At 38.9% G+C, this 62028-nt stretch overlaps 3 protein-coding genes across 3 annotated transcripts; 2 read left to right on the forward strand and 1 right to left on the reverse strand.

The window, feature by feature from the left end:
* Positions 1–14927: 14927 nt before the first annotated feature.
* On the forward strand, positions 14928–15923 carry b3galt1b (UDP-Gal:betaGlcNAc beta 1,3-galactosyltransferase, polypeptide 1b; the record flags this gene model as incomplete). Its single annotated transcript, XM_083921405.1, has 1 exon — positions 14928–15923. The coding sequence occupies exon 1, from the start codon at positions 14937–14939 to the stop codon at positions 15921–15923; it is 987 nt and encodes a 328-aa protein (XP_083777531.1). The 5' UTR covers positions 14928–14936.
* Positions 15924–20583: 4660 nt separating this feature from the next.
* On the reverse strand, positions 20584–41169 carry stk39 (serine threonine kinase 39; the record flags this gene model as incomplete). The annotated part of the gene is made up of 18 exons (XM_083922068.1): positions 20584–20658; positions 22879–22943; positions 23188–23256; positions 23433–23485; positions 28557–28618; positions 29335–29391; positions 29737–29766; positions 30546–30668; positions 33955–34020; positions 34664–34712; positions 34855–34988; positions 36086–36187; positions 36422–36531; positions 36871–36926; positions 37366–37504; positions 38016–38124; positions 39158–39266; positions 41060–41169. 18 exons carry the CDS (start codon positions 41167–41169, stop codon positions 20584–20586), a joined length of 1518 nt encoding a protein of 505 aa, XP_083778194.1.
* A 1315-nt stretch (positions 41170–42484) lies between these two features.
* cers6 (ceramide synthase 6) lies at positions 42485–60393 on the forward strand. The gene is made up of 11 exons (XM_083922037.1): positions 42485–42722; positions 43880–43985; positions 44093–44223; positions 49984–50041; positions 52921–52971; positions 53096–53188; positions 55810–55938; positions 56239–56345; positions 57651–57807; positions 57986–58009; positions 59444–60393. The coding sequence occupies exons 1-11, from the start codon at positions 42553–42555 to the stop codon at positions 59603–59605; spliced, it is 1188 nt and encodes a 395-aa protein (XP_083778163.1). The 5' UTR covers positions 42485–42552; the 3' UTR covers positions 59606–60393.
* The last annotated feature ends 1635 nt before the right edge of the window (positions 60394–62028 follow it).

Genomic DNA, 62028 nt, shown 5'->3' on the forward strand with positions numbered 1-62028 from the left:
CGTGACATTTTTTGTGATCGTAACCAAGTCTTTGGCTAACCCTAACCGCCTCACTTTATCCAGTCGTTTAATGGTAGTTTTGGTACCTAAACCTAACCGTCACCTGTTGTTGCCTATAATTAATGATCACCTTTTCACAGCATTAAATAGAATGTCATATTTTACAAAATATCACACAAATCCATTCCCGTCATATTTTGTAAGATATCATGCGAACCCGTTTCTTAGTGGTAAATAGAAAGTCATATTTCAAATTGATGTGCGCAGTGTTAAGTTACATCTTTAATAAATCTGCAGGCTGCCAGCTTTCAGATGATGAACACCACTTCCATGTGGCATACCTTTTTTCTTCCCCTAAACACCCCCACCAAACTGCCTGCTGGACGCAGAAGACTTGTCCAGTAAGTTTCAGCTGCGCGACTGACAGCGTGACTGATTGGTAGCGCTCATCCACACATTAATCATGTCAGCGCTAACACAGTACACAGTGGGCGGTAAGTAATGACTGTCAATCTTTTAAAGCTGGAAAACAACACACCTAAAGCCACTTCTTAATAGCCGAAACAACACTCTTTTTGTTTTCACAGCAGAAAAGTATAAATGAATAATTTTGCTGTTGATGGAGGATATGCCAGGGCTTAACTGAGCCTGATGATGTCTGGGAGCCTGCGTGCCAGGGCCCGGATAGCCCCGATCCAATTTATCCCCTGAGTGCATGGTAATGTCAAAAATCTGGGGCACTCTCTGTAACATTGAACACATCACTCAAATTTGTGCTCACTTGACATTTGAGAACTGATACTAATATGTGCAGTTGGCATTTTGTGTAAAGATAATCTTCTGCATAATATTGTCTTGCTGGAAGCTCTGAAAATCCTTGACTGTATCATTATTTTAATTATTTAGAGCATGGAGAATATATTTAATCTTAATCAAAGTTCGTCAGCCATACACATAGACTTGCAAAACATCTTTATTTGACACTTGCTCTCTACACTGCTGTATGTACTCAGTACAGTGAACGGTGTGGCTCACTGATGTGTTTTTAATATTTAAAAAAAAAGGGGGGTTATGGCACAAAGAAATAAGCTACATGCATGAATGCAGGATGGGTATAGAATATAGAATGTGCCACCTTATCATTTAACTGCCCAAACACTAACTATGCAGCATTTATGCAGCAGACAAAGAAGGGGATTTACTTGTACTTGCTGTCCCCACTGCCATTTGAACAGCCTGAAGTCTTCCTGCTGCTATATAATACCATCAGTTTCAGGTTCACTATGGAAACGTTGTCTCTTGGTAACAAAGCAATCAATTTTTAGAATGTTTAAGAAAAAGGGTCTTAAATCCATCCATTGATTTACTGAAAAATGTCTTGCACATCTCTGTACTTGTGCTGCTCTGGGACACACCAGTCAGTCATACATAATGGTCATCATAATTCAGGGTGTTAGAGCTATAAACTCCTGCCAGAGCTTATAGGCTCACATATTAATTATGTAGGTATTCACTTATTGCTGGAGTTAGATGATGTGCAAAGACAAGAATCAAATTATTCTGTTGGCCTTCCATACGTTTGACACATCATAACATTTCCTCTAGCACCTAACCATAAACACATATGACCCCTTATTTACTTGAGTAACTTCACTAAATAATATGCAAGAACTGAAAAAATTGAGTCTAAAAGTCTTTTTCTGGAGGAAAGATAATCACTGGGTTTAAGTGGGATCGGAGGTTTGCAATTTGCTGCATCCTGTTTAATTTAGTGTCTTGACCTCAGTAATGAGGGTCCTTCACATCATATTACTTGGGACAAGATACAGAAACAGACGGAACAGGACTTGATCCAGAGGATAGACCAGATACAGCATCGCCTCCAACACAATGACAGTATCTTCTTTAGAGGGAGGGAGTTATAGTCTTTTCCAGAGAGGATTCTGGTACAAAGTACGACCAAGGAATTGCTTCAATTTTATGTTGGGTTATTGGATTTCTTATTTAATAAGACTCAAGCACTTGTGTGATATATATATATATATATATATATTCCATACAATCCATATACTGTATATATATATATATATATATATATACATATATATATATATATATATATATTATTGTTACACACAGCTGGCTTTATGGATATTTAATGGCACAGCATTGGATCGTGGCGCTGAGAAAATGTCAAGATATATATAAATATATATATAATCAGCAAAGTCTTAATAAATTGTACAATAATTTGTCATACAAGCTTGAGAAATGTGTTTCTCATCTCTTCAGGCAGATGGTTGCTTTGTAATGTAATGCTGTTGATGAAGAGAAAGTTTGCATTTTATATCCGTTTCTTGACATTTTCTCAGCGCCACGATCCAATGCTGTGTCATTAAATATCCATAAAGCCAGCTGTGTGTAACAATGAAACATCTCTGACACTTTACAGTCTTCAAACTGAAACATGAATTTATACAGCAAAATTTAGAAGTAGCTCTCTGTAAGTTACTGTTGAGTTTAAATAGTAGTTCATCAAAAACTGAGAAAGGATGTTGGATGGTTTAAAACTGGCAAGAAGTCCTATTTATTATTTTATCCCCACGTTATGTCCTTTAATGGCATCAAGGTGAACATTTTTATTCCGTGTGCAGAAAGAAACACAGTGTGCCTTTGGAGAAGAGAACAAAGACTAGTGGGCACTGGGCAGCATCTGTTCAGGGAGTATGATTGCTGGCATCATCCTAGCTGGACGCCAGCTTCCTGTTTATCTGAAACGCTGCTTTGGAAACCTCCCGCTCATACGGCCTCATCGCCAATATTTTTCGGCAACACCTGATGGCAGGATGGTGTCAGGCCAGCAGTGCCCGAGGTAACCAATGGCCTCCTCTAGTAACTCAGTCACCAATATTTCTTCTTTGGCACTGACGTCTGCCTGTCTTCTTCCAGTCAAACCTAGAAATCAATCGTATTGTAACAGACTTTTATTAATGATTTACAGACTCCGTGTGCCCGGGTTTAAAATCAGCAACAACAGTTTTAGTAGCAAGTGTCCGAAGGTATGATCCCTCCCTCCCGGCTTGTTAACAAGTAAAGTCTAACAGGAGTGGATGTTGCCCGAGGACAATATCACACTAATTAACTATTGAAAATATTTGAATTAGGAATAAACTCTTATTCAAAATATAGCACAGCAAACTGTCTGACACAGTGGTGCTTGTGGAAGAATATTACAACCTTGTCTCCTTGAAATCACATTTATATACTTCTAGCCTAATTTGTTTTTCAAAAAACGATTTGAAGAAAGCAGAACTGCTGCCTCCATTATGACAAGGAAGTGCTCCTTTTGTTTGTTTATTTGTTTTGGTTGTTGCTGTTCTTTACAATGTTATTCACAAATCAGAACAGACACATTTCTGCATATAGCAGTATACGGACATAATAAAAAATATATATAGTACATAGCCTGTAGATAGGTTTTAGGCATCAAAAGTGTTTTGACTCATGTACTAATCTTAAAGGTTATGATTTCCTTAACATAACCATGCAAACTGTCAGTCATATATTAGTAGCCATAAGCAGGTATTGTGTTGAAAGACGGGATGTGTAGAAAAAGGAAATATGTTGTCACTGAACATTTTGCATGTTGTGTATGAATCTGGTGAGAGGGCCTAAGTGATTGAAAACTCCTCCTTATGTTGATTAAATGAATTACATTTGCATCACGTTTCTCTCAAAACATATTTGCTGCTGCAAATTAGCAATATAAAGAGGTGATTTAGGAGACAGGGCTGCTTACAGAAATGCTAATTGACATTTACCTTAAACCTGACCCCAATCATTTGCTGTTGCTATGCCAAGCTGAACTTTGCATTGCAGGACATATGCCGTTCACAATGATAACAGTGACAGATATATTGAAGTCACTTTGAAAACAAGGCTCCTTGATTTCAGACAGAGGGAGACAAAAGCAGGCTCCTTATTTTTAACCTAGGACCATTGATTTTGCACCGTTTTCGGCAGCTGAAGCCAACAAGCTAATTGTTTCTGATTGACTCGTTTTACAATGAAAATCTCAATGTTGTTACTGTTGTGCAGTGAAGGGCTAGTAGATCTAATAGTGGGGTCAGACAGTTAATTTTAATATACATCGTATTTTAACATATCCTTGTATAGGTTAGGCTACTAGCCTGCAGTAATCTAATGCTAACAGTAGAATCTTACATAATAGCAAACAAACACACTGTTTAACCCATTCCTTACACCGTACCTTTTGCTATTGTTTATGGTTTGTTAAGGCTCAGAAATTACACCAAAAAAATTAAATAATAATTTTTATTTTCTCATTTTACTGCACCCTCAGTCAGTGAGAGAATCAAATGCATAAACTGCACTGCCCCACGAGGCCTTGCTTATATGAACTGTCACTCTCTTTTGATTAAAACTATGATTGTGACTATGTCATGATGAAAGCTGACAAACCATTCAACAACAATCTAAAGAATTGTTCCTTCACTTCCTTAATTCACATAAGCATGAAAAACAGCTCTTGCTTTAATTGGCCCAGTTTATAGGCAATCTACTGGAGTTGTGTATAGCCCTTTTCAAAGTTTTAAACATAAACCTTCTAAATGTGTCCCGGTTTATTTCCTGTTGTAGTGAATGTGAATGACAGGACACTAACCAGGAACTAGGCTGTTGCCTAGTAATGGAATTCCATTAAAAGGTCTATTCAGTAGTAAGCAGTCAGTGAACCAGACAAGCAAATCTGTGTTTTAAAATATCAACATTTCTAATATAAGTTGATACTTTTTTTCAAAACGGGACAGTACTTGATGGATTTTGGCTTTCCCAATGGAGGGAAGTAACTGTGATGCCAGTTATGTATTGCAGTCTATCAAAAGTTTTCATTCAGCTTAATGCAGCTTCACTAATTTGATTAGCCAGTATATATTTTCCTCCAGTGTCCTCCAGTGCATGCTATAATAACATGACATAAGGCCCTAAGTATGAGCAAATGTAAATGACAATATTCCCCTAATGTTTCATTCATGGAGCAATAAAGAGGAGAGGAGACTGGGAAAAACAGAGAATCTGCTTTCAAATCAAATCTCATCTCCCTCTACAGCGAGATGGAGACGGGTGATTAGATTGTTGATGTTGCATGAATGCTTTAGGTGATACTTAATTTTGAAACTAATAGAACGTGTTATTTTTGTTTTGTCATTTCAAGAAATGCAATTCCATTACAAGGATGAACATGCGAGATGAAACTTAACCCAAAGTAATATTTTTAGTCCCTCTTCTCTTGAAAATGTGTTTTGATTATTGTTACTTCACATGCGTAACCCACACTGTTCACAATGATGTATGTTCAGTGTTTGACACTATGAGACTGTTTTCAATTTCATCTGCTGAAGGCTGGAAAGTTACTCTGTGCTCATCTTAAATCTTAAAGTTAAAGACGTTTACTTACGGATTAGCAGGATTTTGTGACATCACCAGATCATAGTTTGCGTGAGATTTGAAACCTCTGCTCAAACACTGAGAACAGACTTTTCAGTGAAGTAGGAGACATATTGTGAACGTGATATTTCAGGAACGCCTTGAGGGAATCTCTTTAATTGTGACACAAAAGTCCAGTTGGACTCATGGATGAACTGATTACATTTCGGAGGTCAAAGATCAAGGTCACTGTGACCTCACAAAATGCATTTTTGATCATAATTCAAGAATTATGACAACATTTAACACAAATGTCCAATAGTATAAAATGATGAAGTGACGACATTTTATATTCTTAAGGTCCAAGGTCGACTTCACTAGACTTCTCGCCATAACTCAGAAACAGATCAGATACTGAATTGGTGGCGCTAGTCTTTAAACTGTGGTAATTGTAGAGATCGTCTGTGCTGCCAGGTCAAAGTTTGTCAAAGTCATCAACGTTTCACCAAAACATACACTTAGCACCTTTTATGAAAGTCTTCACTACATATATTATGTAAGTCTGAATAGTTTAGATGTAAAGTGCAACTTGAATTCAAAGAGGGAGAAGAAGTAAACGTGCTTCTAAAAAGTCATGTTTTGTGGAGAAAAGAAATATCCGACTCAGATTATTGTTCAACATAGCATTTTAACATGTCTTATAAGATGTCTAGGGGATCTTTAATAAACGAAAGACACGAATAATATGTGGCTTATTTCATTCCAGCTGTTTTTTTTATTGCACTTGTTATTTCACAGTGCCATTTTCCCAATTACCTTTGTATTTCATAATGCTACTTTTCATCACAAAATCTTTGTCTGCAAGTCACAACAAACCGTGAAGGGATCAGTGATGTGTTAGCTGTTGCCAAAATTTGAATTAGTGGACCTTCGATGAATGGCATTATGACATAAAAACAGATTTGGGAGAAAAAAAGGCATAATTAGCTGAGGTTTTAAACATTTCACGATTTCATATTGTTTAATATTAACACTTTGGGATACCATAGCAACATGGGGTAGTAGACATAAAGTAGCAAAGAGTGAATGGCACAGGTAAATAATGATATAAATGTCACTACACTATACTAATGCATGAATTATCCGTCGGGTCTGTCTTTAAAATCAATACCACATTATTTAGAAGAAGTGTGTAATTTCTCAGTTGATGTACTGAATATATCTTTTTTCCAGGACAACAGATTTTGCAGTACACAACAGTCTTTCCCGAATGAAGTATTTATAGAGGCAGGGTGATGAAAAAGCTTTACAAGCTCATTCAGGTTTAAGGGATCTGGTATAGTTCAAAAATTGGCTTTTCAATTTGGCTTTTTGTTTGATTTGTGTTTGATAATAATAAGAGTATATGGCTCATAAAAGATACAGAAGCTCAATGAAACGTGAAAGACATCTTCTAATAGCGTTGAAAATGTGTCCACTGTCAGTCTCCTTTCTTTTCCAAGGTCGATGAAATCTCATCTGTGAGCTTACAGAAGGGGCTTTCAGTATCTTACTGCTAGGCAGGGAGATTTAAGACTTTACCACTTGCTGTGCCACAATTTTCACATCATTTTTCACATATCTCTGCTGCATCAGGAGGTCCTGGTGTCAGTATTTCATATATCCTTCAGTTATTTTGTTATTGTGAATAAATACACATCCATGCTGGGGTAATCACACACACACACTCTTGTCCCTATCGGGGTCACGGGGGGCTGGAGCTGATCCCAGCTGACATCTGCCGTGAGGTGGGGTACACCCTGGACAGGACGCCAGTCTATCACAGGGCACATAGAGACAGACACAATCACATTCACACCTACTGGCAATTTAGAGTCCTCAATTAACCTGACACCTGCATGTCTTTGGACTGTTGGAGGAAGCTGGAGAACCCGGAGAGAACCCACGCAGATATGGGGAGAACATGCAAACTCCAACTCCGAACCGGAACCCTCTTGCTGTGAGGCAACAGTGCTAACTACCACACCACTGTGTTGCCCCATGCTGGGGTAGTAAACCACATTTAGGTAAAGTTTAAAAAAAAGTAAGTCTGAGGAGAGACATATCACTGAACACTACGTATAAAGCAGCAGAGGTGTTTGTATTTAAACAGCATGGTGTATAATCATAGCAATGCCTGTAATATAAAAATGAATCTTGTTTTCTCTTAAGTTCTGCCATTGCTGTGTGAGTAGATAAGCATTCAACAAGTGTTGTGTCAAGTGAACGTCAAGGTAATCAATTTAAATTTTGCGCACAGGCTCTTCTCCATACTTCAGCTTTGTATGAACCAGTTAATTCAATTTGGCAATCTATTAGCTCTAAGACGTTATTGGAAAAACACCCATCTATAGATGGACTTGGGGCCATGAATCAAAACATTGTTTTGTTATGTGCAGAGAAGAGCATTATAGACCCTTTTTAGAAACTCGTCATCCAAACAGCCAACCCAGAGGCATGGAGAAAAAAATATCATGTCTTGATGAATGACTGTGCTCACCATACAGCATACTACATAATCAAGCATGATAAATTGAGTCTCTATTGGAAGTATAGGCAAATCATTTCCTCATCTCATTCCCCTCCCTTTAGTGCTCCTAGAGTATGTTTCATGTCCTGAAGGTCCAGTGCTCAACGGTTGCCACCATGTTCCTCCTTATATAGTTCTATATTTTACTACCCTCTCTGCCAGTCACCTGAAAAATCTGGACACACAGTGTGGGTGATTTTATGACTGACTCTCAGTGTGACATCCAGTATTATGGAGACTGATTACAATAATAGCTCTGCGAAGGCCTGGCAGCTCACCTGCAGGCTCGGCTCCAAGCTCCAATCTAAACACGAGATAGAGCAGCCACATCTCTGCTGCAGACAACCAGAGAATGAACCTGAGGCCTCTGTAACAAACTACAGACAGAGCTGTGATTTAAAAAAAGAAACAAAAAAGTGACGTTTGTTATCAGCTGTGAGTTTCCTCTTAAGAGCTGCTCACAAAGCTGCTGAGAGCAGCTCTTAAATTGCATCTCCACCGAGCAGTCCGATTCAGTACAGTGTGTTACACATTAGAATGGTTATCTTTCCATTTCCATTACCTTTCTCTCAAGTTTTCTCATCACCCCTCTATTGAAGTACCTAGCGCAATTATGAATATTAAAATGTTCATGTGACCCAAATCTCGAGTCCGAGTCGAGTCTCAAGCCTTATTAGGAAGAGTTTTGCACACTGTTTGTGACTTAAGTGTGACTCGAGTCAAAGTTGCAAATTCAAGTGTTTACAGGTCATTTCCATGACACTGGAGCGGCTCTGTAGCGTCCATCTGAGGGTAATATTATGGATTCTTTAAATAGGTGTTAAACAGGAGCAAACACAATTCGTCTGGCTTTTTGTTTCTCCTGTGCTTTGTATACACATCCCAGTTGTTTCTGTTCTTTCCTTTTCAATTTCACTGCCCACGTTTGGGATCCTGGAAAGTCTCCTCTTGTTTTGTGTTCAACATCCTGAATACACTGTCGCCCATAAAGTTGCAATAATATTGTGTTCAGACACATTCCTCTTTTAATTGTATTTATATCTGGTTTAATTTATACTGTGATATGTTTGGAAGAGATTGATCACTTAAGTTTGAAAAGATATACACTTATCTATCAAGATTAAATCATATTGGGGCTGCCGGTGTCTGAGTGGTTAGAGCAGTCGCCCCGGGTAAAGAGGCTGAAGGTCCTCGAGGCAGCGGCAGCGGGTTCAGCTCTGACCTGTGGCCCTTTGCTGCATGTCTCCCTCTCTCTCACCACATTTCCTGTCTGCCATATATAATAAAAGGCTTGAAAACTGCCAAAAAATTCTTTAAAAGAGAATAAATCACATTGTCACAATAATTTAAGGAGGTAAAAAAATATTTGATTCCAACTTTAAGGGCAATAGTGGGTTGGTTGTTAATCAAAACAGGTGACAGGCTTTGTGGCAACCCACAACAACACTGGCACCGCCTTTACACCTCTTAGTATGCTCACTAATATGGTGGATACATGAAGCTTGATCAACTGCATAAGACCAATTAGAATCATATCGCCAGAATATTTATACAAACAGGTTGAATTCAGAAATTGCATTTCTTTAGTGTACTGTTTGGAGAAAACAGGTGAGAGCACACATTCCTGGGGGTGCTCCTTTATTGGTGGTTGATCTGTAAGGAACCTTTTAAACCCTCATCTCTGGTGTTTGGATTTGTTGTCAATTTCACTGAATTTTTCCAAAACACTGACGCAACAAAGCCCATTATGTGCAGCAGCTCACAGACTATCTAAGACACTAATGGAGTTTCTTTTTGTGTTTTAAAAAAACATTGTGAATGGCAGTTTTTAGTTGAAAATCTTCATTTCATCACTTTAACTATGAAGGTCAAACAAGGCAGCAGAGCAGAAAGCATAATTAGGCCGGGTCTCTTTTGTTGAGAGCAGATTGTTGCACAAACTTCAGCCAGGATAACACATCTCTCATAATCAGGATCTAGGCCTACATTTCTCTGTCTCTCCTCTCTGTGGCTCTCTCCTTTACCCCTTCTCCCACTTTTATCCATCTCATATCTCACCACTGATACCGCTGCCATACCTATTCCATAGAAAATAGATCCATTTATATTCTCTGTCTTATCCACTGAGATAAAACACACGCATGTTGACTCTAGATTGATGCACTGCATGATGCACAGTCAGCATGACCATTATAATCACACATATTACTCACTTAACATTTGGTTTGATTGATTGACAGTAAAAATGACACGACAGCACTGATCTGTCACTCAAGCCGTTTCATCGAGCCACAGATGGTTTGTCAGCGTCCCGAGTCATTGCTGTTCACAGACAGCGCAGACACAAGAAATTATGTAATTCCTCTCACTTCCGTTTTGTTTACGCCAAGAGTAGCTTCAGCTCATTCTGAACTATTCAAAAGAAGTAAAATGTACTTTTCTTCAGCATCAGTCAGAGTCGGGGAAAGATTGAGTAGTCTATTTAATCTGGCGGTGAGTGCACATGAGAAACCCAGGCCAGCTTAGAAACGTTTGTTCTAGAAAGCCACTGGAGGCTATGTTTTACAGACTGGCAGCCAAATGAACTGCCGCATAAACATTGCCTCAGTTCTGTCTCATAAATATTTTTCCTTCAGTTTGGAAAGTGAGATTTTATATGACAATGTGGGACACAGCGACTGCTTGCTACCAGCTGGTCCTGGTAATTGTGTATTTGAACATGTGCACTGTACATGTACACACATTCTGCGCCTTGTTTTCATGTCTGTGTCTGTGTTCACTTTGTTATTAACCTCAGAGCAAACAGTCATTGCCCTGTTATCCTGTCTTCACTCTGCCCGACCTTCCTTTGGTAGTAGAAAATATTGCCGTCTTTGTGTATTTATTGCGTCTGAGTAAACTGTTGTTAAAGGGGATGATTGTTTGCTTCTCTAAATCCTATGAGATCTAACAGTAATTTCACAAGAGGAGGAGGAGTCTTATATTGTGGCACTCTCAACATAGGAGTTTTGCTGAAAGACTCTGGGGAAAACTGAGAAGTAACAGCATTTATAAGACAGTATCCGACTCTTTTCTCAAACTGACACCAAATAAACAGTATGTAGCCACAGTGCAAGATAACAAGGGATATTTCTCATAGTCCACAGGCATTAAAGTCAAAAACTATTTCATGTTACAGGTTCCCTTTGACAAAGAAGGTAAAGGATGTACTGTATGTATCCTTTGTCTCTTAGAACAAAAAAGTACCTTAGTATATAATATGGGCATAGACTGCAGGTAATTGCAGTCTATTGTTAAATGGAATTTGAAATAAATCATGTCGTTATGGTTACATTTGTCTGCTCATGCCAGGTTCTGCTGCTCTCCAGCTTTTTGAAGATGGAAATGAAGCGTTTTATTCAATCGCGGCCATTCTCGTGTGAAGTGCATTTTCTGTTCTGCCGTCCATGAACAAAAAGGAAAGTCACTGAGAGCTCCAAAAGCCAGGGTACATGATCTACATGCTAACATTAACAGCTCAGCCACCCGCACAAAAATAACAAATGTCATTTCAGTGGTAATGCTGCAGAAGGACTGCTCCAAAAAATAGAAAACTTGCCAGATGTCGGTCCGCTCAGCAAAAGGTAGACAGTGTATAGCAGCGCAGCAATGAACAAACCATAAGAAAAAAATAATCACCTCAGGGGCAACACTTACCGTGGCACGATGTTCCCTTTGTGCCCCCATATCACACTGTCATGCAGAATGCTGTCAACCCCACAGCTCCTTTTAGCCACTCAACAAGAGAACTTTTGATTTGAGTTTAAAATTGCATTTGACTTGTGAAAATGTCAACCTGTGCGCTAGGATCATGTGTTGCATGTTGAAAATGTTGTCACATCTTTTGTTAAGTTCTGATATGAAATCTATAACTCATTTTCATTACTTTACATTACATTTATTTAGCAGTGACTTAAAGTAAGGGCGCGCTCACACTATCCTCCCGGACCGAGACCCGGACTTTAGGGTACTTGTCCCCCCTCCCTCTCCCCCCCGCGCCCCAGCCCCGTTTGTACTCACACTGCCAGGGCCGGCTAATGCTTCTTGCTGTCCATACGCCTTCAAGCCGTAACACGTCACACGCATTGATCGCGTGTGTGGCTTTGTTTACAAATCTTTCCATAGACCTCGGAGTTTTTGTGCGTCTTGTCGACTGTTTTTGAATATTTTCATCCGACCAAATCTGCAGTAAACACTCCACCTCCGCACCACACCAACGTGAACCTTTCACCACCATTGTTGTTGTTGTTAAATGTCCGCGCATGGTCCGTCCTTCTATTTACATGTCCGAACAGGCGGACATAACGCTACTGCCGTAGGGCTCGTGCTCGTGCGCGTACACGTGCGCACGCTCGTGCTCGTACATGTGCAAACGGCTCCGCTAAAGCCCACCTATTTCAAGCGGGCCGTGGAGGGCCAGCTGGCCCCAGTTGAGCGCGGAGCGGGTGCGCTCACACTACTTATAGCGTGATCACACTGTCCTTTTGGCCGCGGCCAAAACCGGTTTTTCAGCTAAAGTCTAGTACCTTTAAGTAGTGTGAGCGCACCCGCTCCGCGCTCAACTGGGGCCAGCTGGCCCTCCACGGCCCGCTTGAAATAGGTGGGCTTTAGCGGAGCCGTTTGCACATGTACGAGCACGAGCGTGCGCACGTGTACGCGCACGAGCACGAGCCCTACGGCAGTAGCGTTATGTCCGCCTGTTCGGACATGTAAATAGAAGGACGGACCATGCGCGGACATTTAACAACAACAACAATGGTGGTGAAAGGTTCACGTTGGTGTGGTGCGGAGGTGGAGTGTTTACTGCAGATTTGGTCGGATGAAAATATTCAAAAACAGTCGACAAGACGCACAAAAACTCCGAGGTCTATGGAAAGATTTGTAAACAAAGCCACACACGCGATCAATGCGTGTGACGTGTTACGGCTTGAAGGCGTTTGGACAGCAAGAAGCATTAGCCGGCCCTGGCAGTGTGAGTACAAACGGGGCTGGGGCGCGGGGGGGAGAGGGAGGGGGGACAAGTACCCTAAAGTCCGGGTCTCGGTCCGGGAGGATAGTGTGAGCGCGCCCTTAAAGGTACTAGACTTTAGCTGAAAAACCGGTTTTGGCCGCGGCCAAAAGGACAGTGTGATCACGCTATAAGTGCATTCAACCGTGTGGGTACAACCTCAAAAAGTGCATCGACTTAATCAAATATGCTGATCTACTTCAGGTGCTACATTTAGAGACAATATGAGATAGAGAAAGAGTTCTCTTTTAATAAATGTATTTTATTTGCTATTATACTATTATGATTTATACATGCATGCACATTAAATTCAGTTTATAGTAATAGGGGAAGTGAAAAGTGATGTTAGTAATGGCTGCTGTGACAGTAAAATAAAACTGCTGGTTTAATGTTACTGAGTACATTTTACAGACTCAAGTACTGTACTCAAAGTGGCAATAATTGATATTTTTATAATGACAATATATCAAATGACAGTGTTAATGTGACAGTGTGAAATAATGTAGTGGTGAATCTGCAAAGAATTATCACCTGACTCTGCAGCTCCCCCCAAGTTTTATGTTTAAGGACCCACTTGAAAACAAGATGGTTCATCTCAGTGGGTTTATCCTTCCAATAAATGTCTAATAAGTTTCAGTTTATTGTTTAACTGTCCGGCCACCAACGTTAATTTGTTGGTTCCCTTTGAGCGGCCTCATAGTTGATTCTGCCGCATTGCTCTTTTCGTTAGTCGACAGTTAGCGACAAGCTGGTGAAGATAGCAGCTAAAGAGCCTGCTATAGAACTCATAGGTGCAAGACTTTTGCTTTTGGTAAATTTAGCTGATAATACTTTCCTGCCAATGAACAAAAGTAAATTGTCAGGAAAACATGTTGCAACAAGAGGTCAATGTGTTGTGACTGTTCTTCTCTTGTTATTTGCCAAAATCTGCGTCATTATTACATGACCATAACCATTGCGTATTTAAAATTTAAATAGTCGTAATCAACATCGTAGTCATATTATCAGAGAGTGAATTTGACCCTTTTTAAACCAAGGATGTAACACAGTATGCAGAAAATACTTACATGACAATGTGTGTCACCGCTGAATAATAACTTCAACAATGAATAATATATATATATATATGTGTGTCTGATGATGATTCACTTTTGTTAAATGGCTGTTGGCACCCCAATATTTCCCACATGTGTTTCAGCCACTTTTGTAATTTATTACATATTGGTGTGATCTGAGTCCTTTCCTTGCTTCCTCCAACTAGATTTATTCCAAAGCAACAAATGAATGTGTCAGTTTGAGTTTGATGTATCAAGTTTCTCTGCATTGTTTTGGTACTTGAAGTTATTTATTGTATACATATAATATGTACTCAAGCAGCATTTACTCATTTGTTTGACTTGTTGCTGTAGTTGCTGATGTCAAAGTCTGTGTTGTGACTTTTATTCATATTTGAGTTGTCACTGCTGTTTGTTGGATTTAAAATAAACTGCAGTGGTTTCTCATGAAGAAAATATATGTAAGGGCCTGTCTGATTTCAGGGCCTGTCTGATATATATATATATATATATATATATATATATATATATATATATATATATATAGCTATATTTATATTTATATTAATTTCTCTCTCTCTTTCTTTCAGAAGTAAATGGAGCAGCAGTGTTGCCATGAGGAATTGGACATCCATACTATTTTAAAGTGCTTTACATTGAAACACACAGCATCACTTCTCTCTAAAGTAATCCATTACTGACAATTAATGTCAAACTGCACGCTGGAGCAGCTTCATGCTGCCTCGCTGGCTGAAACATTGCTAATGGAAAGAGAGCCTTATAAGATCCAGATGATCAAAATATACCTAAATGCAGCATAATGCCTTCAAAAGTGTCATGTTTATATCTGTTGACAGTGGTCTGTTGGGCGAGTGCTCTATGGTACTTGAGTATATCTCGCCCAACATCCACTTATGTCGGCCACATGTCTGTGCCTATACGTAAGGCTGCAAAACCCCCAAAAAACATCACCTTCACCAACATCCACACCCGGCCCCTTAACCCACATGCCTTTGAATTTGTCATCAATGAGCCGAAGAAGTGTGAAAGCGCCGCTCCCTTCCTGGTCATCCTCATTAGCACCACGCACAAGGAGTTTGATGCACGGCAGGCCATCCGGGAGACCTGGGGGGATGAGAGCACCTTCGGTGACATCCACATCCTCACCATCTTTCTGCTGGGCAGGAACACGGACCCCATCCTAAACCAGATGGTGGAGCAGGAGAGCCAGATCTTCCATGACATCGTGGTAGAGAACTTTATTGATTCCTACCACAACCTCACCCTCAAGACCATGATGGGCATGCGTTGGGTGTCTACCTTCTGTCCCAAAGCGCAGTATATCATGAAGACAGACAGCGACATCTTTGTCAACATGGACAATCTGATCTACAAGCTCCTGAAGCCCACCACCAAGCCGAGAAGGAGATATTTTACTGGCTATGTTATAAACGGTGGTCCCATAAGGGATATGCGCAGTAAGTGGTACATGTCCAGGGACTTGTATCCTGACAGTAAATACCCACCTTTCTGCTCAGGCACTGGCTACGTGTTCTCAGCAGATGTTGCTGAGCTAATCTTCCAGACTTCATTACACACAAGACTGTTGCACCTGGAGGATGTGTATGTGGGACTGTGTTTGCGTAAGCTGGGTATACACCCATATCAGAACAGTGGTTTTAATCACTGGAAAATGGCCTACAGTCTGTGCAGGTACAGGCGGGTTATCACTGTGCACCAGATCTCCCCGGAGGAGATGCACCGCATTTGGAATGACATGTCCAGCAAGAAGCACCTGAGATGCTAGAGGACACTGGGGGCCGCTGAACAAGACCTTTTTTTTGTTGTTGTTGCCTTTTGCTCCTTTTGAAATCTCATCACGCTGAGTAATGTAAAAACATTGAGGGCTGCTGCAAAGTCTCGTTTTCATGACAGATGTTTTCATTAACATCCATCCGTCTGTTTCTGCTGATTACACCTCACGATTGTTAATGAATGCATGAGGCTTGTAAAGCACGTACTCTCATGCATAAATAAAATGTGGTGTTTGTTGCTAAAGGTAATTTTGTTCATGTATTCCAGGTACAGATTTAAGCAGCATATTCTTTCTAAGCATTGAGTCAATCAGCGTTAAGGATTAATTGGTTTGGCCTAATAAGTAGAGACTGTGTTTCAACCAGACGACCTTGGTTCAAGCTCACACTCACAACCATCTGCCCTGCTAAAGTGTCCTTGAGCAAGACACTGGATCTCTGACAGCTGCATGGCTGCTGACTTGGCACCCTGATCTTCTTGCAGGAGAGCAAGCCAAGAGATTTTTTTGTGCAGGAATCAATAAAGTATCAAAGTACAATATGACATTTATAATATTGTACATTTTAAAAGCATTATTTACAAATGAAAGAAGAGTTCCTGATCAATCAATGTGCAAATAGTAAACGTTCCAACAACAAATAAGGTCATCTAGAAAAGGAGATGACTGTTTGCTGATAAAAAATTAGAAAAAATGTGTCGGGTGCTCTTGGAAAAGCAGAATAAAAACAGGAAGAACAGGAAAGCCATTCAGGCACTCTAAAATATAAGAAAAAAATAATAACAATGACGTAGTAAATATTGAAAAGTCTTGATTTTAGTGGCTAAATTATTTTTAAAAAGCCAACATGTTTCATCCACTGTAGGTCTTCATGAGGGGACAAAATCAGGTCATATGTTGAGGTAAGACTACATTTACATTCATGCTGCTCTCATCATTTTTTTCATCATCATCATCATGAACACAGTCGTGTACAATGCTGAATATAAGATGCAGTATATATTATCAGTCCCCAAGGTGAAAGATTATTTGGTATTTTTCTATTGATCATATTTCTCTTTCATTGATTATAATGAAACCACATAGCTGGATTCACTGGATGCTGTTTTCTTTAGGAATTTGCCTGATGTTTTTGTTTACATATTTTTATGATTCCACTGCCTCTTCTCTCTGAAAAAGTCTAAGTATATTTTGGTTTTTAGATGCATTTTGTTTTTCTCTCCTCTGACATTTTTATACTTGAGGTAATTGTGTGTCTCAGCTCCCAGCTCCTCATTACTCCAGCTGCTGCTCTTGGTTATGTATGCTGTGAGTCAGCAGCTGTTTCTCACCGCCTCTTCCACATCAAGAGAAGTACAGCATCATATTGTGCAAGTATAAGTTTAACTGTAGCTAAGATCATTACAGTCGTATTGGATGGATGTATTATCATATGTAACTGGCATATCAGTGAAGCACCGCTACTGACATCATGGAAACATTTTGTGTTTCTCACAAAATGTGGCTTTCATGGCCAAATTTTCATTTCTTTTTTTTTTCAAAAGTTTTGTAGTATTATAAGCCAATCTGACATTTGCTGTAGAAGCATTTATCCTAAAAGGCGTTGTTGTTATATATTGTATGTTTTTTATATTGAAAAAAATACTTGAATAATTAAAGTTATATTACTGCTTTCACTTGTTGCCTGTTTTGAGTTCCCTGTTATAGATCTGCAGACGGTTACTTTAGGTTTATTACAGCCAAGGAGGTTATGTTTTCTATTTGATTTGTTGGTGTGTTTTGTCGGCAGGATTATGGAAAAACTACCAACAACTTACCTGATTTTCATGAAACTTCTCTAAAAAATGTCATTGTGTTTGTAGTTAAAGAGCAGGTTGTTCTACGGTGGTCACAAAAGGGAATATTTAAAATTCTTTAGATATTTAAAGCAAACCTACAAATCTTCCTGGACAACATATTCGGCTACAAACCTCCTAATTACAGGATAAGGGTAAAACCTGAAACATTAACAGAAGCACAAGTAGAAATTAGTCATAAAATCAGCAAGCTCACTCCATATTGTCAGTTAGACATTATCTAAAGTTTGCTAACCTTGGATATCATTAGCTACCATGCTAGCCTTACCACGCCAAGAAAGGTTACAGCAACTCATTGAAGCAATTTCAGTACTGCTGATGATTTTGTTTTTCTGCAGACAACATCTTTTGCATGTCTTTCCATCCTGGAAGACAGCTCCCTCCTCTAGTTCGCTGCCTTAAGTTGTTTCCTCCTGTGAAAGACGGTTTTTGGGGAGATTTTCCAATAAAAACAGAAGGAGCTACTGTATATTCTGTAGACAGACTTCCCACACACATTCATGGACCAAATTTTAAACCTTTTCCGTGACCTTTTAGGGACCCATAATAAAATTTCCAAAACCGTTCAAAACATACTGTATAACACATAAATAGAAGAAGAATTCCTTTATTAGTCCCGCGAATGGGGAAATTCAATTTTCACTCTATCCTTATATACTATATATATATATATATATATATATATATATATATATATATATACCTATAACATAACTTCATAGTTTACTTTATTCCAATTGTTAATTATTGTATGAAAATAAACACTTTTTTTCAATCTCTAATAGTTGGTTTTGTTTATATTGCCTTCAAATTATTCAAACTACAGGGACATTCAATACATTGTCCTTTAAAAAAAATGTTAAATAGCTTCATAAGCACTACAGTCTGGCAGTGGCTTTCAAGTATGATGAAAATGTAACTGATTGTATATAGTGTATTTTTAATGCATCTGATTATAAACTAATTTGTGCAAGTCTGGAAAAACAATGCAGCGACATAAGTATGTAGCCCACACACTGCTATACATACGCTTGCTTGGCAAATAATTTTATTCGGACCAAATGATATGATTGTTCAGTATGAGAATTTAATATTTTTCTGTTCCAACACATGGTGGATTTTTTTGACATTGTAGTGTGCCATACCTTAATTAGGAGCATTTTAAGATTACAAAAGAAAAGCTATATAATAAATATGACTGATTTAACTTAAAGTCCATGCTGTAAACTTGCTAAATGCTGGCATGAGGAAAATTTACAAATGAGAGTTGGCCTTTTGTAGCCAATATCCGCTTGTTTGAAAAATCTACTTACTCAAAATCATCAGACATTTGATGTTTAGTGCGGTTGATATCAAGTTATTACTGCATATGTTGTGAAATTGTGAGCTAGTACAAAATACTCCACACTTTTTTTTATAATAATAGCAATTCTTTATTGTTACTCTTCGTCAGAAATTTGAAATCAGCTGATTACAGAGAGGGAGCAGGGGTAATATGCTGAAATGGTAAACATACTGTACATAGAAAACACAATAAATTACTTCATAATAAAGAATTTAGTAGAAATTAAGATTTACCATCTCAATACTTAAAAATAATTTAGAGGACTTGTTTTGACAAACAAATGGCTCGTCACCCTTTCAATAGTTGCCTTTTGGTTTCATCCTCAGATGCATTGTCATACAGTACATTTTGTTATCTACTTTATTTTGGGGAACAAAGGGTTTTGTAGTGCAGCAGGACAGAGCAAGAAAAATTAAACTGTTGTGGTTTGCCAATAAACCTGGCATCTGAATACACGTCAACCAGAGCAGATTACACAACTACAGGTTCTGTTATGTTTTATTTGTCTGATGACAAAAGCACACAAGTTAACTTGTCTCCAGGGGCTAAGCATCTGCTTGTCGGGTGCACACACTCAGCCCAAAAGTGCATTGTAGCTTGTCATTAAGTTAAGATACTTGAACTAAAATGGTAATCAGCGGTTTCTGCTCTTTGTGTGGTCTCACTCATTGTCTACTTTCTTAGGCACAGAAAAATTAACAAGGCACCTCTAACATTTTGAAGCATTGGTACTGTCGAGAGCAGCAAACTATACACAGTAGCATCCAGGTCTCTTCTTTTTTCTGCACTCTCAAGCAAATGGTTCCCTTCTTGTCAGTGTAAAACAGGTCTTGACACAGAAAATACAACTCAATCTCATTTTTAGACATTCATTATGTTATTATGAAAATGTGCTTTTCCTCATAAATTAACTGAATCTTACATTCTGACAAAGACCTCAGGGAAACATCACAAATGAGTGTGTTTGTGAGATGTGCGTCAATTTGTTTTCACTGCTGCGACAAAACAGCGCAAGGAACAACATAAAAATACCTCCTCATTTCAATAAATAATGTGAGCTTCACTGAACACAAAGGCAATGTGATGTAAAATCGATAAAAAAAAAAAAAGGAAAAACATTCAAAGCTACATCGTCAACACCTCATGTCACCACCTGAGTATATCTTTAGGTTCCTGGGCTGTATCCTGATTCTGGTCTGTGCGCGAGGCGGTGGGATGTTGTTAAGGTTGAAGGTCAGGGGACAGTGAGCAGGGAAGTCAGCGCTAAGAGGTGAAGGTGGGGCGTCGGCCGAGCTTGGGTTCAGGGAAGGTGGAAAGGAGTGAAGGAAGGGCGGGGGGTGAGAGGAGGGGGTGTTTGGGGGGGGATGTTGCAGGAAGTGGTGGTGTGTTCCTTGGTTTGTCTGCCCTGAACTGTCTCCCCACTGTCTCACCTGCTTCAGGCATGAAGAGAGCATCAGCTAACACTTAGCTGTGCAAAGCCGATCAGCTTCACCTCGTCCGGGATCTCCGTGTCGTCGCAGCCGGAGGCCTGGGTAAGGAGAAAAACACGGAGAGGGTCAAACGGGGTTATCATCGCATCCAGACGCTCACCATCTCCATCAACAAAACTAATCCTGCAAAATCCCTGGAATACAAAAACAAATTAAGTCAATTTGTGTGATGGAAGAGGTTGAACTCAAGGGAGAGGGAGAGCTGTAGAAAGAGGTCTCATTCTACTTCAAATTCTGGCTTCCCCCCCCCCTTTTTACCTACTGCAGCTCTAATGTGGATGAGACCCATCAGGTCAATACCCAGTTACCATGTTTGCTGCAGTAAATGAGGTCATCACTGTTATGCAGTTGGATCAAATGTGAAAATAAAGTATTATATAGTATAAATAAGTATTGATCACTGCATATCTGTACATATCATCTATCATCAAAGTGAATGTAGCATATAAAAAACGTGTACTATTTGTCAGGGCTCTCTCCATGGTTTGGGCTGGTTGCCAATGAGGAAATCTTTATGCAAGCGTATATCAAATTAAATTTTAAATAATAGGGTTTCTTTTTTTTGTGTGTCAACAGTTAAGGGATGTTTCCGGTTTAAACATGACAATGCACCAAAAGTTTTTCGGCAAGTTTTTCCTGGTTTGGTGTGGAAGAACCTGACTGGCCTGCACAACTCACTGACCTCAATAACATTCAACACCTTTGGGATGAGCTCGAGCACTGACTGCTAGTCAGGTCTTTTCACCCAATATCTGTGCCAATCCTTTCCACTCCTGTGGCTGGATGGGAAAAGCCATGAGTGGAGGTTTTTAGCAGCATATTACTGCTTATAATTTTGGAATAAGATGTTCAACATGGCTGCAATGTTCAGGCATATTCGTCTTTCAATATATTTTTTGTAGAACATTGTCCCTTAACTAAACAGTTGCCAGTGACAGCTCAACCTTCCAGCATCTGCATTTCACCCCAATTTTAGGCTGCTCAGAGACTCCACTCAGAGGCGATAATAAAGGCAGTGTGCATTGAGATCTGACTAAGAGAGTATTTCTTTTTCATTCAGCTCTCCTTGTGTGAATGGGTGGCCTAACACCTGCCGGCCTTTTGCAATTCACACCTGATTGGGAAGAGACACCCCATCTATCAGGGGGTCTGAGAGCTCTGCAGTTGTCTGATCAACATGGAGGGACCGTTATGAAAACATGTCAGTCTTTGTGAGGTCACAGAGTCTACAGTGACCTCTGGTTCAGTTAAGTCGTTAAGTTGCTCTAGTGCCACCCACAACATAAATTACCTGAGCAAAGTGTTATGAACCGTTCCTGGAGCGAGGGTAATTATTCTCACTCCATGGGTTTTGTGACAGTGCACTCATAACTCTTAGTTCAGAAAGGCAGAGTTGAGCCACAGTGAGGTCTGCTGTGGAGCAGAGTTAACATACTGAAATTGAAGCATGCCCATATACACCACGGCCCTCACTCGGACTCTGCAGAGACTGGTCCACCTACGACAGTCACTAGCTGCTGACAAGGCAAACATGGCAGAAAGGTCACTTTGTGAAACACTGTGACCAAAAGCACAGATGTTGTTTACCCACAATTACAGAAAGGTCAATAAAACATAATTTACATATTTTTGTTGTATTAAAATAAGGACATTATAGTTTCAGTTTTTTCCACAAATGTCACGGTTTCTCTAATAGTCTAACAAAGGTGACCTCTTAAAATGGCACTCAAATGCAACATACACTTAGTCTTCATATGTCTGTGTGCTCTAGGGAGAACAGCCGCTCTGCTGTATCGTAAGTACGAAGGATAACCATTGTTAACCAAAACTCTGAAAACAGACTTGCGCCTTTCATAACCAAAGTTTCTTTCTCCATGATGCTTTTTTCATTCCACCAACATAACTTAATTAACAATGTACAAAAGACATTTTGTGAATTGATTCAGAATCATGTACAGTAGAGTAAGAATCGCAATTCTTATGTGAATCACAATTCGTATGTGAATCACAATTCTTATGTGAATTGATTTTATCTATCTAGTAATACTGTACATTCAATATCATCCACCAACAAAACACCCTTAATATAGATTATTTGTGTCATCACGTAACATCATGCTCAAGCTATTTGTTCCATTTGTGGCCTTTCTCATAACTCCTCACTAAACCTTTCATCAACAAGCTGTTTACAGCTCAACATTGTCAACCAGGACAAACTTGGGAGTGTTCTATCACCTATCAATCATCTGGAAACTCACCAGCTTAAAGGTCAATACATTGTAGGTAGTTGGGTCTTCTACAATCTTCTGAAGGTTAGCCGCAACTGTAGTGCAGAGGGCATACAACAACATAATGTTCAAATAATGTCAAACTGGTTTTATAATATGCAGAATGTCTATCAGTTTTAGTTATGTCAAGCTCTGTAGACTTGCCAAATTAAATAAATATCCATCAATGATAACAGAATTTAAATGCTGATACTCTCTCTAAGTGATGTTTTATGGTACATGGGCTTATTTTGTATTCAGACAACAACAATTTACCAGAATAAAGAGGTGTAACATTACCAACAATAACATCGTGCCCGTTGACCAGGCCGGCTGAGAACAGTTCCTGGGAAACGCCTTCAGCTGTGTCTGGTGAGGGAATAACATGACAAATATTGGCCTACAGCATTCCATTTAGCAGGTAATTGTGTTAGGTATTGAATTAGATATTGACATGCGCACAGACACTTCTATTTCCCATTATGCACACAACAATTCACAGTGCCTCAAGATGTTATCACAGGGGGAATAGCACATTCAAATACCTCGCCCAGGAGTGAATTCAAACCGGATGTCATTCAGCTCCTTTCTAGAGTTCCTGAAAGAGGAGAGAGGAGAGTGTGATTTAACAACTGTTGTCTCCTGTGGCAAAGGAGGTAGGAGGGAGCAAGGTGGTGATGAGAATTAGAAGACTGGAGTGCAGGAATGCTGGGCAGTTGGCATAGAGTGGATTTCTTTGTAGCTTTTTTGCTGAAAAAGTCACTGATAAGAGCAGGTGAGAGTGAACTACAGTAAAACACGGGAAATAAAACCAAATCAATAAGCTGCAAAGCACTAAAAGGCTCTGCAGAGTTGAGGAGTATAGTGATACATGTCATCACCACCTGTAACTCCTTTCACATTTCACATGTAAATCTCCTTTTCCTAACTATGATTAGTTAAATGAGTTGCCACATAAAAAGTAATGGACTTGATATTGAATGTGAATTTTCCCACACTTTGAAAAGATGATTTGGATTATCAAAAAAGCATAGCACCTGTGGGGGAAAAACAAACTATGCAGAATGTGCAGAGGTCATGTCTCTGTGGTTTTTACATACTGAGCAGTATGAAGGTAACAGCTGTCTAACTGCTTTTCCTGCACACACACCAAGAAAAAAAAAGGATATCAAACATGTTGCTTTTCTCAAAACTGTACTGCTTATCTGTAAAGATTAGATGTGCCATAATGCAATTTTAGTGATTACAAAATGATTGGGTGGTACATATCCTGCAGTATCCCGAGCCCCAGCCTGTTTGCAGCATCAACTTGTATTCATTAGCCTCACCTGCATTAGAAATCTAAATCTAATAAAAGCTGGATGTCAGTGCTGCTCAAAAGAGGTGTGGTAGGAGAAGATTAATTTGGATTGTACTCTGGTTAAATAAATCACACAGCCAGCCCACGACCCTCATTTCAGATGAAATTAGAGCAATAATTCAACACATGCATAAGCAAAGATATATCTGCAATGAGTGTGCTTTCCTCACTCCCACTATGTTTTATACAACACAGTGGGAGTGAGGATTTATATCAGCTTAGCTGTGAGTCAACTTGACATTTTTAATTTTAGAGTTACACATTCAAAATTAAAGTTTAAATTCTGCTGGAGCAAATGGACGTTGGCAACATCTCTTTCCCCAGCAGAGGAAGCAGAGGGTGCACATTGCCAAGGTTGTCAAGTAAACATGTGTAAAGAGGATACTAATCCCCAAAACATCCTGCCTAAAACCTACATCTTTTTTTAAAAACCACACTGAAGATTCGATTGTTTCCACAATTCAACAGCAAGTGTGAGATGACTGTATAACCCCACTGACAGGTTTATGACGCATTATTTTGAATAAATAAATAAAGTACAGCATAATCATACAACATTGTCACCACTAAAGACAGGTCTGTGATTTGAAGAAAATGCTTTAATAAACATTTCACTGGTAAACCGAATGAAGACTAGTAGACATCTTTTAAAATATTTCCCAAATGTGCACCAGGTTAGGTTTGTCAATACATTACAGACCTGCATTGTTTGCTCTCTGTCACAGAGGTGAAAATGTAGATATATCACAGAAAATACAACACACTATGATGCCAAGGCCAACACAGATATGCCCTACTGTGTTGAAACTACATACAGTAGTTTTACTTTATGTCAAACAGACAGAGAGGCAGGTCTTACATAAACTTTAACCATACTGACGAGTAGTCAATAAGACAATATATGTATGGGGAGAAGCCACTGTTATAAAAGTTACCTGAGGCTCAAATCTTAATAGCATATCACGGCTGAATGTGCATAAAAATGACTATGTTAGGGCAATCCATATGATGCACTTATTAGAGATGAGTTCCAGATTTAAAACAGAAGAAAAATAAACATAACTTGCAAAAAAACTGTTAAATGTGTTATATCTTTACTAGGGATACAAGTAAATCTCACTGGTAAATCTACAGACCCATAATTTCCCAATATTTTCCTAATAGGAAATGAGGAAGGGGCAGTGGAGGTCCTCCGCGCCATCTGCACACATGGCCATGACACAGCTGGTTTTAGCAAAATATCTCACATACATAATATGCTGTCATAACAGCCTCCATTCCTGGCTTTTTTCATACAGCCACAGGAGTAGAGAGGATGGGCAAAGATGTCAGGTGATAATGCCTGACTCATAGTCCCAAAGGTACTGAATGACACAAAACAAACCACAGTCAACGATACATGTTGTAAAATAATAAGTAGCTTAAAATAAATAAATAAATACAACACAGGTCTACATCTGTGGGTAGGATTTCCTATGTGTATAGGTGTGAGTCGATTTATGTTTAGGGGCAAAAAGGGGAGTAGTTTTATAAATTAATTATCTTTTAAATTATTATTTTAAAAGAGGAAAGAATAAGTAAATGCGGATAAGATATTTGTCTCAAATCAGCTGAAGATGGCAGCAATCTGTAAACACAACTTCAGGCTTATGAATGAACTACAGTTTCAGAGATTTATCAAGAATATATTTTGAGATACTTCTAGCATTCCTTTATGTAGAAGAACCTTAAGAAACGCATAAATGTCACCTCCGGACTGAACTGCACAGTGAAATCAATTTGCATCGGTTCTTTTTTGGCTATTTAAGCTCCAATGACATTGCACCAACAACAGCAAGCATATTATGCAACTCTGAACTTCCCCTTCCCCATCTGCTGACAATACTGTTCTCAGGAGACCTCTGTGCCTTTGTAAAAAAAAAAAAAATTGAATGAGTTCCAAGCAAAATGTTGAAAAAAATCCAATCATGCTTCTGCTGTTTCCCCTCTCCACTACAGAGGGGATTAAATTACCATAAACACATGCTAATCACCTCAACAGTAGAGAGGGGAGGCCAATTAGCTGTTTATTTTGCTCTCTCAAATGCAATTATTTTCATGGATTTAGTTTTATATTTAAAAATGTTCCCTTCTTTTTTTTTATCAACACACCCATATAAGTATATGTATTATTATTATTATTTTACCTGACAACTGACAAGTTCCAGGTTTTAAAAATAAACAAGTTTTATATTTACATTGAAGCCAAGCAGCATTGATATTTCAGATACATGTTTCATTTAATGGCCCTACTTAAATACACTGCCTCTCACACTATTTGGGGCCATAAATATCTCTTGTTTTGCCCCTAAAGCATAGGAACACAGTCAAAGAAAATCCAAAAGTTTGAGGCAGTCTCTTATCTTATAATACCTTGTGTGCTGATTCACTATAAAACAAACCAACCGAATCCTTCTCAACATTAAAAAATATCCATGTCCATTGTCTCTTAAAGAGACACTTCCTCAGAGAGAAATAAACAGCTCAGAAACTGTTCCTTTACCCTTATCCCAAAATTAAGCAAGCAAAATACTCTCATAACAACTGATTCCAAGTCATTCAAGTCAGTTTGAATCTTGCTGCTACATCAAATATAATGTTATGTTCTGTCAAGTGTATTTTTTCTAGTCAAGGTTAACGACATCATTAACACATCCCATATGTCATACTGGAGAGCATGTCAAAGAAGAGGGTGCCAGTGAGAAGCAGAGCATATGTTAGCATTTGAAAACCTTAGAAAAAAATGTCATCAAGCTCCATGGCTTTACATTGAAGAAGGCATCCATCACATGTCTGCATCTCTAATGCTTAATCTTCCAGCTGAAAAACCAGAGAGATGACGTGCTGACAGCCTAACAGCTGGGATCATATTTAACACAGTGAATTAATTCGCTGCACAATTCTGTTTTGACATATTTTCACAACCTCATTCTAAAGTTACCATTATAACATCATTTTAACTTTGTAATTGTACTAATTGATAACCACATCTATTCTGCTCCTTGTGTTTGAGCCATAAAATAAAAAAAGTAAATGTAAAACTAACAAAATAAACAAAATCATCAAAAGTGGCAATTCATTTTACCTGGTTACCATGTTAGAATAATGACTCTTCATCATCCACCAAACAGTTAGCCATTCCCTGTTGCATCCAAACTACCGGCTAATAAAATGGCTTTCTGTGCCAGGTTGGACACCTGCAGAGGGTCCCTCCGATGTCTGTTCAACCAAGAGTGTGCTCTGCAACCATCAGGTAGCTTAAGGCAAATCTACTGTCCAAAAATGTACCATTGTCTGTCTGTTGTTATCCTGTAAATTGTCCTCTCTCTTTCTCTATTGGTCTGTTTATATATTGAGTAAGAGAGAGGGAAGATGTAACATACATGATGTGTAAACCTGCCTTATATTTATTTATTAATATGTTAAAGTCTAAGGGTGCTAAATGTATTTTTTTGCTAACATGAAATATCGACATTGATCATTCTGAGGCCAGGTCACAAGCCTCCACTTTTCCATTAAATTATGTTCATGAACAGCAAGGTCTGGACTACTACAGCAAGAAGCAAAAGCTATGAAAGAAGGAGAGCAGATTGTGGAGCACAGCCAGAGAAGCAATGGTGTGTAACCCTCTCCTCCCAACGACATGACCAGTGAGACAGAGGGAGATGAAGGGATTCATTACAATGCCAGATTTCCTCTGTAGCAGGCAAAGATCATTAGGTCTCTTAATGGCCTGCAGGTTTAGGACAATGATGATGAATTTTTAAATCTACTGTGCATTTCTGCTTTGACTCTACAGAAACAAAGCCATCTTGAACCATGTTCAAATTACCTACTGTTTTGGTCTCTATAGCTAATAATCCTGTACAGGGTGATTGTTTTTATGTAACTCACCAGTTGAAATGATATTAAGGTTATGCATAATTAAGGGAGTGGCCCTTTTGAGTGGCAAGTGGGTGCCATCACAGGTGACTAACAGACTGTAGGCTTCATTCAGCCCACCTCAGCTCAATCCAGACCCCACCTCTCCGGCCATTTTTGAATTAGCCGAGAGTTAGGCAGAGGTTAGGCACTGTCAAGAGGTTAAGAAGTTAGGTACTGCTCAATGTGGGCTGCCAGAGCTCTTCAGAAACCTATGGCTCAGACTACATCCATATCTTATACAGTCTATGGTTGTCACGAGTGGTCCAAATAAATATTTTCTTAAGATTGCCTTGTGTATCGACTCATGATTGAGAAAATGAAGTAGTAGAAAAGAAGTATTTCTCACCTTAGCCTTAACACCATGTTCACAGCACCTTCAATGTAGGGTGTATTTCCATACGGTTCAACCTGTGTGAGAATACATTTGACGATGAGGCAGTTTATGTGGTACACTAATGGACTTAGAGATCAGACAAACATAAACATTTTCTGTGGAGAAGAGGATGAAGTTTTGTGCACAGAGGTTCTGATGACTGCAAGCTAAACATATAATCAGGAAAAAAAAAGTGGCCGCACACTCAGCCCTGAAAAATGTCTTCCATTTACGGCAGCTGCAGGGAAGGTTGTATGGGAAAAGAAAAGGAAAAATACATAAAGGTGCATTGTGTAAGAATCTATCATCGTACCATATTACAGACGGGCTCTTTGTATGGCAAAGAACAGACATAACTGGTAAGAAACTGACTGCAGAGTGGCTTCGAGAGTTAATTCCGGTCTAGAGCATGAGACACCTTGAACTACTTTGGCTCATTTTCAAACTGACAATAGCCTTATAAAATGTGTTGCAATGGCACTGAGTCTTTAGGTGAGATACACCCAGGCTCTGAGCTTGCACTATCAGGCAGACAGCCATTTACCCTGAGTTATTACTGCTGAGAGCATCCTTCCAGCAGACCAAAATTCACACATGTACACACACATATTCGCCCACTCGCACACATGCACAGACAGACACACACAAGTACAATATGCGCACGAATGGATATACACAAACACACAGACAATCACTGTGGCATCAAGGTCATTGAATCATGACAAATTAGTGCTGCAGCAGAATCCCTCACCTGGGGATGCTGAATAGACAACCCTTCAATAGCGACATTGTTGGCATTCTCCTCATTCTAGGAGGAACAAAATGAGAGGCATAATTGTGCAAATGCTATTACGTCCTTGGTAAATATTAAATTAGAGCTCATTTTATTAAGACAACACAGGGAAGACAGTTCAAAACAATCAATGAGGAGCAATTTGCTGGCTTTGTCAGACACTCTAAAACAGGTGCTGGGCCATTTTGATTAAACCACATAAAAATGCGTGTGGTGAAATAAACATTCATAATTGAGTTTTATTTATTATTTTTGACTATTATCCTTACACAACTTTCAACCACAGAAGGTAATTTAACTGTTTATTAATAAATAATACAGCAGCAGAGAGGATAAAAAATATTTTTTCTACTAACTTACATCTTTGGCCTCATCTGTGACCCTTCGTGACTGAGAGAGAGAAAAACATACATTTACATTTTCATATTCATAAGTACACATGAATAATGATGACTTATTATTTTCTGTCTATCCATAATGCCTTTTTTTCATAAAACTGTATGTCTGTTTCTTCTTCTTTCCATCCGCCTGTCAATTGAAACCTAATTCTTACTTTTATGATAAAAGAACAACTCAACAACTGCTGAAAAGAAAGAAGCCAGTGATCCTTGTAAAAATACTATCTCCAACAACGTATTTCTTAATTCACATCTTCTGGTAACGTATTATTTGTTGCATCATACATTTAAACTGTGTATCTTTTATCAATGGGCTCTTTGATCAAAGCTGCCTACTTCCTCCTGCCTCAAATCCTTGCAGCTATCTTCCAGCTCATTACAGCGACCTCATGACAGGCTCTCTCAGAGATAAGCCATCTGCTATCCAAAAAAACACTGACTGATAAGGGAGGGAGGGAATGTACAAGGTCAAAGACAGAGGGGGAGTTACATAACAGTTTGATCTACAGGTTAGGCAGGACATGCAACAATAATGACGAACACCTTAATAACTCAAATTCTGAATTTCTACATGTATGTGCATGTTGTAGTTTAAGTACAATGACAATTAAAGCTTAATCTAAACAAACAATAATCTTGTTAATGAATGATGTGTTTTACAATTTGATTACATTTAAGTGCATTTGAAGATGAATATAAAGAATCATCATGAGTAAATATGAAGGAATACACACTGCTGAGACCGGTTGGCCTTTGTGAAGTCTCACCTACCCTGCCCTGATTCACCGCTGCCTTGCCCTCCTCACTGCTCTCGTCCAGCTCGTCATCGCTCCACTCCCAGTCTCCATCCTCTGTTTTGTGCAGGTGGCCACTGGAGCCTGGGACTCTCCTCACCTAGACCGTGACACAAAGCCAGCACACTTAGTGTTAACAACATCACTGATAGTATTTCTAACTGAACATGTATGCACATAGTAGTTTATACATGATTCCATTAGGTTTTACAGACCTTTATATTAGACTACTGGATCCCCTCCCTGAGATAAACTATTAGCAACCCCGGCTGCATATTTGTGACATTAAATGTACATTTACAAAGCCACATTCAACTCGCTTAGCCTGTTGAATGCATCTGATGCTGCAGCATATTGCTGCCACTAAAGAAATCTGTCCAGAAGATCAGTAGATGACACTGTAGGCTACATCGGTAAATATAAAGTGTTATGTTAACAGGAAAGGCTTCCTGTAACAACGTAATGTGAAAAATGTATTGTAAAATGAAAAGGATCTTGTGAAAACGAGAAAATGAAAACTTTTGTCTTTCACAGACCCCTGGTCCATCAGAATATGCTCGTTCAAGGTCACTGGTATGAATGTCATCACAACATTGGTGTTATACGAACAACAATACCCTGACGTACAAAACTGCTGAGTACTCAAACAGAAACCATTCTGTGAATTATAGTTATTTTATCAATTTAGTAAGCAGAGCACAATGTGTACAGCACAGTTCAAGGGAAAAGCATGTAAAACATATTAAGAGGCTGTGAATGTAACCAGCATAATAAAGCAGATAATTATGGCAGCCTGTAATTCGTTGCAGCTCTACAGTCTGGAGTATGTAAGCCAAGCAACACATGACTAGTCTAGCAGTGTGAGTTAAACTATGAGAGCACCAAGGTGTTACAGAAGAGACAGCATATAGAACTATAAGCCACAAGCACCAGAGTAACATAAATGCCCCAGCGTTAAACAAGGTCAAAGTTAAAGAAGCACTACCGCTCTGGTGGTGTCAGGTTTTTTTTCAAAACCGTACATAGAACCAAGGCTCCCCCAGTTCTGCTCAGTGTCCTTGAGCAAAACAGAAAGAGATCAATGCACCCAGCAGCCATACATGATCACCGACCAAGATTCACACACAAAAAAACTAACTAACACACCAAATACGCAGATATTAAAATGATCCCACTTTAAACGTATGCAAATGTATTTGCATATGAATATAAATATTGTTTAAAAAGTGTTGCTGATATCAGGGTTTTGCAGGGAATAAAACTGATGCACCTTCAGCTAAAATGCCCTGTATTTTGAAATCAGGCTTCAGATGGCATCCATGCAGAACTCAATCAGTATTCCATGATGATTTGTGCACTCGACCAAGACCAAGAAGAGTATTCAGCTAGAAATGCAACATGTGGACGTGCCAATAAATTGCACTCCAGGGAGCTACAGTGTGCAGACCTTTTATCGCTGTCTTCTATTGGTCCAGCACCTGATTTCATCAGTGTTTTGATGTGCGTTTCAACTAGGCATTGTTTGCGCACTGACTGGACCATACATATGAACTCTATATGAATCCTTTTGTATGTTTCAACATTTAAATATGTAGCAAATTAATGATGCAAGGCCCAATTGGCTGTCAGCCACTAATGTCTACTCTTTAAACTATAAAGACAACATTTTCTCATTTGGAAGCTGAGCAGGGGCTCAGGGTGCCCTCTGCTGGATATTCAACTCACATGTATCTACAGTTCATACTTTATGACTCTGAACGTGATCTTTTTATATTATTATTTCAAATGAGGAAATAAGAGCCATTTTCTTGCATTACTCACTTCCTTCTTTATTTAGGAAGTCATTCCTGAATTCCTCCCTCCTTTTATTATATAAAGTATTAATCACTATTAATAATTACTATGTTGGTGACAGCTGACCGGAGGATCTGTCATCTCTAATTAATTCACTGGAGAATGTTCAACGAGAAGTTAGGTCCCATTAAAAGCGTCAGATTTAATAAAAGCTGCCTGGCTTTAAGTCTCCTCTCAGGACAAGAACAGAACAACAGAAAAAGAACACCAAGGAATAGAGGCAAAAGGGCAGAGGGAAACTGATATGTTCAAACAGGTCAAGGTGGTTTGATGGTAACAGGTCAAGATCTTAGGAGAGCAAGGCCACAGTAGTCTTGATATAAAGAGGTCACAGCATCCTGAGATTAAAATTATTCTGCGGTTTTGCTTGTGTCTGCAAGCTTTGGGTAAGGTTTGCTGAATATATAGTGTAGATGACTCTAGGTCAAATCAGCACAAAATAACAAGGACACTGGCTCTGTGGCTCATACATTTTATCCGCTGAAGGTATCAGGTGAATCATTGCCTGGCTGTATTTACTATGCATGCTGTCCATTTTACACTTTTAACTCCCCACATAAAAATAAAGTGTAGGCGTCCAGTAATTGTGTTTTTCCATTTTTGGTTAAAACAGATCCAGTCTGCAAAAGTGCATTTGTAAAGTGCCATCATTTCAGATCCAATCTCATATTATTTGCTCCAGACATTTAAATACAGGCACTGACTAGAAACTGGAAAAGTGGTTGTAATACACTGGATTGCTTAATTGTAAAATAAAAAGCCTAGTCATGAAACCTCATACCTCTTTAGCAATAAGTGCCTTTCCATTCATAGTTGTGACTGCTGTTATACGGTATATGCCTGTACTGTAGTTACCACTTTACCCATCAACAAATCTCAACAACATTATGCCACTCCAACAACAGTTGCCTCTGCCTTTATTGACACCCTGTCCTGTTTTTGCGTAACATTAACGTCATAAACAGTAACAGCCACGCGATCCACTTTGCCCTCCATTTACTCCCGAGCAGTCAGTGAATTTCCAGCCCTCCGCTCTGCCACTCTGCCTTCCGGCAATGGCCCTCTGTTCCCATTTCTGCCTAGGTCATCCAGGCGGAGTGTTATGTGAAGCCAATATCAGCTGTGCCTGAAAACTGCACTTCCTCCCAGCAAACTGTGACCAGTGGGCAACTGAGCAAGCAACCTGAACAATAAAGTGCTCCGTTCTAATGTTTTCAATTCATTTAATCCTGTTTGTGTTTTAGCGTGCCACATACAGAGAGCTACACAGGGAGTTACTGAGCCATTGATGTCAATATCATTTCTATGCCGTTTGACTCTTCTGCTGCAGTGGCCCGTATTTTTACATAATCTACACAACAGTGCAGGCATAAAGTGGTTGAGGTGCTGATGAAAGTCAGAGTGCGTAGCTTGTGTTGACTGTAAATGCAACACTCTGGTGGACTTCAGTCGATCCCATCACTCGGTCATAATTTTGTTCGTGTTTAGTCAATAACTGAGTTATTTTACAGGGAATGTTTGTGTAAACATACCTTCTTCGCTCTCTGGGAAATCTTTGGTGCACGACACAAAAGCTTTTCAACCAGATAGTCTTTGTTCTGCAAGAGAAAATCAATATACAAGTTCAAAAATAATTTAATAAAAATAGTGAATTGGCAGATTAAATTAATCAAAACCTAATGATGAGTCACAAAAAAATCTCTTAAGTATTGTGTCTTTGAAAATCGATTGAGTCAGTTGAGGTACAAAATGTGTATGAAAGATGCAAAAGTTATCTTTTTAAAATGTTAACAAAGACCAGTGACAAAACCAGTTTAAATGGGAACAAAATGGTGAGGTTCCAGTACTTAGTCCTGCTAAATCCCATTCATAAATTTTACATTATTCAAACTATGTTAACAGATGATACAAATAATTATTCTATTTTGCATTGCAGATACGACGCTTTTGAACATCCTAGAACATCAGGACAACCTTTTAAACCATGATTATGTTCAATTATTGACAAAGACATACAAGGATAGAGGATTTATTAAGGGAAAAATGTATAACTTTTCCTTTTTCCGTTTTAATTATTTCTGCAATAGTATATTATGATAAATAAAGTGTCCTTGAAATACACTGCTTGATGTATTGAAGTATAAATAATCACCATAAACAAATAAAAAAACGCAAAATAATAAAACACAATAACAAAATCAACAAGGATGGCAAGTCAAATATTTGAGATGAAACAAATACCTTGGCCTTTTGGAAGAATTTACACTTTAAAAGCTCTGCAGCTGTTGGCCTGCAGATACAGAAAAGTACAATGTTGAAAATACATCACAACACAACACTCTGAATGTTAATCGGGTGATTTTTATTGATCACAAATTGCATCAGCTCTCTTTGCTGAAATATTGAGTTGATATATGGAATGTAGTGCTAACCTTTTTGCAGGATCCTTCTGAAGGCACATAGTTATAAGCTTTCTAAACGATTTGCCATATCTTTTTAGCGCTTCCTTGTCTTCTACACCCGTGTCTAGAGTGGGTGGATCATTCTGTAGAGTAAGCATTAAAACCTAAAATGACAAGAAAAAAATACTCAAAACTGCCCTCACATTACAGAAGCAACATAAATATTGTATATAAGGAAAATACATTAAAAGCAGGACTCAGTTTGTTTGTGTGGAATGTGGAAAGTAAAAGCAACAGCACAATACAGTATTCACAAAACATTTCATCCTATCTTAGCGTACTTATCTTAGAGTACTCCTAAAGTTCTTAGTTAAGAGTCATTTCTTAAAACCTATCCGCAAAGCCTCTGAGACCAACTTATACTAAGGAGTGGGAGGGTCTCCTAAGCTAAGACTAGAGGACGGGGTTGACCTCGTTGCTATGGATGGCATCATATTCATACCTTCTTTGCCAACAGTGATTGGCTGAGAGTGAATTTATGATAGAAACACTTCAATGGGGAAGCGAATGAACTGCTATGTAAAGTCTGGAAAGAGTCTTTATCTTCTGGTACTAAATCCTACTGACTGACAGCTGAGAGACGCAAAGATCCTCTGCGGTGCACAGCCGCATTTTTCCCGTGGCCAAATAGCGGAGAGTTGTAACCACTATAATCTCTGGTGATATTGGGTGTTTTTATTCGTAGGTGATGTAATGGCATCCCAGACCAACTCTACCACATTCATAATGCCATCTTGATTAAGGCGATAACTTTTAAAAGCTCATTATTATTTAATCTCTCCAAAATGTTGACTGCAGCAGCCATGTTAGATCCTTCCTGATGTACTCTTAGTGACTTGAGAGTCCTCTCGAGGAATCCTACGTTTTTATATATTTAGGAGCTACTTTTAGCGCTGAAATGCTTTGCCCCTTATTTTTAAGAGTCACTCTTAAATCAGCAAGTTAGGACCTACTCTTAGCCTTAAGATGTTTCGTGAATACGGCCCCAGGTTCCTTTATCTAAAAGGTTGCCTCTTTATTGCTTGGTTTCCCGATTACAGCAAAAGCAGCAAGTTAGAATGTGTTTTCTGTACGTTTTTGTTCTTGCCAACGATTACACTTCACAGAATCAAGTTGGTTTCGAGGATAGTGTAGTAAGCCAAGAGTTCATGGGCACCGCACTGACTAAATAACAACCAATAATAACATCCAGAACACTTACCTTCATGGGAGGGTAGCGGTGATATGGTGCAGAGCCTGTCGCTAATTCTATAGCTGTGATTCCAAAACTCCATATATCTGCTTTGAAATCGTAGCCTCGAACCTGTCGGTATACAGTTAAAATAATATGTTATATCAAATACACTTAAATCTCTGAAGTTGTAAGTTCATGTTGGGATTTAAGAGGTTAACATGTCAAAATACATCAGCTTACAGCATTACATCAAGAAATTGATTCCTTGAGCGCAACAGACAAATACAGAAAATACAATTTGAATGTGAAAGGATGAACTTTACACCAACAGCTGCCTCTTTCTATGGATAGAGATAGACTCACCTGTTCCATCACCTCCGGCGCCATCCAGCATGGCGTGCCAACAAAGGTCTTTCGTACTTTGTTTCTAGTCATATCCCCCCCTGTGGCTAGGAATGCACTTACTCCAAAATCTGAAATTATATATAAACATCGAAGTCATACCTGACTATGTTAAACGGTTTGTTGAAATGGACATGGCTGCAGTCGAGGCTTTTTCAGCAAACATTAAAAATGAAACCTATTAAATATCATCTCAACAGTTATTTGAGATATATCATCATTCTCATGTAAGACCAGCTTGATCTATGAATTAACAACAAATAATCTAAATATACATTGATGTCTTCATGAATTCATACAATCTGTGATTTCAGTTCCACCCTATAGCCATTCATGCTTTTAGTTTTATTAAATCAAAAAAACATGCAAGTATAGCAGTGAGTACAACAGAAGTATGATGTTCAACGCACCTGCGATCTGGACAGAGCCATCTTCTCCCAGTAGTATATTCCCAGCTTTCACATCCCTGAGGTAAAAACAAACAAAACAGAAATCGCACAAAACAAAGTCATGTGGAGCACAATTGATTCTTCCGTTTGAAAATGAGTCCCACAGCCCACCACATCTGGAACTCTGCTCAAAGGGCTGATAGAGGTTTAAGCCTGCCTCTCAGTGACCTTGAAATACAGGGAGTTTAAAGATCACAACTGCACTGCTTACTAATAAATATAATTACCCGATCAGTTTTAATTTAATTTTACATTTTCTTATAACTTTAGCCATTTGTTTAACACTCTTATCCAAAGATTGGCAACATATAATGTGTTTAATTCATACATTTTCCACTGGGATTGTTATTGCTAGGTTCTCTTACGATTAGTTTCTTAATTCTTAGACTTAACTAATCAAAAGCTTAAATCAAAACAGCAAACTTCAGAATCAAGTACAAATGTTTGAAGTGTTACCGGTGAATCTGTCCATTTCTGTGCAGATAGTCCAGGCCCTCAAGGACTTCTTTTAATATAGTAGCAATAATGGGCTCATCTAGTGATCGATTACTGTCCACTTCTTTGTTGGTGTGCTTAATTATATCCAGCATAGAACCTAAAAGACACCACAGAAAAACAAAAAACAGCTTCAGTGTTACATGATTGGGTCAGTATGTGATCAATATCCAGGCGCAAATGACTTTAGTGTCTGACTGTTAATTGCTTGTTGTCAGTAAAGCAGAGAAACGTAATGGGCAGTACATTAGAGTAATAGCACTGCTGTAATTCCTTCACAAGTAAGAGACACAAGTTGTTTACAATAGCATGTGCTCCTGCTCCCTAATAACTGTAATAAAGACCGTCTAAAATACTGTAATGAAACAATACTTTTTAAGGATTTAGAGCTAATGTTTTTTTAGGATACAAAATAAGAAATAGTTGTTGAAATGCTGCTGAGTTTCATTTGAGACACCTATAGTGTAAGTGAGTAATAACCCAGGCAGCTGTTTCATAGTTATCATCAGATCAAAGCATAAACATGTAACATCGTCACATTCACTGAGCATTCATGAATTACCAAGCCAGAGGTAGATTTGGTTCCATGCAGCTTGTCAGCTGAAGCTTACCTCCACTTAAAAGCTTCATGACTAACCAAAGTTCATCCTTTACTACAAAGGAGGTGTAGTAGGTGACAACATTTGGATGGTTGCACTGGCTCATTGCTTGAATTTCTTTCTATTGTGAGAAAGAAACCACAAAACAAGACAAGTCAAAAAACGATAAACTGGAGAGATTCATTACAACTTGTATTTTCTTTGTAACAATCTATAACAAGCCATAGTAACAGGGAATGATATACATCTCAGTGTAACTGACCTTACAGCAAATTATTCAGTATTACAACCTTACAAGTGGGGCTGTTTTAGGCACATATCCATAGTCAGTGTATTACCTACAGTAGATTGCAGTTGGCACACTCCCAGTTTAAAGAAGCAGACAGGACAACAGACATGGAAGCTAAGCAATGTACTGCTGTGGACAAGGGCAGCAGCTATTTTAGTCATTTAAAAACGGACCACCTTAAAAACAATATCAGTTTAAGTGTACGCTCGATAAGAATATTTTCACTGCTTTACCTTACCATCAAACAGCCCTGTTAAAGTTTATGCTGGGTGGACAGAAGCTGTTATCTATTCTCTTCATTTTGACTCACAGAGCACAGGAGTTGCTGGTCTACCTTTGCCTTGATCCGTCTGTTAGTTTTGTTCCTAATACTTTAAAACACCAAAGTCACACAATAACACAAACTAGCTAACCAATTGAGGCATTGGTAGACCAGCACCTCCTGTGTTCTGCTATATAAAATTACTGTTTTTGTCAATGCAGTCTGGTGGCTTTGATGAGAGCATAGAGCGGCTTCACTTCCCGACGTGTAACCTTAAACATGGCTGTCTGACGGCAGGGTAAAGTGGTGAAAATCTTCTAAATATAGCATATATTTAAACTGTTTTTTTTTTAAGTGGCTAAAACATGTTTAGCTTCAGCCCCATGTCCACAGCAATACATTTCTTAGCTTTCATGCCTGTTCCCTGTAATACACTATAGATGTAGTACCTTATACAACCCCACTTCAAAAAAATCTGATCAATCCATTAAATGAATATCATTATTCAGACTTACAAAGAACAATATTAATATGGATCAGAGGAAAAGTAGTAGCATAACATTAGACAGTGTTTCAAAAACAGCCCGTATTTATTGTACTCACCAATAGCTCATCCATGCTGGTCTGGCATTTTTCCAGGTTTATTCTCTTTATGGCCACGCGCTCCTGTCTGGGGCTACAGAGGGCTGCCTGCACCACAGCTGTGGCCCCGCTGCCTGGAATCACAGCCACAACAGAGAAATGACAAAGTGGACAGGAGCAAAGAGGGACTCTCAACACACACAGCTGGAAAACAACTCTTAAATTCAGCATTACTCTGTGGCTTAATGCCATTTGTCTGGCCTTCTCTTCCCCGTGGTTTTGTGTTTATGATATTTTATTCATCTTTCAGGTGAGCGGGCTGACAATGAGAAGAGCACTTTTTTTCAACGTGATGAGTTATTTACTTGGCTCATTACAAATCAGGCCACACTGGAGGAGTGTTGTTATTCACAACAAGAAGCTGTGACACACAGCGTATTGCTTTCCAACTGTTAGTGGCAGATAAGGAGAAGGAGAAAACACACAAGATCGGACTGCTTACCAGTTGATTGTGAGAAAGGGGGCTGGGGGTCTCCCTAACTCATCAGTCAGCAGCACACAGCTGTGGGGCTACTTCTTATCAGTAATGATATGATCATCTACACAGTGCATGCAAGTGCCAAAACTATTCAGGCAACTTCCTTTTGCGCTTTTTCAGTACATTTGAGAGAATTCATGACAACACTAAAAATAAGTATTATGTGACTTATACTGGGATCACACTTCAAAGTCCAAAAAAAAGTTGGATTACATAAGAAAATCAAAAGAAAATCCTACAGTGCATGTAACTTTTTCATAGATCTACAACAGGCATATCGACAGTCTTCCAAGTAATAGTGTCAGAAAACACATAATTGCAGGGTAAATCGTAATAACAACATGCAAACAACACATGAATAAAACGTTTTTAGTCTATGTATGTTCATAACATGTGATAAATGATTGAGAATGTATTAGTTTACTGCCTTTGACTCGTGCCTATTGTGAGATTAATCGATTGCAGCAATCAATTATAAGAATCTTTTAGTTCCAGTTTCCCTTATGTCAGGATTTACTTTACGGATTTTCTGTTTTACATGATTGTAAATTGAATACCTTTGAATTTTAGACTGTTTAGACTGTTGGTCAGACATAAAATCCCGTTCTAAGGCATCACTCTCTGACCCTGAGAAAACATGTAGAGCAATTTTATTTGCACAATCAACAGAGTAATCAATTACAAAGATAATAGTTAGGAGGCCCTTGGAAGCCGAATGGTTGGAGTGCATGCCACATAACAGCAACCGCACAGGTTCAATCCCAGTCTTGGGACCTTTGTTGCATGTCCTACACCCTCTGTCTCTCACCCATTTTCCAGTCAGTCTCTATGCTGTCATCTGTCTAATAAATGAGCGTGTTACTATCATTATTACAAATAGTATTAGCTGTATCATAATTGTTATTATTATTAAGTACATGTTCTTGAAACGTTGATTACTAAAGATGATGTGATAGGCAATCTAATTCTAAATACGTGCCATGACAGATAGCACAAGTGAAATAACACATTGTGGGTTTTAACACAGCCACAGCATCTGTGATTTTAATAATGGCTAATAAACTGGACACGTGCCATGAACTGAAATTGCTGGAGTAGATCTATATTATCCGAGTCACTAGAATCGCACTTAGGGAAAGTGACATTCACAACCCCGTAGAGTAAACTGCTTTCCAACGGATTCATCTCCATCAGGGTCGCATACAGCTGGTGTACAGTAGACCGGTAGTCTCTAAACGTGTCTGTTAACATCCGCATTGCAAAACATTGCAGGAGGCTGCTGCATATGAAAAAAGCCGGTAGGCCCCTCATCGTCATTCACAGCTGATATGCCGCCGCGGCATGCCTTTCCATGTTAATATAGCGTCCATCACATCTCCGGGTACTAACCTATGACTTCCTGCAGCTCGTAGGACTCCCTGGTAATTGGCCAGCTGGTTGTCAGCGCCGGTTGCGGGTGGAGGACAGGAGCCGGAGATTCGCCTTGATCCGCCATGATGATGATGATTCTGCGCTAGTTAGCAGCCTCTCAAAGATAGACACAGAGAGAGGGAGAGAGAGAGTCAAATTTGACCTCACCTCCTCAGTACAAATGCCAGCTGGCGGCTGCAGCAGAGCAACTACCGCCAGCGATGAGACTCAACCCGGAAAATAACGGACCCGCACACATGCGCGCGCGCGCACACACACACGTGCACACTTCACAGTGACATGCGGGTTGACACCACAATGGTTCAATATACACAGGAAGGAATTGATTAAAATAACTATCAGTCATAAAAGGGGACTAAAAGGCTCCAGTTCAGATATTTTATTCATATGTTTCAAGTTAATGAATGCATCTAATTTAGCAACATTTGTTTTAATACTACTGTTGATTTATTATAATTAGATAAAAACGACAGTGAGACAGTACAAGCATGAGTGACGATTTCATGTCACATGTAGTCAAAACTGCAAGTGACGTCGCTAACACTGGCCAGTAGATGGCACCATCACATCTTTATATTGTCTAGTAGTGTACAAATGACTGAGGATCATCATTGAAGAATTAAACATACATAAGAATGTTGTTTGAGCTTAAACAAGTCGTCAATAGATTAATGTGTGAATATTCCACTGATATCAATGGTTGGACACGATACTAGGCCTCTCTGTAAAATGTAATATGCCTATAGCCCAAGAGCACCGAAAACTATCCTCAATATATTAATATTTCCAAACATAGTTTATAGGTGCCCAAGCTATAGGCCTACCAAGAGAGAAGCTTTGTTTTTCTTCCATTTAAAAGAAACAAGAACACCATTTCACATCCCTGAGGTCAGCTTCATCAGAACTGCCATTAGATGGCGTGGTTTACCAACATGATGTAGTCTTGGAGCCCGTCGCTCAATGGTTGCTATTAAATAAATATACATTTTGCTGAAATTTCAGTTTTACTAAAAACCATGATTAACGATCAGTTATATTTTTGGCGATAATAACACATTACAGGTGGTACCTCACCTGGTGGACAGGTTTATAGGGAGGCAAGAGTTGTGTAAAACCACTGGTGAAATAAACAAAACAATTCAGTCTTCTGTAGAGAGTCCATGAGGAAACCTACCTACACACTGTTTGGTTGACAAAAAGTGCCTTGATTGCGTCGTCGGCATAACGACTGTGTTGCATGACATTTCAACGCACCAATCACTTCCTGAGGAGCTGTCTACTTCCCTACACTGGAATAGCTGAGGGGAAGCGGACGGGCTGCGATCTCGCACGGATATCTCCTCATCAGCCGAGTCTGCACGGTCAGTTCGCCAGTGAGAGACCTCCGGGATACAGCTGGACATCGATTTCTCTTGCCAACCCGGGTCACGGTTTCTGCTGCAGGGAGATGGCCGGTATTTTGGCGTGGTTTTGGAACGAGAGGTTCTGGCTCCCCCATAATGTAACCTGGGCTGACTTAAAAAACACAGATGAAGCAACGTTCCCGCAAGCCGAGGATCTCTATCTGGCGTGTCCTTTAGCATTCTGCATCTTTATGATACGGCTGGTTTTCGAAAGGTGGGTCGAAGCACATGCGATAATCCAGGTGGCTGTTAATACGGTTTGCTGTGTCGATGAAACGCTCCGGTGAATGATGCAGCACACCCCGCTGCCCATGTTTGTCAGTCTGTTGTCTAAACAATGGTATTTTATCGGGTTAGCCCTCAAATCGCCACGGTTGATCATCCTTCTTTCTGCAGGCCTGCAGCATTACTCGCTGTCTGCATTTGATGCATCTGTCAGAGATCACACAGTGCAGCCAAGTTGCCATACCTGCCCAAATCCAGTTACTGTCCTCTCAGCTCAAACCTAGATTTCAACAAAGCATCATGCTGGACAGAGGCTCCTTTTGTCATCCCGGGTAGGATAAGTCTACTGCTCCAGTTGTGTTGCATCATCTGTGACTATTGTGTACAATCATCAATATACAGTAAAGCACATAAGCATGATAGTCACAGCAATGCTTTTCATGCATATGTGGGTCAGAAGTCTCTTTATGGACTAGTGAGTGAGGCCTTAAATGTCTCCACTTCCCTCATGTTCAGTATTTATCCATGAAAATACAGTATATTAATTAATAAAGTCAAGATCATCTGAAACTGAGAAGGCAACAGCTCTAATGTATGACTTAAATGTGTTCAATCCATGAGATACTGCATATACAATGCATTTATTCATTGTATATTGTTTATTTACATAGTTAACTTGATATATTGATGAACTATTAGCCTATCAACACATCACTGCTTTCCAGAAAAAAATATTTTAGTGTTTTACCAAATGTAGTCAGGAATTTGCACACAATTTATAAAGTGGTTCATAATGCCAAACGCTTTTTGTCAAAAGGACAAAAAAAAATATCTTCACACTGCTGTGTCATTTCCGTCCTTCTATTAATCTACATAGAAATGCCAACCTTTCAACCCAGAATGGTCTCCCTGAAGATGACCTGTGGAAGACTTGTGTACATTTAAAAAAATGACTGGTAAAGCAAGAAAGATGCACATGTGCAGTTACAAATAACTGTTACCCAGCACCCGAGAAGAATTTATGGATGTACACATGCTTCCTGCATTGTGTCCCCATCCCTAAATATAAACAATTCACATTTAGTGTACCTCAAATATACTGTCTCTGTGTTGATCACTAAGGGTGTTGTGATATTTTAATTGCAGGTTTATTGCAAGACCATGTGCCATGGGCCTGAAGATCCAAGCCAATGGGCCACAAAAAGCCCAACCCAACGCTATCCTGGAGAAGGTTTTCACTGCTATAACCAAGGTGGTCCATGTGTTCTCCTCATTTTTTTAAAAATGTTTCAAATCATAGCATTTGTGCCTCAATGAAAACTACATTTAATATATGGAGTTTTTATGATTTCTTGTCAGCACCCAGATGAGAAGAGGTTGGAGGGCCTGTCAAAGCAGCTTGACTGGGATGTGCGGACCATTCAGCGCTGGTTCAGACAACGCCGAAACCAGGAGAAGCCCAGCACTCTGGCCCGATTCTGTGAAAGCATGTAAGGCAAATCAGCTTTGACATCACAACATACCCGAACTGGGCTGCATGATATAACTTCCACGTTTGTGGAAATGAACTTGCACAGACCTTTAATTTGCCTGATTTTGTTAGGAGCATATCTGCTTTATTGTTGTCATGTGTATTATTATAACTTTATTGTTGGTTGGTTATACGGTGACACACCTGTGAAAGATATTACTGCCATCATGTTGACTGTAAATGATAGCTTTATAAGAGCAAGTTTCCTGTTTCTGCAAGTTCATTTTCATATTATATGGAAATTAAGGGAAACTCTGCAGCTGCTTAGAAGCTGACATTCACAAGAACACGTTTTACTTAATGGTGGTAGAAATGTAAAGGTGATTTCAATGGCTGTAACTAATATAAAACTATGAATGCATCTTGATTGATTATTCTACCAAATGACTAAAAAAAGTCTAAAAATGCCCATTATAATTCCTAACATCCCAGAGCAAAGTCTTCATGTTGCTTGTTTTGGTCTGACCAACTGTCCACAGTTCAAGGATGTTCAGTTTACAGTGTTGTAAAAAACAGATAAAAACATCAAGTCCTCACATCTGAGAAACTGGCACTGTTGAATGTTTGGCATTTTGCTTGAAAAATGGCTGAAATAATGGATTAACTAGAAGGGAACTCAGAGTGCAGACCTCCCGCATCTCACAATGTAAACGTAGTGTCAATTTTCCCAGTCTGAAACTCATTCTTCCGATTATTGCAACACCACATGAATGCAGCACAAATGTCCTATCTTACAGTGGTAATGGAAGTGAAAAATAACTTGTTTATCCACCATGGAATTTGGATCCGCTCCAAAATGTAGTTGTTGTAATACTACTGACAAACAAAATAACAAACAGACAAACAACCTGGAGAAAAATCTCCTTGGCAGAGGTTATTGTCAAGGTGGCCAATTCATTTTCTGTTGATTGACTAATCAATTCATTTGTTAAGTGCTTCCGCCCGATGGACAAACAGAAGCTTAAATGGTGATATGGTTCATTAACAGCCTATATGATGGTACTTCAGTTTTGGTGAACCTGTTACTTTGTCTTACTATAGCTTATAAAGATTGCAACATGAATGCTGGTGGGATAATCGTCAAATGTGTCCCAGTGTGAACCAACAAACCCGTTCAGGCTGTAACGGAGAACTGGCTAATCTGCAGTAGAACATTTGCCAACAGGGAAATTGTAGTAACTTAGCTGTGTGATGTTAAAGGCCAACAAGCGAGCGTGGCTGTCAGAGCAGAGTCATGTCTGACACCAGTAGAGGCAATTTGGCAGTTTGAGACACAGGGAGCCTCACATCCTCTGATCTGCCTGGGGCTGCTGTTCAGTCAGGAGAACACTGTTGGCTGATAAAACCATTGGACTCCTGTTACAAACTCACAGAGGAATCTGTAAACCTGCTTTCACTGGGTTTGTCCTCTGTAATATGTGTAAGGTTGAGCATGCTTAGCTGTCATTTATTCTGTTAAAGCAACAACTGTACCGAAGTTGTTATCTGCATGCAGCATAAGTGATTGCATACGACATGGGACTTTGCAATAGTTTGGCCAGGTTGTCTGTCTCAGTTGCTTACAGTGCAATTCTCCACACAGGACTTGCTTCAGCCCGTCCAGCAGTGATTGTACTCTAATTAGCCCCTCATGCACAGCTGTCGCAGACTGATAGCATTCTTTGTCTCTCTGTAGTCAGGACGGCTGATGTGTTGTCTATTCTTTTCATTATGCAAACAGAGAGTATGTAGCAGACACATTTGGTCTGGAAATAATGAAGACACTGCATAGTTTGTGTCTCTCTTCCTTCAAGATATACAGAAAAAAAACTTTCCTACAAGTTTAAATATAGATTTTTTTTCCCGCAAGAAACCCCTACACTACACTACAATAACCTTTTATTGGAAGCAGAATTAATTAATTAAAATTTGTTAAGTGAAATTAATTAGGTTTAAAGCCTCAATATGAGACTAAAGATGCGGGGGGGGGGGGGGGGGGGCTGTTAAGTGTAGTTTTACCAGAGTACCTCCTCAGTTCTCCCCCTTGTCTGATCTCATCTTCATCCTTCCTCTTCTCTTCTTTTACTGAGAAAAAAAAAGAATTCATCATAATGCAACTATTCTCTTTAAGATATAGATACAGTGTATTTCTGTTACGAGATTTAATATTACTAAATACAGTTACTGTACTATACTATCTATACTCTAATATTTTTTATAGGGTAAAAGTCATACTTCCTTTTGCAAATATACAGTATATTACAACCTTGTATAATGTATGTTTTATGGAACAGTTTGACATGTATTCCCTTTCTTGGTATTCTTCTTGAAAGGGAAGAAATGTTGGATTAAAAAGAATGACGACCACCTTCATATATTTTTAGATATATATTTAAATATCAAGCTAGCACAGGGACTAGAAACAGGGGGACAGCTAGCCTGGCTCTGCCCAAAGGTAATAAAACACATTTAATAGCACCACACAAGCTAATTAACACAGTAGTCTATATCTCAATATATCCTTGGCTGTTTCTTGGATAACTAATAAGCATGTTTGTGCTCAGCAGATGCTTATAGGACAGCTGAGAGATGAGCCATTCACAGAGAGGACAGCCACACCTGTGTTTTAACTGAAATAAGTTGCAGTCTTCTACCACCACATTAAAATAACTTCCTTTTAATTATTATTAAGTTTTTTCATTTGGTCAATTTGAAATCAATCCTATAATCAAAGCAAATAAGACAAATACACAGAGGTGGAAGGGAAAGTAAAAAAGGTGTTACTGCTGATTTAACAACATAGAGGGAATATATCACAGGTTTTGCACAACTGAATTATAATTAAAGCTTGAGCTTCATGACTAATTGTTATGGTGAACCATCCGAATGCAAGCAGTTGCAGGTGGCTGGTGCTCAGACTACCCACCCGGAGAAGTGACAATGTTTAATTAAATGAGCCAGCACAGCCTGCTTTTTATTATTTTATTCCAGAGTTAGGTGCTTTACCCAGAATAAAGCCAGCATCATTACTGAGTTTTTGATCCAATCAAACTTACCCAGCATACATTTTTTCCTTTCCTCAGGTGATGCATCGTCCAAACAAGTACAATTGATTTAATAGCAATCGGTGGATCTGTCGCAGTTCGAATACCACAGTTGCCCTGGATATCATAAATGATTCATTAATTTACTGTATAATCAAGCTATTATGAAAGGATGGTGTTATGTACCATAACACATTACATAAGCCCACTCATAAGCCTTGTGTGCACCAAGCAGTCTGACTCAATTCAATTCAGTACACATGAGAACTATAGCTTTTTAATTTCCATTGTCAAAAGTTGTGGATTGTACCAATAGAACCATTTCATTCTGTCCCTTGCTTTCGTTACCCTTCTGTTAAGAAACCACACTGATCCGACACTAAAAGGTGGAGCCAGAAATCATATCATCATGTGTCTGATGACAATTTAGCGTCTGGGGGCAATGGCCAATATTTCAGGCTTTCTGGTGAAGCCAGTGGATATCCAGGCTAAGACTTGCTCTTTCAAGTGACAGACATTGTTTATGGTCTGATTATCAACATGAGATATGAAAATGGAGTTATAGTTGAGAGACAGTATCTCTACAAACAGATAGATGCATATGAAGGCATATAAATTATAACAAAAAGCTATTGAAAAAACGTCATCAGATAACAATGTGTTCTGCCTGTTTGTACTGTGTTTACCTGCATGCAATAAAAGCATGCTCAAACATGATTGGTAAATACTACTGGGACTACAAATGGAAACCAGACCGCTTTCGCTACCTAAATCTTGTCCTGTTGCCTACAGATTCTACATCTTTCATCTGTTTATAGAGATTAGTGTCATATAAACTACAGCTTCATTTACAGGGCAAGTTCATCATAACACATAAAGGTAATTATGTTAACCACAGTAACTACCTCAGCACTAATGGCTTGAAAAGTGTAATCGGTTAGTTTCTGCTACACCATGTGCAGATAATAAAACGCAGCTCTAGGATAATTAAATTCATAACATTTTAGTTTCCCCACATCCAATCTGTATCTGAAAAAGAAAATGACAAAAAAACATCTGTGCTTGAAAAAGACTATTAATGGGAAGCAGTTGTGAGTTATTGTGATTGTACAATATAGCAGCGATTCAGCACTTGAAAAAGACTCTTACAGGCTTGATAAACCAGTTGCCATGCAACAGTCCTTCCTTGGTGCCAGGTAGACTTGTCCAGTTAATTTGGTTTTGCAATACTGTTGATTGAGCACAAAAAGCAGTTAATGACGGCTTCCACAGGCCTTGTGTTAATATGCCAATAATTTACCTAGCATTCATTAAAGAGTTCCAACTGAATACCTTGAACAAACATCCAAATAAAAGGATTGTTGCTCTGTTGGATCTGTGTGCCTGAAATAAGAAGGTGATGTATCCCATTCTGTTTCTGAGTGCTCATGTCATATTGTGTTTCAAGGCTGTGGATGTCACAATGCGTTTGATTTTAGGTTCGCTGGAACAACCACACGGCACAACCTTTAGAGTATGCAAAACCTTATCTCACATGGCAGCTTATGTGAAAGCCATGTGAGTCTTCTCAATGAGTCTTTTTTCCTGGTTAAATAAATGAAATAAATCAGACAATGTCTTCTTCCATCACATAAATCAAGCTTTGTTTGGTTCCATTTCCTTTATATTTTACTTCATAAAGCTATTGCACTGTAGAGTTGCAACTAGTCAACTATTAAATTCAGTGAAACTATTAAAGCGGACCATTTTGAGCTTCTTAAGTGTATATATATTCAGTTTTTTATACTCCTATGGACAACAGGGGCTCTCTCATTCAACCCCTAAAGACAAATTAGTTTTTGTTACCTGTAGAAACATGTGGTTCCACCTGATGCCATTTCCAGAGTTGTGGGGTAGGGGCACTTGCTAGTTGGCCAGTCTTAAATCCTTCCTCCCAGCTGACTGTTATAGGTTGGGTATATGCACATCTCCCTGCTCAGCAAGGCCTTGATCACTGAATTGTCAGCGGAAGCAGTTTCTTTTGTTCTGTAAACTCAGACCTGAACAGACTTCTGTCCCTACCACTGTGTTATCGTGGTTACTGTAAAACATGTGCAGGGTTATATAAAGCACACAGCAAGATGGGCAGGGACAGTGTGAGTGTCTTGTCTTTGCCCACGGATCTCACCAATGTGAAGTCAGTGATGTCCCATTTTCAGTGATTCATTCCAGACTGTAAGAGGACCTCACACCCCTGCAAATTTCTGATTAAAGGTATAACAACCACATAGTGTGCCACGGTGTCCTGCACCTAGGTACAGAACTGCAAGTTGTATATAGAACAAGTTGTATTCATAACATCCTCTGGTAATGTTTGTATTTAAATTGTTTGACTTCAGGATGTGATGTAGCTGCATTATTCTCTTCAACTAATCCAAATGTATAGAATAGACTATACTATATAAAAAGGTGAGAAAAAATTGAAAACACACTGCACAGATATGGGCTACAGTCTTTCACACAACTTCAAGATAGGGGTCCTCCACATTTACCCCACGGCCTACTAAAAAAACACTGTTATGTTACTGTTATGCCCCAAAATAAAAAGTTTATATTGCAAAAGTAATGAAAGGTTTGTTGTCTAACCAAAGTGTAAACAAGTCAAATGTTAAGTATTTTAAGCTTTATATTCATTAAACTCTTTTTCTTTTTTTCAGGTGGAAATTTACATTCTATCTTTACATATTTACATATGGAGTGCGTTTCCTAAAAAAGGTAAGTTTTCCCTACAGACAAATGAGCATCTGCACGCTGTTATGACTGTTAAAGTTAATGTGAGTCACTGAGGTTTGAATCCATTTTCTACAGCACAGTTGGAAGTAGGCTACATGGCTAGCATGGAAATCTTGTGGTCTTGTTAGGGTTATTGCCTAGTCATGAGACTGGGATGTAAAATTGATGGAAATGGGAAGCAGCTGACAAATAAAAACATTACCAATGCTCAAGTATGTTGGACTCAATGATGATTTGTCTCAACATTGGCTCCCCCTCTCGTTTATCTAGTAACATGTCCTGTTGGCCTAGCTCCTGGGCGGTAGTGCTAATGTTGCTAATTCAGTAAAAGTCAGCCAGATGGACATATCTCCCTCGCCCAAACATCACATCAATGCCCTTTTATGGGTATGAGAGGAAGTGAGGGGGTTTCAAAGTCTGACAAGATGGCAGTTCCCAGAGGCGATTACGATTGGATCAAGTTGAGAAAACGGGCCTCGGCAGAGAGGCTACGTCCATTTTTTTGTACAGTCTATGATTGCATATTAAATTGTCCCTAAAGCTGCGCACACACCAGACGCGATTAAATCGCAAGAAACGCGTTTAACGCACAGCTTTATCATCGCTCCATTTGCATGTTTGGAGCGTTGGAAAGCCAAACGAGGCAGATGAGGCAGCTCAGCCTGCAGCTATGCTCTTGTGCCAAATGGTAAGTTATACTCGTGCTAACCAGGGACCTGAATAATCCAGAAATTAGCTCTCAGATCAAGTGTGTGGCTCTTAAAAGAGTTGTAGTGACATATCGCCGCCACGTATTTAACCTCCGAAGCCATACAGGGTGCTGCCCTGCCTCACCACACCGCAGGTCTCCTTGTAGATCAGACTGGAGATAGGCTTTACTTCCAAATGGCGGCTTTGGTGAAACCCTGGATGTTATCACAGAAGACTTTACGATGGCGCTTACCACAATCTCAACGCTGATTGGCTGACGCGTCATGCGAATCGGTTGAAAGGTTCAATATTTTCTTGGACACGATGTTGTGTCGCGTGTTACACGAGTAATGGGCCGCCCGTCTTGTAATCGCATCCGTACATTGACTCTGTATGTAATCACGTTGCGTCCATCGCGTCCTGTCTGAACACAGCTAGGGTGGCCTCAAGCCTATACACACGGATTTTTCATGGTGCATACAATACTAAGACATTAAAATGATCGTTATTAACATATTCAGATATTTATGTATCATGTTTTAATGTTAAACATACATTTGGAAGGCACAGTAAATCCTTCAGCTCAATGGTATCTGTGCATGGCTACCTTAGTGGCTACCTTGCCTTTAAGCCAGTAAGCCTATCATCAAAGTCATGTACATTTCTTTTTGATTTTTTTTCACAAATTTATCTTTACTAATAATACATTGCATTTATGTTCATGTATATTTTCAGACATTTTGATATACATAAATATTAACACACACACACGCACATATGCCTATATATATATATATATATATATATACATATATATATATATATATATATATATATATATATATATATATATATATATATATAAACGTTGGAAAGATTATCAAACATTTTGGTGTTAGCATGCTGTAACGTTACATTTGACGTTGATTTAAATGTGCTTCATATATAACTATACACTTAAACAACTATCAAAACCGGGCACAATGACTGTGCGACTTTCACATTTTAACGTTTTTTTCTGTTGCTATGATACCAACGAACCAACTGCAACTGCTGACGTAAGCTAACGTTTCTTAGGCTAAAACCTTTTGAGACTGAGGTTAGTTTAAGGTAAAATGGTGTGGGCTTGCAAGAACATTAGCTTCAGCGGCTACATGTTAAACTTTCTTACACATAATGCAGACCCACCGTGTTTTATATTGAACGTTTTACTTTCATATCACCTCTTTTACCTTTCAATTGCTGCGCCAATATCGGGAAAAGCGATAATGATACCGTGCGTCTGACTACCGTGCGTAGTTCATGGGGTGTAGGAAATTAGACGATTCAAGTACCCATGGTGAAAACAATTCTCCCTGTTTAGCAAGTTTAAACCACACTCGTGAGAGTTTAGAAATTGTGGTCATTTTGTCCAGTGTGGCAGGTAAATATTACTGAAATATGTGGCTGAGATAGATTTATATATATATAATTCATATATTCATGAAAATGCATAAATCTATAAAATCCACAGAGCAATAGTTGGGATAGCAGAGTAGGACAAATCTCTCAAAGACACAAGTTGCATGACGAGGCACTTTGTGAAAATAGTTCATTCCCTGGCAATCCCTGCTGCAGGCTCCAGCCGCTGTGGGATTTATTAATAGAGCATGTCTGGAGAGGAGCGCATGAGACGTAAACTCAGTCTCAGTGATGGGTCACTGTTGGCTTGTAACACTTTCTTATGTATCACAGTTACCATTTCGCTGGTCTCGGTGCCATTATTTCATTACTCAGGACTGCAGCTGGGGATTTATGTCAAAGTACTGTATATGCATTGTTACAAAATATCGTAGTCATTCAGTATTTAAGAAACCACTTTGAATATCGTTCAGAATCCAACAAGAGAATGAATCATTATTTCAGTGTTCACATTGATGATGCATGTCTTAGAGCTCAAATGACATATTGAATTGAACTCCAACTGTTGGAACAGCATAAGGCTGCATTTATAGTGTAGATAACGGAGGCTGCTCTTTTTTTATTCAAATGCATACAATACTTTTTCAGGGATTGAACAAAGTATATTTCACAGTTTTATTACAGTGCTGTCTTAACCGAGTTATGCAATCATAGTTTTATGATATTTTTACATTTTAAATTGATTTTAAGCTACTCTTCATTTTCTGCAGACTGCATGGCTTTGGAACACTAAAGAGTGCTGGTATAACTACCCTTACCAGGTAAAAGTATTTGAATGAACCCTTCCTCAGTAATCATGATACAACAAGATGACTTGCATTAACAAACTACTTACTTACTTCTCAAATATTTATTTTAACCTTGTTTCCTTTTGTGTTTATGCAGCCACTGACTGTGGACATCCATTATTACTATATACTGGAGCTGTCTTTCTACTTGTCCTTACTTTTTTCCCAATTCACAGACATCAGGAGGAAGGTAAGAATGTACCACCAAGACGTACATCACATGCATCTCAAATAACATTGATCATTAAATGTATTAAAAGATTTACTATAAGTCAAAACGCTTCTCTCTATTTTGGGGTAAAAACTGACATTTCTTTTCTGTTTGTGCCTTTGTAAGCAGTTCTGCCACAGAAAATACATATTTGCAATACTTTGCATCTCTTTTCTTTCTGCCATAATTTGCTTGTCAGCATTTGCTTTCTGCCTCAGTGTATTCTCACTGATGTGTGAAATAGCAAAATACTTTAAGGGCGAAAAAGGATTAAGACTTTTTCAAACATTCAGAAACTGGAGTCACTGTCAAACTTTTCTCAAGCTTTTGGCCCAACTATTGACGTAGATTTTGTTTTTGTTCGAAAAAGCTTTGCGAAAGCTTTTGTGTAATAAGATCAGCAAATTATTGGACTATTATAATCCGTTGATGGTCTCATAATACTCAGATATATGACAGAGGTTTGAAAAATAGATCAACTGAAATTATTTGTCTTCACGTAATGACATATTTTAAGTTTAGTCTGTTATTTATATGAATAATTATATTGATAAGAATTCAGCCTTGTAGGTATAGCAATAAGAAAACAGCCTAGTTGTATAACCCATTCGTACTTAATCCTGAAAAACAATCCACAATCAACACACATATCATATCACATATTCCAGTTTCATGAAAACTGGGCCGTAGTTTTTCCGTAATTCTATTGGAAGATAGACGGACAAACAAATAGACAAATCGCAACGAAAACATATCCTCCCTGGCGGGGGTAATTATACTAGAATATATTTTCATACTGTATACACATTATGCACATTTGAAGGTTGAAAAGCCACTTGTGTTTGTAGAAACTGAGATCAGCTTGTCCAAACATTCTTCAACCCTTTTTTCTCCTTTTTTTGTTGTGAAAATTGCTACACTTTTGGTTCATTAAGTATCAATTTGCATGTCTTCCAGCCATGATCTTACCCCTGTCTCCAGTCCATCCCCAGCTCTACCCTCTCCACAAAAACACCCTCTTCACTGCACTCACAGCAGCCTCCATGATGCCATGCTGTGTATGCCTTCACTCTGTCATCTCTTTGTTGACTGTTGGCATGTTGTCTGTTTTTGTTTCTCCTTTCAGTTTTTTCATGCACAGTACTACACTGAGGAGGTCCTCTGCATCCCCTGCCAATTCCAGTATGTTCTCCCCGCACACTCTGGCCTTGCTTTCATTCTGTGCCTTGCATCATTACTCTTCCTTCTCACCCTGCCTCTCATGCTGTCTCTTTTTTCATACTGGTTCTGGTTGCTTTGGGCTGAGACATTTCCTAAGATTTTCTAGAGGAATGCTTCCCCCATGCCACCTGTCTGCATCTGTAGTCACCTGGAGCTCCATTTAAGGCTATCCCAAACCTGATGGCTCATACCAAGACAGGACCAAAGCTAAACTCTCATATTTACACTTACACAATTTTAGCTACAGTAATGCAATTGTTTTAGATCACGTTAAGCTTCACAAAGATTTCTTCCTTTACTGCAAGTAGCATACTTAAATTGAGTATTTCCATTTCATGCCACTTTACACTTCTATTCCACTACAATTCAGAGTGAAATATTGTACTCTTTACCCCTTTTAAACATTTATTTGACATAAGTGGTCACTACTTACATAAAACGTTAAGATTTTACATACAAAAACATATAATGCAGTGTTAGAGATTAAATTACCCAATGGTATAGGACAGAATAGATTATAGAATAGAAATACTTTATTAATCCCAAGCTGGGAAATTGCAGTATATATAATCATTCAAAAGTAGCTTTACGTGGACCAACTACAACTGTAAAATACATAAATAAGGATCTAAAGGTATGATATACAATAGTATAAAAGTCCCAGGGAATTTTTCTGTACTTTTACTTTTGATAAATATATTTTGTTGATAAAACATACTTTTGTCACCTTCAATGCAGCACTTTTACTTGTAATGGATTATGCTTTAAAGGACCAGAATTCTTCAAACATATTCTGAAATGCAGTTAGACACAATATAAACCATAACTAACACATTCAGTAGATGAACACGCAAAACAGCCACACAGTTGCATCAGCACAGACTGTTCAAGAGTGCTTGAACACTGAGGGCGTACTTGCAATGTTTGTTTGTTTGTTTAAGTGGTGATGAATCATTGTCTTGTCATAACTTTTTTTGTCTTTCGAGGAGCTGTGTAATCACAGTGGCACATGAAGAAAACGGCTTTCCAAAACAGAGTTTTATTTAGAAAGACGTCAGTCCACACAACTTTCACGTGTGCCGTTATTAACACGGGCAAAGCACACTTAAAGTTCATGAACAGAGGCCAGTTGTGAAAATAGGCACCATTGTGTTGCACAATAGCTCCACATATTCAGTCGTCAGTAGGGGCCTCGTCATTTTTTAAAATAGGGAATTATTACAAAAGGTTACTGCAAACACAAATCCATTGTGCGCACACATCAGTCATGTTCCTTTGACCTTATCACGTGTGCAGTATGTGCCACATTAACTTAGTCATATGCAAGAGGCAGTGCTTTCTCTAGTTGTGTGACATTTCCTTGGCAACTGTGTCCCCAGGATTTCCTGATCATGTTCTTGCACCATGTGGCAACAATCTCCCTCATTACCTTTTCCTACGTGAACAACATGGCACGAGTGGGAACTCTCGTCATGTGTCTCCACGATGCAGCTGACGTGCTGATAGAGGTGAGGATGGGTGAGAGAATTAAAGGCTGTGGATGGACAGATTGGCAAAGGGAGGCGAAGATTATTAGTTGTGTGGGTGGAGTGTTTGGAGTTTATATGCTCAGCTATCCCTCGTTATCTAAATGTAACTACAGTCTTCATATTATGAACATTATGTCAGACTGTATGATACAGGCACAGTGTATGGTGAATATACTTTTTGTTGGAAAAGTGTTTTTTATTCTTATATTGTCAGAGATATTTCAAGCAGTTGTTTACATGATCAGATGAATGAATGCTTCTTCTTTTTTTTCTACCAAGGCTGCTAAGATGGCCAACTATGCCAAATGTCAGATACTGTGCAACCTCCTGTTTGCAATGTTTGCAATTCTCTTCATAAGTTCCAGGCTGGGAGTTTACCCTGTCTGGTAAGTGTTATTCTCTTTCTTTGTTACCATAGTAAGCATCCTTCTAAAGATGGACAGAAGCATTAGTCATTTTAATACATTGAAGTCCATACAGGCAGTGAGAGATTTGAAAATCAGTATAGCAGAGATGCTTTGTACATTTTGCCAGACCATCCCTGAAATTGCACGGCCACGAAGAGCTCAGTGCTTTTTTACTACCTTCTCCACAATGGTCTCTATTTCACACACGCATATCTGTGAATTTTGTTGCTAAGTAATAGTTACTATGGATACAGCAGCTTTAACCTCTCAAAGAAAGCCAAATAAATCAACAAATAAAAAGCAGCATCACTGTCCAGAGTTTCATCTGATTGTTAAAACGTCAAAGGGTTTTTTTTTTTTTTTTACTCAGAAGAATCTTTTGTCATTTTCTGGTGGTTTTAGCCAATTATATATGATATAGAGATATAGGCTTTTCTGATGATATTTTCCCAAGTTACCACAATTCAATGAAAGTCCTTGAAAGTGTGTGCAGCAGTTATCTTGCTGTGATTTTTTTCATCTTTCCAGAGCAAAGGGAGACATGATTGAGTTTCTGAGTTGGGGAGCTGTCTGCTTTTGTTTGTTACACCATTGGTTCTTGATCCGCACATACATTCTATTTCAGGCATCTAGATTAAAGTTTGTTGTATTTGATATTGTGGGCTATTCTGTGGAAAACATTTCCGAAATGCAGAAGTTTTTAGAGTTAGTTAGACAGATTTTAAAACCGGTTTAGCCAACACCCCGAAGCTCTCTGCCTTTCATTGTCTGATATATGATGATCCTACACTACATTTTTGTTAGCCTCCATCACACCAGTAGTAAAGTTGCCATTACTGTAAAGCTGTTGCCATGGCTCCAGTATCTGGGGGATGATTCACAGACAGCCATTTGCAGGAATTGTCTCAGGGATATATTTAACACGAATCCTTAAAGTTTCGATGGCATGTCATGTGAAGCCGGAGCACTGCTTTTTCTCCTCCAATGCAATTTCAGTGACATTAAGATTGATTTCTTGTACGTATATTGGACTATAAATAAAAATGCAAAGACACGTCTGTTTGTGCCAAAAAGACATAATTTAAGTCAATTTTATTTCTATCTCAAGATGAGAGACCTGAAACCGAGCCCACCATGTTTCTGTTCACTGGCTTCTGTTTGGCTTTACCTGCTACTCCGCATTAATTCCCTCACTAAGATAGAGGACTTTTGTTTAGTTTGATGTGTTTTTCTAATGAAACATGTCAAGTTAATCATCTCCCTCTCCTTCTGTTTCTATGGAAGGATTTTAAATACCACCTTGTTCGAGAGTTGGGAGATTGTAGGGCCCTATCCGTCCTGGTGGGTCTTCAACCTGCTTCTGATGCTGCTGCAGCTTCTTCACTCCTTCTGGTCGTACCTCATAGTGAAGACAGCGTGCAGAGCCATCACCAAAGGAAAGGTGAGTCACTACACGCAGCTCCTCTTTCAAGTCCCCTCTGCATAATCCTTCCGTTTATACCTGTTCTTGCATAATAGGGTGTTTTGCTGCTAGTACATATATAGGTACTGTGTAGTGTTGTCAATAGCCATTTTTGACTGATTCTTTCTATTCTCTATGCTAATCTGCATCCTTCAAGGTGGGAAAATGGAATCCTTTGCATGTAAGTAGCCCTAAAGGGGAACATCTCAATCGAAGTGGTGTACTGTGTGCTTAGTTTAATTTCACATCTCTTGCAGCTATGTAATCCTGTTTGCATTCATCATGATCTTGATTGTCAATCAACCCTATCTTAATCCGTGAATTTCTATGTTTATGGCATGGCATCAGGTACGGCAATGTCAGTCTGTCGGTCAGTCCACCACTTTGGTCAATACTGAAGTACTGTATTATAATAATATGATATACTAACAACTATTGTATTTATTGCACTGACATTTTGTAGACATTCATGAATTTACCCCAAACTTTGGTGATCTCCTGCCCTTTTATCTAGAGCCACTCATAGACTGTATAAAATATGGACGTAATCTTCGAGACGACGTCACCCATAGGTTTCTGAAGAGCCAGAAATTGAGTAACTTAGGCTGACTGGCTGTACCAACTTGAGTTCAGTTAGCGCAAACCGCAGCACCAGGGGTCACAGCAGGCTGGAGGCCAGCAGCAGCACTGGGTCATCTAACAAACAATATGAAGCAAATCAATTCACCTGAATTTAGGATCCATCTACACATCTGCAGTGGGATAACAAAAATGTGTGCTGTGCAAGATTATTATCTTGAATATGACATGATATGATAATGCTACCAGGTGGATTGGCACGCAATTTTGTACCGACATTTATGTCCCCTTCATAATGAATTGTTATTTCTATGGTGGTCCTTAGATTTTTAGGTAAGCGCCATCATCAAGCCAAAATATCTATTTTAACACTTTGCTTTATGACCAAATTCCAGCTACACTATTGAAATTCTCATCAGCCTCAGCTGTATTTTGTGTTTAATGCTAATTAGCAATTAGGATGGTAAACATGGTCAACCTTATAGCTTCTAATCATCAGCATGGTAACGTTGCCATTCTGCCGTACTAGCGTTAGCATTTAGCTCAAAGCCTCATAGAGCTGCTGGCATGGCTTCAGACTCTTCAATCTCATCATTACCCTTTGTTACAACTTTTTTTTAGTATTGTTGTAATTGTCAATTTATTTGCAAATCTTATGATACTTCATGTACATGGTTCTACACTTGACATGTTTGATTATATACTCTGTGTTAATAAATATATAATGTATCATGCAAAAACAACAAACATTCACTGATCCCACATTGTCAAATGCGAGGTTTTGATTCGCACAAGATTAATCAATAATAAAAATAATCATTAGCCAAAATAATGGCATGTTGTTGTGAGGTCTCTTTGTAAATAGATTGCATGGCTTTTGCAGCCTTTTTCCCAACATTGATTGGCAAAACACCTCACATTTGTACACCCAAAAGCCTGTTTGTATTACTGCCGCGCATGACGGCCACAGATAATGACAGATAAAGATTTTAATGAGAAAAAATGTTATCTCTAACGATCCCCCTTATATCTGCAGGTGTCTAAAGACGACCGCAGCGACATCGAGTCCAGCTCTGATGAGGATGACAGCACCCCGTCCGTTCACAAGAACCACAGCAGCAGTACCACCAACGGGACCAACAAAAATCACGGGACCAATGGCTACCTAACAGGGGCCCCATATCCCGACGAACACTGACTTATAACGCTGATATCACAACACTGGAGCTATGCTACAGACACCGTGTGTGTGTGTGTGTGTGTGTGTGTGTGTGTGTGTGTGTGTGTGTGTGTGTGTGTGTGTGTGTGTGTGTGTGTGTGTGTGTGTGTGTGTGTGTGTGTGTGTGTGTGTGTGTGTGTGTGTGTGTGTGTGTGTGTGTGTGTGTGTGTGTGTGTGTGTGTGTGTGTGTGTGTGTGTGTGTGTGTGTGACATTAACAACATCACCTGTATGGTACTGGAAGTTCTTGATAGATTTATGTGAATGCAGTTTTGTTATCAGTTTGATTCCTCACTAATTTCTTAGCACATGTTATTCTCTTCATCTATATATTTGCATCAAACTGCACTCAGTGAAATATCAAAACACTCCTATTGGTACAACCCACTCTCTGTTTAGCCAATGAATGAAAGCATTCCACTTCATGGTGTAAGCATGCTACTTTAAGATACAGTAGTCTGGCATTCTGGGGGGTGTTTTTTCTTATGTTTGTGTCTTTCTATGTTATTTATTTTTATAAATATGTTTGCAGATGGTGGGACATCTATGTTACTTTGAGGCCTGTGTCAAATATGAAATCATTTTGAACAGCAACACAGTTGTTTTTCACATCACACATCATGACGAGTACTGGCAAAATGCTGAAGACTTGGGTTTACTTTTAATGCTACACCCCCAAAGATGTGCCAAAATGTGTGAAGTTTTCTCACATTTTATAACACATTCTCCACTCAAACTGTATATGAGATGTCAATGACAGTATTATGTGTTTGCATCAGATATGGCTAGATGCTGTATTCCCTATTAAAGCATTTTCTCAAGTATTCTGGTACATTACTGGTAAGCATTTCATTTAGGGCTGTTTGTCATTTCAGGAGGCAGACATGAGTTGTTTGAGTTTAACAATAAAAAACAAAAAACATGAAGATTGAAAAAGCGTGTGGGCCTGTTCAATAAGCGCAATCAGCAAAGAAAAATTTAGGCGGTGAATTCTTATTTTTATGAAGAAATTCATTTTGGCCTAAATTATAAATAAATTACATTTTATTTAATTTTAATGAATAAAGGGATAGTTAAGTAGAGTTGTATGAGGCACTTATTCATAGTCAGTGTAGTAGTAACTAGGTATGGGCAGGAGTAGTTAATTCCAAGATCGAGGGATCGCAACAATTCCTTGAGGGCCAATTGAATACTCGTTTTTTTAAATGTATTACTATAACACAACACATCTTCCTGCAGGAATAATGACGCACATCAATACAACCTACCCAACACTTAATACTTTTTCTCAATCACAACAGTTTAAGAATTTATTTTTCTTCACAACCACAACTTCAAAATGTTGTTTCTTTACAAAATTTGCGTTCATATTTTGTGAATGATCAGTCCCACAGTGGAGAAAAGCACTCATCAGCAGATGCTGCTTTGACAGAACGCTCAGTTTTTTTGTACCGGTTTTTGTTGGACTTCCACCACTCCAGTGGGTTTTGCTGAGGACTAATGCATAGCTCAATGAAACAAGCTTCTAGCTTGATGACACCCATATTTTTGAACTAGTTCTCCCTAAAGAGGGTGTCCAGTGCCTCTGTGCTTGTGACGTTGCATCCCATATCATGGGCCTTGCACAGTAAATTGATGCCTTGATGTCAGACAGCCCTGTTTAAAGTCCCGCACCATTCTTCTTGTTCCTACAGTTGGATGTTCGAGTGCAGTGAGTGCATGAGTTTGACACGAGAAAACTGTTTTCATATTCATCTACTGAAAAAGGAAAGTTTCTGTGTGCTCATTGAAAATCAGATTTTAAAGTGTGGGACTACAAGCATTTTTTGTTACATCACAACTAGTTAGAAGTCAATTTTGGTCCAATTGGCAGAAACTTGAAGCTGCCAGTGCACATACACTGAGAATATGCTTGCAGTGAAGTAGCGGACATCTTGTGTCTAGCAGGAAAACTTTAGAGATTAACACAACTTGCATATTCATAGATTCTGGAAATTTTAAGGAGTAGGAGTAGATTCCTTTTTAAGGATTTTAATGTGGGGTCTTTAAGTTTACGGGGGAACTGAAGGCATTATCTATGCTCTTATCAAAGCCACAGACATTGATAAAAAGTAATCTCACGTCGCAGAGCACATGAGTTACTGGTGTTCTACTGACTTGATCAGTTTGTCTGTTTATTTAAAACACCTAAGTCCGAGAATAACACAAAGAGATTGAATGTTCAACTTACATTCATCAAGTGGAAACACAACGATGATTGCTAATGTTGCTTTGTGTCCGCCGGTTGTGTGAATAGTAAAATATCAACACCAAAGGTGACTAAATGTCAGCGTTGTGTTTATACTTTTTTGCTGCTGCAAAATATTCTTATTGCTGGTTTAACTATTAAGCTACCAGGACGCCC

This window comes from Echiichthys vipera (assembly GCF_963691815.1).
Source record: "Echiichthys vipera genome assembly, chromosome: 10".
Lineage (NCBI taxonomy): Eukaryota > Metazoa > Chordata > Actinopteri > Perciformes > Trachinidae > Echiichthys > Echiichthys vipera.

What these genes read in the sequence shown, in the direction of transcription:
- cers6 (XM_083922037.1), top strand. Translation starts at nt 42,553, where the DNA reads ATGGCCGGTATTTTGGCGTGGTTTTGGAACGAGAGGTTCTGGCTCCCC. An exon ending in GCCCGATTCTGTGAAAGCAT is followed by an intron (nt 44,224 to 49,983) that starts GTAAGGCAAATC and finishes TCTTTTTTTCAG; the next exon opens with GTGGAAATTTACATTCTATC. An exon ending in GAAAATGGAATCCTTTGCAT is followed by an intron (nt 58,010 to 59,443) that starts GTAAGTAGCCCT and finishes TTATATCTGCAG; the next exon opens with GTGTCTAAAGACGACCGCAG.